Source organism: Amblyraja radiata, chromosome 15 (genome assembly GCF_010909765.2).
Source record: "Amblyraja radiata isolate CabotCenter1 chromosome 15, sAmbRad1.1.pri, whole genome shotgun sequence".
NCBI classification, from domain to species: domain Eukaryota; kingdom Metazoa; phylum Chordata; class Chondrichthyes; order Rajiformes; family Rajidae; genus Amblyraja; species Amblyraja radiata.
In genome coordinates, this window is record NC_045970.1 from 21,695,672 (window position 1) to 21,767,760 (window position 72,089).

The window sequence follows — 72,089 nt, forward strand, 5'->3', positions numbered from 1 at the left end:
GATACTAATTATTGCAATTATTTTTAATTTCCCAGATTAAAAATGATAAATATTTATTTTGATATGATTTTTATACTGTGCATGTTGCACGATTTTTATTTTGCTTTCAGTGCAATGATAACAGATTAAAGCCTTTTACTTTCTATTTTGCTGTTTGTCAGGGTTCAAATTGATGGCCCAGTCATGACATCGCTGCTAATGGATGCCCCACTTATCCTGCAGAAATTACCTGTCAGCAATGCATGTTGAGAATGGGGAAATCCATCCAACCCAGTGATTGCTTTGAGGACTATTTTTTCACGGAGATCAACAGCTTTTGGATCAAAAATCTATGGATAATTGGAGATTAACGCATGACAATGTTTATATGACTGATGAAATAGATAATAGTTAGACGTAACAATGTCAATAAATGACGGAGAGAGAATCACAGAAGGGGAGCAGCGAGAGAGGATGTTGCAGAACTCTTGTCAGAGAGAGAATCTCTCTGGAGAAGGGTCTTAACTCAAAATGTCACCCATTCCTTCTCTCCAGAGGTGCTCCCTGTCCCGCTGAGTTACTCCGGCTTTTTGTGTCTATCTCAATAAATGTCAGTCCTCCTTGCAGAGATGAGTGTCTCAAATTTCCATAAATTAACGGGACAAATAATGATTTCTCTCTCAGCTTACTAGGACATATGTTCGATTACATATTTGGTTGGGTTAGATTAAATCAAAGCATGACCAGTTATATACTGATATCAGAACTGGCTAAGATTAAGTTTGGCTTTTCTATAATTAAGCTAAAATTATCCTTTAAGTAAGATATTTCAACTGCTGATGTTTTCCAGTTACAGTTAAAAATTGTGCAATACACACAGTATAAAAATCAGATCAAAATAAATAGTTTTATCATTTTTAATCTGGGGAATTTCAAAATAATTAAATAATTACATGTCCAGACTTCACTGGGGAGGTTTCAGAGGGTTTTACTGAAAATATATGTCAATCATTCAAGAACACTTAAGTGAAGAACCAAAAAATAACAATTATATTTACAAAAGTGTAAAGGTGATCTGTGCTAGTCATCCCTTCAAACATTAATCAAAATATTGTCTAAAGAAGTAGAAAGCAGATTAAAGTCAAAAGTTTCATAACATAGATTCCAATAAAAATCTAAATACACATGTCTGTTGCACTGTTCTTGTCATGAAATTTATTTCATTCATCTGTTTGTACAAAATTACTGTTCGGTGTTTCACCTGTTATTGCAGAGGAGTTTAAGGAGCTTCTTTTCAGCAATCTATTAATAATGTCCATCCATGTCTTCTTGTACTGATGTCGCAGCAAGGAGTATACAAAGGGGTCTGAAACAGCCTTGCTGTAAGCCAGGCATTTGGAAAGAATTCCCCAGTATGGATTGATGTGTATCGACTCAGATAACTCCACCAGCCTGTCAAAAAACAAGATGTTATAAGGAATCTTCTAATGCATATTTTAAGAGGTCACACACTAGCTCGTATAAAAGGGATGTATAAAAGCTTATTTTCAATCAAATGCTTTTTACCTCAATACAATCTCTTCAAATTAATAAGGCAATGGTTCACCTGGCTTCTTGTGGTTTTGAAAGCTAATTCTGAATTGCACAGCTTATAGGAAAATACATCATTGTATCAAATTGATGAAATTCACAGCAGTTCTAGCTGTTCATTAACCAGGAGGTGGGGAGAGGAGATCAGGTTTTTTGTCTCTTACTGCGTCAGAGTGTTTGCAGCAATGATAACAGCTCAAGCAGTGTATTAAAACAGATTGTCCTTAGTCTCCCATTGTAACTGCGTAATTCAGTAAGAAATTGCACCTATTTATATAATTTCTACAAATTCTGCTAATCTTCTCTTGAGGTTGTAAATGAATGTTGGGAAGTGCTTCCACAAAAATTGGAGCCATGTTTCAGGGAATTATGTGGCAGGGCTTTCATATTTGTCACTGTGGGACAAACATGCAATAGTTTGCCAGATGAATCAAGATTCTCCATCATTTATATCACATCAACATCTAAGGAACTTGGTGATGAAAGAATGGGTCAACTGGGCTTATATTCACTGGATTTAGAAGGATGAGAGGCAATCTTATAGAAACATATAACATTCTTAAGGGATTGGACAGGCTAGATGCAGGAAAAATGGTCCCGATGTTGGGGGAGTCAAGAACGAGGGGTCACAGTGTAAGAATAAGGGGTAGGCCATTTAGGACTGAGAGGAAAAATAATTCACCCAGAGAGTTGTGAATCTGTGGAATTCTCTGCCACAGAAGGCAGTGGAGGCCAGTTCAAAGAGAGTTAGATATACAGTAGCTCTTAGAGCTAACAAAATCAAGTGATATGGGGAGAAAGCAGGAACGGGGTTCTGATTTTGGATGATAGCGGTGCTGGCTCGAAGGGCCGAATGGCGTACTCCTGCACCTATTTTCTATGTTTCTATGTTTCTAATAATAGGTTTCTATGCCTTCTCACCAAACTTCACAAGATTGATTTATGTTAGGGATCTCCCAAATTCTCACTCATAAATCTTCCATGAACTCATAGATGTCACTCAGTAACTATCTTCAACCCTCTGCTTCCTCACTAACCACTACCTTATTCCAACTCCACATCTGCTATTCTTCTAGTTTGTAATGTATCTTCCACATTTCTCCTCCTTTAGCCCCAATATTAACATCCATCGCTAGATCATGACCCATGCAACGCTCAACGTCTTTACCTCAATGTCCATTTTTCTCATATCTCCCAATCCAGGCATGTTTGCTACATTTAATATGCTGTATCAATGTAAAGCGATTCAGTCGATGACAATGGAATTGATATTTAAGCACAAGTGGAGGTTTTTTGCCAATTAGAACTGCATTTATTTAAAAAAAAAATGTTTTTAAATATTTGTATTAGAAGCATGTATATGTATAGCAAAAGGATTTGAGTATAGGAGCAGGGAGGTTCTACTGCAGTGGTACAGGATCTTGGTGAGACCACACCTGGAGTATTGCGTACAGCTTTGGTCTCCTAATCTGAGGAAAGACATTCTTGCCATAGAGGGAGTACAGAGAAGGTTCACCAGACTGATTCCTGGGATGTCAGGACTTTCATATGAAGAAAGACTGGATAGACTCGGTTTGTACTCGCTACAATTTAGAAGATTGAGGGGGGATCTTATAGAAACTTACAAAATTCTTAAGGGGTTGGACAGGCTAGATGCAGGAAGATTGTTCCCGATGTTGGGGAAGTCCAGAACAAGGGGTCACAGTTTGAGGATAAGGGGGAAATCTTTTAGGACCGAGATGAGGAAAACATTTTTCACACAGAGAGTGGTGAATCTCTGGAATTCTCTGCCACAGAAGGTAGTTGAGGCCAGTTCATTGGCTATATTTAAGAGGGAGTTAGATGTGGCCCTTATGGCTAAAGGGATCAGGGGGTATGGAGAGAAGGCAGGTACAGGATACTGAGTTGGATGATCAGCCATGATCATATTGAATGGCGGTGCAGGCTCGAAGGGCCGAATGGCCTACTCCTGCACCTATTTTCTATGTTTCTATGTTTCTATGTATACAAATAATAGTAAGCGATAATTTAATTACAGATTTCTGTAATTACAGCTTCAGTTTTTTTTAAAGAATAAAGATAAAGGGAGAAAAAGATGAGAGAAAGTAATAGAGAGAGAAGAAAAAAATAATAATAAGGTAGAGGCGGATTCAGTACTCAGGAGAACAATGTTAGTGTGAGGATGGGGGAATCATTAAAGGTCACATAGAAACATAGAAAATAGGTGCAGGAGTAAGCCATTCGGCTCTTCGAGCCTGCACCACCATTCAATATGATCATGGCTGATCAACCATCTCATGCTATGCCTTGTCTTGGGGTTGGTATTAGCCCAGATCTGAAGATCACCAGATGAGGGATTTTGGACTATGCTCTCGTCTTTGTGTGCAACAGGACATCTGAGGAACCTGAAAGGGAGCCAGTTAAGTAAATTCTGTTCACGTAATGTCCCCTAGTCATAAATACATATTCGAAAGTCACAGGAGCATAATAGGGACATTCGGCCCCGCGAGTCTACTCTGCCATTCAATCATTGCCATTGATCTATATTTCCCTCTCAACCCCATTCTCCTGTCTTCACCCCATAACCTTTGACACCAGTACTAATCCAGAATCTGTTCATTTCCGCTTTAACTCCCATTCCTTCTCCCTACTCCTGGGAACTGCTCGACTCACCTCTACCCTACTGAGGACATAGGACTTTGTCTAAGGGACGAATGCGCTGCAATACTGAGAACTACATTCTGCTATCTGCATTATCCCCATTGTTCTATCTATTGTACTTGAGTTTGAACTAATTGTATCTACGTAAGGTACATGAGATCTATTTGAATAGCATGCTTTTCACTGTACCTCTGACATGGAATCTAGCTTGAGGACACAAAATTACTTCAGTTTCCTAACAAAAGCCAGGGAATTCACGTTAATGACCAGTGTATCGTTGAATTGGGAAAGGGGAGGCTGTCTTTGACAATGGTTACAAGGGACTGGCGAGGCATTATTATAATATTTTTTATTAATAAATTGGGTATATTAGTCAGTTTTCAAATGTTTAACAGTTTTTTTTAATGCTTTTATCTGATTTTTAATGACTAATTCTAGCTTTTAAGTGATTTCGCTACAATATTAATACAATAATGTTGTTATGTTTTAATACTTTTGGAGCGTGTAAGTATCAGATACATTTCATGTGTTTTGTCAACATTGAGTGATGAATAAACCAGGAGTGCGGTTTCTGTCAATCTACCTTGCAGTTATTTCATGGGCAGCCTTTGTTCTAATCAAGTCTATATGATGGGATTAACACATGGAAGGACCTATCCCATCACCTGAGCTTCAAAGCAGAGTATTGGACCATACTCTTCCAGCTAGTTCATGCTACAGAAAAGAGATGAGGTGAATTTGAAGCAAGTTCAGACACCAACAGTGATCATGGAAGGCTAGCTTCTGATTGCAAGATCTGGGCCCATGACTACTATCTGGATGTCAGACATTTCCCTCCAGGATTCACTGACTCTGACGATAAACAAGTGTCGTGTTGAGGAAGCTGACTTGCATGAGGGTCAGAGTTGACATGTTTCAAAAGCACTAGGTGTACATTCCATGGAACACTGCATCATGCAGTGCTAACAAGCGTCTTTCGTGCTTTCAAAGTCTCCCAGCAGTCTACAATCCAAAGAATGTCTCCAGCTTTGTTATATTTGCTCTGCCCAATGTAACTTTGCTCTGCAAAGTTCAACGAAGCACTTGGTTGTTGGAACACATACTAAAAATCACTGCGTAGAGCAAGGGACAGCAATTCTGTCAGTAGTTATACAGCATCATGTCATCAAGAATGCTATAGATGACATCTCTCTTCTATTATATCAATAGTCTCTTCCGCCATCAATCTCAGCCTTTGCAGCCACGAATATAGATTTCAAATATACTCCTTGTAAAATTGGTGGAGGCTGACTTTTGAAGATAATTTTTGAAGGGATTCAGATTGGTATTTAAGGGTAAGGATCAGTCAAAAGTTAGGTTGTGATGTTACACATCACAGTACCTTCCGATAGATAGCGCCAACACAGCCAAATCCTTCCTTTTATAGCATCTTTGCATTTAAATTTACAATTTGGTTCAAATTATGGGTGACTAATTTGATCTGTGGGCTTGGTCAGTTTAGTTGGTGAGGCAGCTTCCAGTTTAAATTAGTAGAGGAGATTTAAGTGCAGGGTTTTAATCTGCACTGGACATAACTATGGCTGAGAATTCCTTTATCTTTTGAAATGTGTCGATAAATTTAATGTGAAATACCAATGAGTTCTTCTCAAATTGTAAAATCCGAGAAAATAATTTAAAAAAACAAGACACATATCAGATTCAAACAATGAGGATACACCAGGGACTGATTATTTTCTCCAATGATTAGTTCTGGGTTCTGCAGGGCACTGAGTAAGAAATCTAATTTGCTGACCTACAGCAGTAGAGATGAATACTTAGTCATCCATAATCAAAAGGGGAGGAAGGCAACTTTCCAATTAGTCGAGGTAGTGAAGTTTTGCACAGACATTAACAAATGTGTATTTTTATTCATCTCAAGTTTAACTGCCCACTACAAAATAAAAATCTGAGCTGTTGAAATGGCCCTAGGTTATTTAGTGGAGGTACATAGAACTTGCTTTCTGTAATATAGATTCAGTTTTCTGGAGAGGCAGCGGATAGATGTATCCAAGTTCCACATGCTATATTAGCAATGACCCCATTGAGAACGCCCCAATCCTTTTCCTGCTTGGTTGAGTCTAATTAGAAGACAATTTAAAGCAAAATGAAGCCATTTAATGTACATTTTATTATTTCCTTACAAGAACAAATATGGTCCTTCAAGCTTGGCCTACTATTCAATGCAATCATTGCCTATCCACCTCAGGCCTCAGCTCCTTCTTTATGCCCACAGCCCACACTCCCCCATTTTTGATTCGAAAAACACAATCTACATTGGAACTAATGTCACCTACGTTTATTGGACTCCTCTTTTTACACTTCTATTGTTTCTTGACGTATACTCTTTCCTATACAATTACCATTTCACTGTAACCAATAGTAGTTCTTAATATGTATTTACCAAGCTAATAATGTTAATTTTGACATATTTCATGTGCATAACCTAGTTAATAACAGGACTATGAATCACTTTGAATTAGCATAGATTTTCAAATTGGACTCACAAATGACTAAACATTAACTTTCAAAATTATAATAGCCTTGAGAATACTCATCCCTGTGAATCCAATTCCTAAATGGCAACAGTGATTTGTTAATCCTGTGATGGAATAAGAATAAGATATCCGTAATTACATTTATAATGACCCAGTAAAATAAAAGTGTTGTGCTACTCTGAAGAGCAAACAAGATACATGGAAATATTTTGCTGCCAAGTGGGAACTAGTGTGTGAAGCTCTAAATATAACTCAGTTTTCTTATCATATATACCTCTATTTATGAATAGCGGAGCAGGTTCAATAAACCATTTGGCTACTACTACCTCTGTATTGTTTTGCTTGGCCTTTGGCATAACGTGATCCCATTAATAGGAATGCAATTCAGTGTGCTGAGTTCAAATCCACAAAAATAAGTATGTTGACTTACTTCCCCTGCACTCACCCCATCATCTTCTGAGCTGCACCAGCTCACCGATCCTTCCTGCCATATTAGACTACTTACATTATCATCAGGTGCAAAGATCATAAAGGCGGATCATTCAATGGAATGTGCGCCCTTCCACAGCTGCACAGTTTTTTGGAGAGAGTTTGGCACAATGCACAACAGTTAATACTGCCTCACAGCACCATGGGGCTAGGTTTGATCCTTGTCACATTATCTAAAATGTTCCAAAATAGCTTTAGTGCATGAAATATTTAATGGATTTAACTTTGTGAGCTTATTCAACTTATACGACATAAGAAGACATCTTACAAAGAGTAATAATTCAAGTAATGGGGCCTGTCGTGAAGTACAATGGAGGACCCGGCGTGTGGGGACCGGCGTGAGGTACAATGGGGATCCGGCGTGGGCAGATCGCTGTGAGAGACCCTGTGTGGGGGAGGGGGGTATTCTAGTTTAGAATCCTCTGCCCAGGGGATAAGTCTGTGTTTGTTTGGTTGTTCATTTGTTCCGGTGAAGGCGCTGTGCACACGGCTGCCAGACAACAGTCGCTTGTCTTTTTCTTTTCCTTTTCACTTTTAATTTCAAGTTTTTGTGTACCTTGTGTACCTTGTGTGTTGTGTCTGCCGACAGACCAAAGTTCCCTCCGGGGATCAATAAAGTTTTATCGTATCGTATATAAATCCATGTTCAAAGCCACTTATAAGGAATTGTGGGTTTTTTTTCCTCGTTTTAACAGAAATTCAACCAAGACAACGGTGAGGAGCACAATGTTTCATGTATGAGGTGTGGGAGGTAGACTTTGCCAAATTTAATGCATTCCATATTAATTATTCACAAAAGTTTGCTTGCTTTCAATGAAATGATGCAGAGAATGGAGTTGTTAAGGAGGTGCTTCTTTATTCATTCAAGCATATATGCTGTGAGTGCTGAGATGGCAAGACTGGAGTTGTTAAGGAAAATATGGCAGAATGGCTCCCTTTAATGATTTAGTTATCTAGTCTCCAAGAGGTGGAGGAAATAGCAAAGTTCTCTGATCAATGCTTTCTTTGTGATTACTAAGAAAGATTACTAAAGTTTAAAAATAAAATGTATTAATTAAATAAGGCAGTTAGGCCCTTAGATAGACAAAAAATGCTGGAGTAACTCAGCGGGACAGGCAGCATCTCTGGAGAGAAGGAATGGGCGACATTTCGGGTCGAGACCCTTCTCAGGTCAGACTCTCAAACAGCTTTAGCCATTTATTGGTCGACAGTCTACCATAGACACCAACAGCAAGGAATAAGATGCAAACCGGCACCTTTTTCTCTGCAAGAAAAAAACAGAATCTCTGATATACACCAATGTGATCACTTTTATCATCTTCATACATTCATGTATAAATTAGAAATCATGGAATCAGAGATATTGATGTCTCAAAAGGAGGCAATTGCCCATTGCTTCCAAATAGTTTGCTGAAAATATTTCCAGTCTAATTTTACTTTCTAACTCTCAGTCCACAATCATAAGATTATGGCCTATCAAGTGGATTTGCAAGTACCTTTTTAATGTGCCAATGAAATCTGTAGGATTCAGAGGCTGGGTAACCTCAGGTTGAAAATATCCCTCCTCATCTCATCTCTAAGCTTTCCAAAGTTATTTTAAATCTAATTATGTTGATTATTGTCTACCGTATGATATAGGTCTTATTTATATCCACTCCACCTAGTCGCCTTAAAGTTCGATATACCTTAGCAAAATCTCCTCTCAGTCATCTCTGTTCAAAAGACCAATCTTTAATCACTGTTAAAAGTTCAGCAGGACTAGAAGCATCCCCATATATTTTTTGTCATTGCCACATCTAATATAGTTTAATCTTTCCTGTGGCCTCCCTATTCTAATATTTATGATTCTGCTAAAATGTCCTTTTCAACAGCTCTGAACATGCATTGCTTGCTACCGGAATCTATTTTTGTCAACGCCAAGGTTCCTCAAGAGGCTGTCCCACTGCGGCGACCTAATTGGCGAGTTTAGAAGAATGTAGGAGAGTTTGAAAAAATGTCATGTTGAAGACCTCCTTCGACTATGTACAAGACCTCCTTCGACCTCCTTTGACTACGTTGAAGACTAGCTTCGACGAGCTTCGGGAAAATTGGACACCGAATAGTGCAGAGTGAAGGTGACCTCCTTCGATCTCCTTCGACCTCCCTTCGACTATGTTGAAGACTATCTACAACTACCTTCGACTTTGATTGCCTTCGACTACCCTCGATTACCTACGACTAACATGCCAACCTACTACGACCTACTTTGACTAAACCTATGAGTAAAAAAAGTATCGATTTTTTCCATGGCGACCTTTTTTTACTCGCTGGCATTTTTCAACTTGTCGAGGGCAAACTCGTCAGAACTCGCGGATTTAGTCGCCGAAGTGGGACAGCCCCTTTACGCTTCTCGATATTTTCCATTTATTACCTATTGTTTATTGTTCCCAAATGCATTACTTCACAATCCTTGGAATTAATTTCAATTCCCAAAGCTCTGCCTGCAGGAAAAGTTCAGCATTTCACTTTTTGCGATGTGAAGGGAAAGCAGAGCACCCAGTGAAGACTCATGTTGTCCCAGAGAGAATGTGCAAACATCACACAGACTGCACCTGAGGTCAATCGAACCCTGAACTCTGGAGCTCTGAGGCAGTTGCTCGACCAGCTATGCCACTGTATCGCATCCAAAGGAATCGTCAGGCCAAAGGAATATTGTTGAGTTAATGTTATCTGGAGTCCAACAGATGAAATTAAGTCTTCACCCACTGCATTCACATTGGGCTCCTCACATGCTGTAGCATCAGGTGTGGAACATGTAGCCCATCACATTGTGACCATTATATCTACTCTGCTTCAACAGCTCATGTGAATCTGCTTGTGCAGATAATAATCAGTGTATTAACAGCAGGCGGGAAGTGGATGGAGCCCTGAGGTGACTTCCAAATGTTGGAAGTGCTCAGTTGTTTGCTTATAAAGTAGAACTGTAGAACTCTGTATACGATCAAAGAGAATGAAGAAGGGTAATTTCAATAGGCACAAAAAGCTGATGTAGCTCAGCAGATCAGACAGCATCTCTGGAGAAAAGGAATAGGTGACATTTTGGAGCGAGACCCTTCTTCAGACACAGGTCTGAAGAAGGGTCTCAACCCAAAACGTCACCTATTCCTTTTCTATAGAGATGCTGCCTGACCCGCTGAGTTACTTGTTTTTTTTGTGTCTATCTTCAGTTTAAACCAGCATCTGCAGTTCCTTCACACACAGGGTTGTTTCAATGCTTGGGATGCACAATGCAACAGTGAACACCAGTAGAAGGTCGCACACCAAAACAAATGCTAAACTAACTAAATTAAATATAAATTTTTTTTTGGGAAGCTTTAAACAGGAACCTCCACCAGGTGAGTGAAATTGATCATGTAATTTGATATGGAACAATTACAGTTAAGCAATGAAATGAGTTCTGTGCTGTATGCTGAGCCTCACAACAATACAAAGCCTGTAAGAGTAACTGGTGCTTCAAAGAGGAATACCCTTGCTCACTAAACTGATTCACTGAAGGGTGCATATGAAATATGTGGAATAGTTGTCTGGAAATCAACCCTAAGCTTAAGGGCGACCATGCCTTTGCGGTTCCAGCTCCTAGACTGTGGAACAACATCCCCCTTCCTATCAGAACTGCCCCCTCCATCGACTCCTTTAAGTCAAGACTAAAAACTTATCTATACTCCCAAGCCTTTCCTGACGTCCACTGAGCGAGGGCTATATGTATATAGTTTGTTTGTTTATACTATTCTTATAACAAATGTAAAGCACTTTGGCCAACGAGAATTGTTTTTTAAATATGCTATATAAGTAAATGTGACTTGACTTGACTTGACTAATATTCAATGTGAACCATTGTACAAATACTGCTAAATATTATTAGAAATTATTAAAATTTTAGAAACAAACAAATTGTATTGCTATATAACAGCAACAATGATTTAACAATACATGGACAGAAATTTCCTGATATTGTGGATAACAAGGATTAACTGAGTGTGGTTTAAGATTTTCCAGGAATAAAGCATTCATTAACACAGGTTTAAAGAGCAGTGATTACCCACATAATATTTGGTCACTCCAGCTATACAAGTGAAAGTGTATTGGCTGCGATTTATATTCACTTCCATGCCTTTGAGGAGACAAAAGTGCTGAGGTGAGTACAACCAACAGCTGATATTTACACACTCATTTTTCACTAGTGGCCAAGGATTAATTGATCCTGATAAGTTTGCACAATAAACTCTCCATTGAAGTGACTAAACCACTGATGAAAGATGCCATCTGTTAATACTGTATAGCAAACATCCAAGCAGAAAGCTGTAAAATAAAGCAGTTTCATCTCAATGAAGCATCATCCAGTCCATCTCTCAACAGATTGAAGGAGGAATGTAGGTACAGGAGGAATATTACAGCACTAAGTTTACGCAACACAAGGCTTTAGTTGTTGCTGCTCTAGGGCTCATTATCTTATGGCTAGATACATCTAAAACATCTGATCACAACAGATGGATGATTCACCTGCAGGGAAACCAGTGATGCTGAATCCGAGGATATCTGCAGCAGGTTTACAATGTAGAACATTGGGTAGGCTATGCTGCAAGGCATCCCCTAAGCAGCCAGGACAACTGCAGCGCTGTTTTGGGATATCGGTATGTGACAATCACCTGTTTTTTATGAGTATTGTTAAGAATTTGCTTTATTTTGTTGTCAACCGTTACTTAACAGCTTCAGCAGGTAGTGATCACAATCCACTTTGTCTGACAAGCAACTTTGGCGATTTTCATTATTTGTTTGGGAGCTCTTTCACGCTTCTGATATTGTGTCGCCATCCTCAACAAATTCTGAAGCTATAATTTGGAAGGCTGCCACTTACTTTATAGCTATTGAATATACATCACAGGTAATGCAACTGTCTTTTAATTTAAAAATAGAGTAGAAACAAGGAACTACAGATGCTGGTTGACAAAAAAAGACATAAAGTGCTGGAGTATCTCAGCGGGTCAGGCAACATCTATGGAAAAGTGTCCTGACCACATTCGCCAGACATGCTGCCTGACCTAATGAGTTACTCCGCACTTTGTGTCTTTTTTTTTAATGATAATACATTTCTTTGACCATGTAGACCTGAACTAAATGAAATTGTGGTTTAATAGCAAATATGTGAAATCTACGTATAAGGAACATTAAACTCCACTTGCCAAGTATCACTAATACTGAATAAGGCATTCTACTGTGTCAGATGACCATCAATGTGCTACATTATTATGATAGCATAAGTTTACATTAATATATCACACCTTGTAATTACATAAGGTGCAAAGCACAGTATAAAGGTACCGATGAAAGTACTGATCTTCTTTGTTGCTCGTTGTCTTCGTCGCTTCTGCTCTTCTAGGCAGCGTTGCCTTACACTGCAAAGAAATATAAATAAACAACTATACAAGAACTATAAAATCAGAATCACTTGCTTGTAAAAGTCAAAGACATAAGAAATTAGAATGTTTTTTTTTCTGAAAGGCAGTCACCCAGTAATAGATTTTAAAAGATTACATGTTTGTTTGCTACAATATCAGTAACCATAATGCTGGAAGATCTTAATATAGAACTAACCACCTAAGGACTACTATTATCACATGAAATGTCAATATGTAAAAATAGACAAACCTGTTTCAAACATTCTTGTCTGGTGATCTCAACAGCTGGCAGATCAATATATTATTCAGACTGCATCATCATCCTGAACTATTAGGAAGTGCAGTTTGAAATTATTTTCCTTGACATTTAATTATCAAGGTTGGTTTCTGCCAACATCAATTCTCTCAATAACATATATCTTCGACCCATCCACCTTTATAAATGACTACACCATACCTAACCTTTCGTTTCTCTCTAACATTCTTGGATGTTGTGGCCTCCTATATTTATGCCCATCTTACCGGAACTCTTTATTTAAATCCCACCAGTCAGGTTTCACCAGCTGCCCCTGTATCAAAACATGTTTGTTGAAGTCGCTAATGACACCCTATATGATAGAATTGATTGATTGAATTGATTGAATAATACAGCATGGAAATAGGTCCTTTGGCCCACCGAGTCCATACCTGTTCACATTAGTTCTGTTATCCCACTTTGACATCCACTCCCGACACACTAGGTCCAATTTACAGAGGCCAGTTTAACCTACAGACCCGCATGTCCTTGGGATGTGGGGGGAAACAAGAGCATGCAAAGGAAATCTACATGGTTACAGGAAAAACATGCAATTCCACATGGACGGCACTGGAGGTCAGGATCAAAACTGGTCCACTGGTGCTGTGAAGCAGCAACTCTACCAGCTCTGTTACTGTGCTGACCAATGTGGTCAAAGGCAAAAGTAATTTATTCCTCTTCATCCTTTTCTACCTGTCTAGAACCTGGTCATCTCCTATTCTTTGGAAGTCTCTCTACCATTCACCATTGCGATGGGGATTACGCTCTCCTCTTTCCTATCTTATTTATCCAGCCATAACCACAGAATTACAAGTAATGGCTTGTCATCTGAAAACTGTGCCACTATTCAATCCCCTCCTATTTCTCATCACCAAAATGATGTTATCACATATACAGTGGTGGCAGCCGGCTTTACTTTACAATTACCTATGTTAACCCTTGTTTAACATTCTGTCTGAGCTGAAATCTCCTTAAATCAAATCATAAACTCCAAATGCCAGGCTCCAATTCTCTTCTTCCCCCTATCAACTTTCTGAAACTGTTCGCAAACTTGGCTACATTTTGGTTCGAGTTCAGTTTTGAACCACCAGTATGATCTCCTATTTTCACTTCTGTAACACTGCCTTCTACAGCTTTGCCTAGGCCCATGGATCCCAAAACCTCCTATTGTGCCTTTGTTATCCCTAAATTTGGCTAGCCTGGCATGCTCCTGACCAACGTACTTTGTCAACTCTTCATAAACTTGAGGTTTTCCTAAACTATGCAGTCTCCATCATCACCTAGATCAATTTCCTTCCATCTGTCACTCCTGCACTTGCTGGGTCAGCATTAATTCCTTGTATTTAATATGTTTACCTTTGTTTTCAAATCACCCCACAGTCTAATACCTTTTCTTTCTATTATGTTCTTTACTGCTACCACCCTCTGATATGTCTGGACTCCATCAATTCCGGCCTCTTGACCATCCCTGAATTTAACTTTTCTATCACTGGAGCCCATGTCTTCAGCAGTCAAAGACCCACCTCTGGAATTTCATCCCTAGATCTCGCTATGTAGATAAATCTGTTTCATCCATAATATCACCCTTCACAATCTTCTAGTTTGACCAAACCTTTAGCTATTTCCCTGACATCTTATTTAGCTCAGTCCTTTTGGGACCTATAATGTTCTGCAGAACAACTGGAGATGTTTTTTTAGGATCAAAGACACCACGTAAATGGAAATTGTTGTTGGTATCATTGTATATAATAGCCAGTATGGATATTCCTTTCAAATAATAATGCAAAACAAGCAAGGCCTTGTATTATTAGGAGTCTTGAGTAATAGTTGTATATTATATTTAATACTATTTAGAAATTCTAATACATATAGAAAGATACCATGTATTTGATTTTATGCGCAAGCACTCACTAAAAATAGTGTGTACTAAATTTAGTTTTTAGCTATTTTACATTTGAAAGATATGGTCTGGTTAAAAAGTGACAACAACCTAAATGCTTGTCAATGGGGCTCCAGAAAAAGATTTCTTATGTTATTCATTCTAATAAATGTGAAAAAAATGGTACAATTACATCTGAATGTAATCTATTCCATTAACCATTCAAATTAATTAAAAATAACAGCTTTGCTTCCTTTTGAGTTTTCACTATGAATGGCTATTTGCTGATCCAATACTCTACATATTTTCATGTTCCTTCCTTGGACAACATGCCTTTAACCTAAAACATAACAGATAAGCAATTACTGAGCCCTACTTTTGACCAAATGTGGCTTGGTTTGAAACACTGGTAATTGCCTATTTCGACTCCATGTTGAGAATGTAACAGGTTGTACACAATGGCATAATTATGGACAATAGTCCTAAAGTATTGGTTTCTACTATGCCCTACTAGGACAATGCAAACAACTGTGTTCATTGGTTATTTTTAATATAAGCACAACCATATGCATTGATATCCAAAAACACAATGTTGAGTTCTGCCTATACACACATGACATCAAATTATTCTGCACTAGCAGCTTACTAGACCTCTCAACTGCCTCCAATGCTTACTTGACATATTCAGTCAGAGGAGAAGGTATTTCAACCATTGAAACAGTGAAACAGTGAGAAGATCCAAAGCACCAGCTTACCTTCTCCCTAGACTATTTTTCAAGTTTACTTAAGCATTTCACAATTTTGATAGCACTTTCAACACCGAAAATCACTTCAACACTGAATTTCCAACTCAATATCCTTTCCATTGCCAATTCTTGCTACTTTCCTGATTTATTTACATATCATCATTCACTTCTGTCTTCATCCAATCCAATCCAACTTTATTTGTTAAGCACTTTAAAACAACCAATGTTGACCAAAGTGCTGTACAGAAGAATAAACAAGACATCATAAACAGACAACATAACAGCTCACATGAGGCGCAAAAATTACATATGAAATACAACAATAAATTAAAAGACATAAAACATGAGTAAAAATAATAGCCACGCAATAAAAGCAATCAAAATAAGAAATTAAATCAAGTAAATAAAGTCGACATCTTACTGGGTATCAAAGGCCACGGAGAAGAGATGGGTTTTAAGAAGTGATTTAAAAACAGACAGAGAAGAGGCCTGTTTAATGTGGAGAGGCAGATCGTTCCATAATTTGGGTGCCGACACAGCAAAGGCACGGTCCCCTCTGAGCTTCAGCTTAGTTTTAGGCCCACTCAGGAGCAGCTGATTATCTGACCTGAGAGAGCGGGCGGGTGTATAAGGGTGTAGAAGCTCAGATAGGTAGGGTGGGGCAAGACCATTCAGGGATTTAAAAGCAAATAAAAGAATTTTAAAATGGATCCTAAACTGAATAGGCAACCAGTGGAGTGAGGCTAAAATGTGCGAAATGTGCTCATGTTTACGTGTGCCAGTTAAAAGACGTACAGCTGCATTCTGTACCATCTGGAGACGGGCGATGGAGGACCCACTAACCCCCACATACAGTGCATTGCAGTAATCCAGCCGAGTGGTAACAAAGGCGTGGATTACCGTCTCAAAGTGCTGCCTTGACAGAATTGGCTTTATTTTGGCCAGCTGCCTCAAATGGAAAAAGCTTGATTTAACAACAGCCTTGATCTGACTGTCAAATTTAAGCTCAGGGTCCACTTTAACCCCTAGATTTTTGATGCTTGGTCTGATATACTGGGCCATTGTGATGACTCGTTTCATTCTTTTATATGGGATGGAGCATGTTGGACATTTCAACACTTACTGCCTTGAGAAGGTGCTGGTGAGCTTCCTTCATGTACAATTTGTATGGAGAACTTTGGAAGCTCTAGATCCGAGAGGTGATGAAGAATCATAATGCCATGTTAGGAAGTATGATTTGGACGATGTAGATCCCATCCACTTCCTGTCCACTGAGGTGATGAACAAGCACCCTCCCCTGGATGTTGACGGTAAATATTTCATTGATTGTAATCCCTTTCATTTAAGGGGGATTGGCTAAACCTTTGTTGAAGTCAAATGATTGCTTGATTCTTATGAAATGCAAATGTTACTTGCCACGTAAAAGCCATGGTCATACTATCTGCAGGAAAAAGGTGCATCATTATCTGAGGAGCTGCAATTGGAACAACCACGTGTATTTAGCAGCATCTTTCCGCACTTTTGACCTTATGAATGAGGAAAAGTAATTGATAAACGGCAAGGGTATGGGTCAGAGCACATTATAAATTATGCTACCTGCGTTCTATTCCACATTAAGACTGGTTCAACCATCATGCTTGTGCTCATTAAGTAATATAGTCTTTTGATTCAGTATTTAAAAGACATTTGAGCAGGTTCTTGGATATCAAGATTTAGAAGGATGTGGACCAAATGTGGGTAGATGGGACTAGTGTAGATTGGGCATCTTGGTCAGCATTGGCAAGTTTGGATAAGGGCCTGTTTCCTTGCCGTATGGCTCTGAGGATAGAATTCAAGTGGTGATTACAAGGGCCTAAAAGGGCCATTAAATGTCACTGACGAGTCAGATTTAAAAAAATCCTAAGGCTTTGTATATGTATGATAAAAACAAGGGGGTGGCCAGGGAAAGGGTAGGACCAAAGGATAATATTTGCTTGGAGTTGGAGGATGTAGGTGAGATACTAAATAAATACTTTGGATCTGTATTCTCAAAGGAGGACAGAGAGATCAGCGTGGCGAAGACAAAAATGCTAGAGCACTTTGAGAACGAGAATGAGGTGAGGATCTTGAAGAGCATTAAGGAGCATTAAGTCCCCAGGACCTGATGGGATCTAACCCAGGTTATTGAGGGAGGTAAAAGAAGAGACTGCAGAGGTCTCAACAAAGATCTTTGTTACTTCTCTAACCATAGGCGAGGTCCAAAAGGACTGGAGAGTGGCCAATGTTGTTCATTTGTTTCAGAAAGGAAGTAGAGAGAATCCAGGGAACTATAGGTCAGTGAGCCTTACATCAGTGGCAGGGAAACTATTGGAATGAATTCTTTGAGATAGGATTTACTCCCATTTAGAAGAGAATGGGGTAATTAGGGATAGCCAACATGGCTCTGTACGCAACAGGTTATGCCTTACAAACTTGACTGAACTTTTGTTGAAGGCAAATTAATACTTGACTCTTATGAAATGCAAATGTAACTTGCCACTTAGGAGCGGACATACTATATACTGTACGATGCATGCTCTCCACCATCAATACACAATACACAATACAATACAATACAATACAATTCAATTTATTGTCATTTGGACCCCTTGAGGTCCAAACAAAATTCCATCAGCTCATTGTCTATTGCTAACTTGTATTGCTTTACTGTTGGTCTCTGCCTTAAACTTGCTTCACTCTAATTAGGTCGACTACAGATTCTTAGACCATAAGCCTTCCATAATCCTTTCTGCAATGTTACTTACTTCTGCTTTTTTGGAATGCTTCCACCTAGGTCAACACAACATTTTATATGTTAACTTTCCTGTGAAGCCTCCTTTAGATATACCTTTGATTAAATATAAATGCTGATTGTCACTGCTATTATACTGTAACTGATGACTGTTCTCTTTAATTTAACTCAAAGAACTACTGATTTAATGTAATGTTTACAGATTTCTTAATTAAACATATATTACAATTACTTAATGAGAATTCTGGTGTGGGGTGGCATTTGACATGGTTATGTTGAAGCATTTTCTCTTTTTAACATTTCGAGGAGTGTAAAAGATTTAATGTCACTACATCCACAGTAAAGTAAAGGGCCTGTCCCACTTTCACGACCTAATTCACGACCTTTTTTACTTGTGGACATTTTTCATCATGCAAGAAAAACGCCCCGACCTACTTGATGCCACGAGTACCTACGACTAGCATCACGACTTCCTACGACCTACCTACGACCTCCTACGACCTCGTGACGACCATGCTGCGAGTATGAGTCAAGGGCAAACTTGGCAGAGATCGTGAATTAGGACGAATGTTTCTCAATATTAGTATAGCAGTCCATTTGTACAAACCTACACTGAGAAAATGTTAAGGTTGTGGACAGTGCAACCGTTTCTTGTTTGTTCAATAATATGAAACAGTTTACTTTGGATACATCTTGCACATTTTAAGAGACCCGATAATGGGAAAAACCATATAAAGATAAAAGTGCAACATTCCACTGCCCAGCATATTCAGAACTGAAAAGAAATCTAAAACTGGCCAACTCCATAATCTTTTCTGCGATTTAAGAACATTTCATACTGACCTAAAACATTCTTGCTCTCAAACATTTTTTTTTTGCTAGCTGTTCTTAATTTGGTCATTTTTTTTATGGTAGGAAGAAAAATTCCTTCATAATAAATCCTTTTTGTCAGAACATGCTTTTGTCTTTGAAATTCGACCTTAAGGACTAAGGAGCAGAACATTAAGAGTGAAATAGCAAAGGCCATTTAAGACCATTCCAACGCTTAAAGGAATTATAGGCAAGTAGATGAAAAGTGCAAAAAGAAAGTGCTCAACATGTACCGCGAACTATCAGAACGGTAACTGCACATCTTTATATAGCAACAGGGAGATCACAGAGATTCATTTGCATTGAAAGAACTCTGTGTGAAAGCACATGGACAAGGTACCAAATCAATAATTCCCGCTGGAATAAAGAGATTTAAAACAAAATGTTGTTACAATGCTTCAGGTGAAACGGGAGAAACTGAACAACTATCATGGAATTAATCAGGGAAAAAATGGTCGTGAAATATATCCTGTTTTGTTTTGGTATCTCCCTCTACAATTTGCAGCAAAGGCCATCATTCGAGATCATATTCGAGCGACTCACTTTACTGCGCAGCCACATTCCCTACATTGGCATGTTGGGAATCATCGTTTAGAACTCCTAAAACTAACACTGCGTGATTGAGGATTCCTTTCAGCGACGTTACTTGAACGACGAGCAATTTGAAGCATGATCACCCCCCTCTTTCAATTCCCAGCGAAGTTACTCGCCGCTGGAGTGTTTCACCTGGAAAGAAGCCGTGGTCACGGCGTTTCCTTCCTCAGGGATTAGTTTAAATATTGGTCAGTTTCCATTCTACATTACAAAAACAAAAGGTGTCTTAAAATACTTAGTGTTTTGGGAGTCGTTTATTTTGTTGCCCCCTTTACCCTTTGGACAGGTTGCAACCTGCATACCGGTAAATTATGTCTTATTTAACTATTTGATAATATTCGAAGCTGGGAAGTTGCAGTGATACATCAGCTGACACGGACACGTCTTATGTAATGAACACAGCAGACCCAAGCGTCATATTTAACGTTGTTCTAAGTTTCTCGAACGTGTCCATCCCGGTGAACGCCAAAGTAAAATAAAACACAGTTGGCATTGCCAAAAAAACTCGAATGAGTTATGAAAGCATTTTGTGTTGAATCTAAAAAAAAACCAAACTTTTCAGAATATGACTACCTTCAAAGTTTACATTGCGTTTACATTGAATGTCTCGTTCGTACACCGGTGGACATTCATATCCTTGTAAATGTGGGGAAGAAACTCAATTAATGCAATAGATCTAATTTATAAGCACTCGCGTTCATTAACACAGCAATCCCAGCGAGACTGCTTGACGGATTGGGTCGCCTACCTTGGATGGATGTCCACCAGTAACACCAGTGTCTGCATGGTGATGACATCTATCCTCTTGCAGTGAAATCGCGCCACTTTCAGCACCTTCAGATAGGTGAAACACAGCACTACTAGCGAAAGGAGAAAACTGAGGCTGTGAAAAACTACGGTGAAAACCACAAACTGGACCCGGTCGTCAGTTGTGGTTTGGCTGAGGGTGCAGGAGGCGTACAGGTGGTTGTATCCGACCCAGGAGAGGCAGACAGCCGCCACGGGGAAGCAGAGGGAGTGGAACCACGTGTAACCCAGCATGATGGCAGCGTCCTTGTAACGCATCCTGGAGTTGTAACTTAGAGGGAAAACCACGGCAATCCATCTGTCAGTACTCAGAGCAGCCATGCTCAGCATGGAGTTGGTGACCAGGAAAGTCTCCAAGAAGCCCACGATTCGGCAGACGGTGTCGACCCCAGGCTGCCCCTTGCCGATAATCCCCACCAAAGTCAACGGCATGTTCAGCACCGTCATGAACAAGTTGCTGAGGGTCAGGTTGATGATAAACATCCCAGGGACCTGTTTTCGGATCTCGGCGCTGTAGAGGAAGCAGATCAGCACCAGGACGTTGGAAAGCAACGACACGACCATCAAAACTACAACAAAGCAAGATAGGATCACCTCCAGCGTGTCCATGGTTTTAAGCGCTCAGTGCTTCTCGCAGTCAGTTCTGCTGCACCAAAATCTCAGAAAATACATGTTTGTGCAGCTTTATCGACCCGTGTCAGCCCCGGTCTCTTTTTCGCAGCCGGGTTGCAGTTTGAACGGGGATGTTGGCTGCAACGCGTCGCCGGCTCGGTGTAATGTATGGAGCACAACAGAAGTGCATGAGAGTGAAGGTCTGGAAGGCTCAGCCGGACTCCCTCGCTGTCTGCTCGTCCTTCCGACCAGTTCACGGGCTCCTCCGAGAACCCAATCACAAGTGATCAGAGCTTATTGGCGAGGAGCTGTCCCGGTGGCTCCGTGTTCTTGGCAGCCTCGCCGAAACCTCCGCGCAGTCTTGAGTGCAGGGAAGATTTATTGGGTCTGACCATCACATGAACATCTGAGTCACTGAGAAACGGCGATGGAAAGTGCCTACCAAGTTAATGCGAGCCAACGCTTCCCCCCATACCAGGTGTGATATAAACCCTAGCGATGGATACGGTGAGTACATTTCCATTCTCAGAATACCAAATCATTAAAATAACTTACCTTCTCCCAGTCTACTAAGAGATTCAACTAATCACATACAAGACCTTATCGTCACTTTAGAAGTACAGTACTAAACTGTGAAGGTATTACATTTAATCCATACACTGTTTTCCTTCGGTTTTAACTGATTAGCCACATTCAGAAAGATGTTGAGAAAACTGAAGGCATGTCAGGAAAATCCACCGTCCGTACAGTTGTACTTCCCCTCACTGAGTCTGCCAGCCAGCCACTCGGTAATAATATTTAACCAGGCGATGCATTTCACATGACGTACAAATCATCTCAGGCTTTCAGAGTATGTGTATGTTACGTATGACCGGGGCATGAATAAACCTTACGTCTACAACTTGTAGGAAATATCGACGATTAGGAGTATTTTATATCAATCCCCATCAAAAGAAAAATGCGGGGCAACTAAACACATTTATTCAACGATATTGCAGCTTATTTAGTCAGCAGGTACTGTTCTAGGCTAAATGACTAAACAGTTTATTTTTTAATAATGAAAACATTGCTCAGCAAATAGCAGCAGATGCAGGCAACAGACTGCAGTTGTTTCATGGGTCGATCTGATTTAAGTCATGACCTGTCCCCAAACTGTCGAGAATTGAAATTAATTCTCAGAATAGAGTACATTTTGGGGATGGTGATGAAGGCGACTCCCAGAAGTAGAAATTAAACTCCTACTGGAAGCAAAAGAGACCGGAACCAGGGCATTTAAGGAAATTCAGACTTTTCCAGGTTCCATGTTCAAATGCGGAGTTCTAAATCCAGTGCTGCCGTCTTAAGAATCAATGGCATATATGGCTCAGAAGAAGGTCGTTTGCAGCCAAGAAGTTTTCCTGAACTGTTGCTCAGCCCTGCAGACGATAGCGCTTCATATGCGCACCCGCATACCTTTTCAATGCGTTGATCATTTCAGTCTCATCTACCCTATCAGGCAATGAATTCCAGACCTCCAAACATACATTTTTCTTGATTCTCCTCCTCTCAACTCACATCTCTTCCCTCTATCAAATAACCTGTTCCCAGCAAGTCCCAGATTCATAGCTATACAGCATGGGAACTGGAACTTCGGACCAACATGTGTAAACCAGCCAGGTTGCCTAACTGGGCTAGTCCAACTTACCCACACGTTGACCATACCACACCAAACCTTTCCTATCCATGGACCGATCCCACTGTCTTTTAAATAGCACAGTTATGCACACCTCTCCCATTTCACTGGCCACTTGTTACATATATGCACCTGTGAGAAAAAGTCGCCCCTCAGGTCCCTATCTCGATTATATTTACCCTCGGCCTCCCCTGTAGGTCTACTCTGTTCCCAGTCTCTCTCTCTCTCTCTCTCTCTCTCTTAGAGAGAAAGAGAGAGAGAGAGAGAGAGAGAGAGAGAGAGAGAGAGAGAGAGAGAGAGAGAGAGAGCATCTTGATCTCTGCCATACCCAAGCACTACAGAATATTGTTATCAAATGGAAGACTGTGCATGGCATAGCCGAAAATCTCCACAAGATTATGCAGATTTTTTTCCCTTTGCAGCAATGTAATGGTTCCAAAATAAGCTCGACATTGTTAGATTTGAAAGTTTGCAGACATCTGATTATCCAAGTATGATTGACCCAGATGCAATGCTTCTCCAAGAAGATCTTCAAAATCTGGCAACTCACTTTTTACATGCCATAACAATATAACATCCGATGGATGAAGTTGCTGCAATAACCTCACAGCAATGGATCGAATCCACATAAATTAATATAGGTTGTCCAATCTAGTGTACACATGCATTTAATAATTTGATAAGGCCTAATTTTCATCAAGTAACCTCGCTGGAATTGAAAATATATTTCTATAAGTGTTGAGTCTCATTACTTGAGATTTTAATTTTTGATGACTGGGAAAGAAAATATTTCCCATCCTCTTTCATCTTACTTTCTTTTTATTCATTCTTTAATTTCTCTCTTTATTTCACTGTTTTGTGATTTTACTTTAAAGGCAAGAAATTGGGTTTTGCACTTTTTTGATGTTCTATACATACCTTGCATTTAATGCCATCCCCATTCTGATGCCCTACAAATGTCCATGAAATTGTGGAAAAATCTGATATAAAGCAATACCATGGCATCTTGCACTTCTATGCTCGACACGGGATCTGTGACACCCATTGCGGGCTGCATCATGTACTTGTAACTGCTGCATTATCACTGCATGGATTACTGGGAAGTGAGCAAAACCATAAATAACTCTTCCCCCTGCAGCCACAGAACAGTGGCAGGAAAGACTACCATGAAGGTGAAAGAAGACGTGTGTTTGTGTGGGTGGGCATGGTAGCCTGCACCCACAAAATGGTTTGACCTATTTAAGTCCTGAGCTTTGAGGTGCGGGTTGATCAATCTGCCAGTAATTGGAACATGCAACTCAAAAAAAATTTGAATAAAATGTTTTGATCATTACTGATTTATTTTCCACAATGCCAACCAATAAAAACAGTAGCTGGCAAATGCTGTGTGCAGGACTTTGATGTCGCTGTGCAGACCCTTTAATTGCCATTTTATTTCTGATCATCGGGTAGTGCTCCCAGTTTTTCTGTGATCAACAAAGATCTAACCACCTTCAAAAGCTCCTGTAGGCATTGGAAGGAACAAATTGCATTATTTGTGACATCCTTACATGCATGACTCATGCTGGAGTATTGTAGTCATATAAAGCTGTACAGCAGACCAGTTGGCTTAAGCTAATTTTCTGAAGAGCATAATTTCACCCGGAATTGTTTGTTCCTGTGATCTGCTTCAGGTAAAGCCAGTTTTTACACAATTCATGCAAATGAATCCAATTTCAAAGCTTGAATACATTAACAGTTGTTTTCAATTGATTAATTACGAAGGCACACCGCCATTTTTCCTGCTCGCTTGGGTCTCAGACATAATATTTTATCTAGAAAATATAACATATATATTATATATTATCTCAAGCATAATATGTATTTTGGAGGCATTACTGACAGGAACACACATTGAAGGAGTACCTATATAGAAAACCTTTGAGAAAATGCAAGTCTAGAGAATGGCATTTCCTTATAAAATGTAATCTAGTCCAAAAATAGTTTGGTCACTGTGTCTGAATTCGTGAGTGTTACACATTTCTGGATATTCATCTGCTTACCAAGAAAGCAGAGGCACTCAAAACTATCAAGGGTTTTAATAGATAAAAAATATGGAAGAGTTGTTTGTTCTGGCAAGTAGGTCAGCAAAGAGAACTGATGGATTTAAAATAGCAGTGTGAAGAACTGGAGAGGAAATGAGCTGAAGTATTTTCACACCGATCAAACTACCTAAAAAATAGTCAATTCATATCTTGGAGATCTTCCAAAGGAATGTTTTTGAAGAAGGTATAATTACAGGTTCATCAAGGGAGAAGCTAATGTGTCAGAATAAGTTAGAAAACTTTTTCCAAGTGACAATGTAGGCAGAGTCGACAAATTAAAGAAATCTCTACCTCATTATTTTAATTGTGTGAAAAATCTTACCATTCTTGTAAATCAGCTATTTCTTATAATAACATAAAATATAGAACATAGAAAAGGAACAAACCTTTTGGCCAGCCGTGTCTGCTTTAACCCTGATGCTAATTTAACTAATCATATTCTCCTGCAATTGAATATATTCCTCTACTCCCAAGCCATTTGTGTGTCTGTCTAAGCTTATCTTAAACATGGTTATCATATCCGCTTCTACTACCTCCCACGGCAGCACATTCTAGTGACGACCCATCACTCTCTGTGTAAAAAAACTTGCCTCACACATCTCTCTTAAACTACCCTCTACTCATCTTAAACCTTAGCTCTCTAGTGTTTGATATTTCCACCCTGGGAAAAAGATTCTCACTATCTAACCTATCCGTGTCCCTGATAATTTTATAAACTTCTATCAGGTTGCCCTCATCCTCTGACGCTCCAGAGAAAACGATCCAAATTTGTCCACCCTCTCTTTGTAGCTAATACTCTCCAATCGAGGCAACATCCTTGTAAACCTCCCTGCACCCTTTCCAAAGCCGCCACATACTTCCCACAGTCTGGCGACTGGAACTGCACACAACACACCCAATGTGGCCTAACCACATGTATTCTTCTATAGACGAATTCCAGAGACTTCTTTGGGTTTAAAATCATGGCACAGGACATAAGCTACAGACGTCTCAAATTTATCCAATGTAGATTTTAAACTATTGGTGCTGAGTTGTAATGTACATATAACCTGTTTTTAATAAAAGCAGATTATAATTAATTTGTTATAGCTGCACAATGAAACAAAATATAGCAATCAATATATTTTAATTGAGTTAACTTTTAGCATTTAAGCTACTCAAAAAGTTTTGTTTTTATCTAACTATTGGAAACAATGCATTGTTATTCAATCCATCACTTCTTGCACTGAAGGACCCGGCGTGGGGGGAGCGCCGTGAGGGAGGGGGGTGGGGGGGGGGGGGGGGGGGGGGGGGGGTGGGGGGGGGAGGGAGGGGGGTGGGGGGGGGGGGTGGGGGGGGGGGGGGGGGAGGGGGAGAACAATGGGCAATGGAGGACCCAGCATGGGAGGACCTTGGGTTTGCAAGCAAAGAATTTCACTGTGATGTCACATGTGACAATAAAGTATTTAATTCAATTCAATAAATAACTGACCCATTATCAATCAAATGTATTAAAAAATAAGTAAGTAATGTCTGCTCAACATTGTACCTGCTCACAAACTTCTCATCTAACTACCTAACACTTTCCTTATCTTACTGTTGACTATTGGCTGATGTTCTGCCTTAATCCAAACCAACAACTGTCTGATATTAGGTTGGATCAGTTCATTGCCACTTACCATAAGACTAGCTTAATTTACCAAATCAAATGTTATGATTCACATCAGAAATTTCTAGTGAAAATTCATGATCTTTTTTTCATGGTGTAATGTTAAAAGAAGGAAAGAGCAGGCTTGTGTCCTTAGAGTATCCTAATATAATTTACAGCCAATGAATCCCTACTCAAGAAAACTAATAAACACCAATAAAAGTAAAATCTGAAATAATAACAGAAAATACTGATCTGGGGAAGTGTCATTGCCTTGAAACATTAACTTTGTTTCTCTTTCCGCAGATGCTGCCTTATCCGCTGAGTGTTTCCTGAATTCATCTCCAAGATTATTTGAAAGTGACAGGATAAATTGAGACAGTTGGCGATAGAGCACCTGGATTTAATTATTCTCCTGGATTTTATATATAGAGATTTGAATTGAATTGAATACATTTTATTAGCCAAGTATGTTTGCATACAAGGAATTTGCCTTGGTGCTTTGCTCACAAGGATAACAACACGATATACAGTAGACAATAAAAAATAAAACATTATAATTTAAACATGTGAAGAATATTTCTGGCTATGGCAGCTCTGACAGTCCGGAGTGGCCTCCCAGAGGTAGGTACTTCAAAGAGTTTGTGGCCAGGGTGAGAGGGGTCAGAGATTATCTTACCTGCTCGCTTCATGGCCCTTGCAGTGTACAGTTCGTCAATGGGGGGGAAAGGTTGCAGCCAACAACCTTCTCAGCTGATCGAACAATGCGCTACAGCCTCCGGATGTCATGCTTGGTGGGTGAGCCAAACCAGACTGTAGATGGTTTATGCATGCAACCCAATAATATAGCTACCTCAATACCACTAACCACGCCTTAGTTACCAATTATAATAACGCCTTCTTCTCCTTCTGCGCGGTACAGTAGCAGACTGGAGACAGTGACTGCTGATGTGTGTTTAACCCTGTGTTCTCATTAAAGACTAGTGTAAAGTACAAGTGTGTTTGATCACTTATTTACATGGTGTCAGTCGGTAAAAGACTCGCTTCTCCTGTTTCCCGGGTTTTATTTCTTTTTCTGAATTTTATTTATTTCTCTGAGTTTTGCTTTCACTGACCATGGCATCCTCGTGCCGAAAGCCCACATCCCTCATCTTTGATTCTGACATCGCAGAGCGCTGGACTACCTTCGAGTTGGATTTCAGCCACTACATCAACATCGCACATCGGAACGAGCCCGATGCGGTCAAAGCCTCTCTACTTCTCAACCTTGCCGGCCCCGATACCATGAGGAGAGCAAGAACCTTCACCTACGACCCGCCCGTTCTTGTGTCCCGATGATCAGGTACAGATACCTATAGAGACTGCTGATGACCCGGTATGCCTGCTGTGCAAGTTCAGGGAGATTTGCGACCTGCCCTTGAACCGTATTTTAGAGAGGGCGCGTTTTTTCACCAGAAAGCAGCTGCCAGAGGAACCTGTTGAATGTTTCATTGCTGACCTGCGTTACCTAGCCCAACGGTGCCGTTTCGGTGCAATGACAGACCAGCTTACCAGGGACATTTTAGTGATGGGGATGCTCGATCAGAGGTTAAGATCAGAGCTCCTCAGGAAACCAGATCTGACTTTGAGTGAAGCCATGCACGCCTGCAGAATGGCTGAGGTCGTTGACCCGCAGGTCGGTCAGCGGGAGTCGGACACAAAATCGATCAATCTGACCGGGTTTAACAGACCACGTCCTCGGATGGATAACACAAAATTTGTGCCACGGGCCAGCTACGGTCCCGGCGGGGTGCCCCCCAGAAAGTGCCCCAATTGCAACTACATGCATCAAAAGCAGTCGCCGTGCCCAGCTTACGGCAAATCCTGCAACTTTTGTAAGAAGTTAAATAATTTCTCTGCAGCTTGCCGCTCCCGTGGGAAAGTTCCACAAGCTTCTAGACCTAACTTAAACATGCTGATGCAAATTGATAACCAGTATGGTTCCCAGTCCTCGCTAGACACGGCCCACGATTCTGATCCAATTAATTCTCAAGGGGAGGCGAGCGTGTTCTCACTCCTCCACGCACCTGGCCGATTACCCGATCCGACTGTCGTGGTTACTGTCAACAATTGCAGTTTCCATGCTAAGCTCGACACGGGTGCCAAGGTCAACGTAATGTCAACAAGCCTGTTCAAGAAGATTAGAAACAATGAGCTCCTAACTGCAGACCGCTCCACTCTGCATGCTTACGGGGGCGAGGTGCTGAGACCGATGGGAAAGGCCACCTTCAATTGCGTGCTGAAGAAAACATCGCGGGCCCTTACGTTTTATGTTTTGAACTCTGACTGTGTGACTCTGTTGGGCAACCAGGCATGCCAGGACCTGGGACTGGTGTCGTTCGACCGAACGGTCCACAAAGTGCTGATTTCGCTGGATCCGATATCGGAATACCCCGACCTGTTTAACGATGAGCTGGGCAAGCTGCCCATCACCTACAAAATTGTCATTGACCCGAAGGTGGCGCCTGTGGTCCGCGCACCGCATAGAGTGTCCCACGCCATGAAAGACAAAGTCGAGTCGAAGTTGAACGACATGGTCGCCATGGGAGTGCTGGAGGCAGTCAGCGAGCCCACCGAGTGGGTCTCCACCATGGTTGCCACCCTGAAAAAGGACAGAAATGAAATACGGGTGTGTATCAACCCGAAGGATTTAAACCTCGCAATCAGGTGCCCCCACTACCCCATGAGGACCGTGGAGGACGTTGCAGCCCAAGTCGAACAGGCCACTATTTTCTCAGTCCTCAACGCGAAGAGTTCCTTTTGGCAAATACCACTGGACAAGGGCTCCTCCGACCTGACGACGTTCTCGACACCGTTTGGCAGGTTTAAGTTTCTGCGAATGTCATTCGGCATCAATTCTGCAAGCGAGGTGTTCCAGAGGGCGATGGAACAGTTGTTCTCCGGCCTGCCGTGCGCCATCATCGTGGATGACATCCTGGTTGAACATGAACCTCCGCTGCGTCCTGGATCGGGCTCGGCGGATCAACCTGAAGCTGAACTCTAAAAAGTGCAGGTTCCGGGTCTCGGAGGTCACGTACATCGGGCATGTCTTCACTTCGGACGGACTAAAGCCCGACCCATTGACTAAAGCCAAACTTTTAATGGAGCAATCGCGCCTGACAAACTCCGATTTTTACCTAGACCTCCTGAACCTCAGAAATATCTCCAGAGACCCGACCATGGGTTCACCTGCCCAGCGCCTGATGTCCAGGACAACCAGGCCACCGATCGCGATTGCTCAACACAAGCTGCTGCCTCACTGTTGGAGCCTGCCTTCGTCCAGAAGCGCATACAGGAGAGATATGACGTCCAACGGCGGTCCCACGACAGGTCGTGCAAACCTCTTAAGCCTCTGTTGCCAGGACAGGTCGTTCGGCTGCAGACTGCCAGTGGCTATTCCTGTCTCGCGACAGTGGTTGGCGTGGCCGAGTCTCCCCGCCCCTACCTGGTTGACTTTGAAGGAACTGTTTATCGCAGGAGCCGTCAGCATCTGCTTGCTGTGAACGAGCCGAGACCGCCGCCTGAGGGTCCATACGCTCTGCCGCTGCTGTTCCAGCCACTGATGACTGTCCCGGTCTCTTACCCCTGCATGCCCCAGACCCCTCGCGTGTTGCGATCTCCTCCGCGTGGGTCGCCCTGTGCCGACCGCGTTTCAACCCCTCCTGCATGTCGGTCCCCCATCCCGTTCTCGGTTTCCCCTGCGGCTTCGCCGTCTCCAGCTCCCGCTGATTCCTCTGTTCTTTCCGGTGAAGGGGGGGAAGGCATGGTCCGTACGCGCTCGGGTCGGGTTATTAAGCCGCCTGTTCGTTACGGCGATTTTGTTTAATTTTGTTTAACTCTGTTGCCATGGTTCCATGCCATGCTTGATTTTCTAAGGGGAAGGATGTAGATGGTTTATGCATGCAACCAATAATATAGTTACCGCAGTACCACTGACCACGCCTTAGTGACCAATTATAATAACGCCTTCTTCTCCTTCTGCGCGGTACAGTAGCAGACTGGAGACAGTGACTGCTGATGTGTGTTTAACCCTGTGTTCTCATTAAAGACTAGTGTAAAGTACAAGTGTGTTTGATCACTTATTTACACAGACCATTATGGAAAAGGTGAGGACAGACTCTATGATGGCAGTATAAAACTGGACCATCATTGCCTGTGGCAGATTGTGTTTTCTCTACTGCCACAGTACATCTTCTGTTGGGCCTTTTTTGGCTGTGGAGTCGATGGTGGCCTCCCGTTTTAGGTCCCTGGAGATGATGGTTCCAAGGAACTTAAATGACTGTGTTGTTCTTGATGGTGAGTGAGGGGAGGGGAGGGGGATCTCTCCTAAAGTCTATAATCAATTCTGCTGTCTTAAGAGCATTGAGCTCCAGGTTGTTGCGATGGCACCAGGCTGCCAGCTGTGTATCTTCCTGTCTGTCGGCAGATTTCTCCCCATCCTGGATCAGTCCAATCAAGGTTGTGTCGTCCGCAAACTTGAGAAGCTTGACAGAGGAGTCTGTGGAGGTGCAGTCGTTGGTGTAGAGAGAGTGAAGGAGAGGGCAGAGTACACAGACTTGGGGTGCTCCTATGCTGAGGGTCAGCGGATCCGAGATGTACTTTCCCAACCTCACATGCTGCTTCCTGTCTGTCAGGAAGTTGGTGATCCACTGACAGAAGGGTTCAGGCACAGTCAAATGGGAGGGTTTGGAGTATAGTAGCTCTGGCACAATCGTGTTGAATTCAGAGCTAAAATCCACAAACAAAATCCTTGCAAAGGTCCTCTGGCAGTCTAGGTGCTGGAGGATGAAGTGCAGGCCTGGGTTGACTGCGTCATCCACTGATCTATTGGCCCGGTATGCAAACTGCAGGGAGTTCAGCAGGGGGTTTGTGATATTTTTCAGGTGGGCCAGCACAAGTCTTTCTAGGGTCTCATGATTACAGAGGTCAGTGCGACAGGCCTGTAATCATTAAGATCAGTAACCCTAGGCTTTTTGGGTACAGGAACAATAGTGGAGACTTTGAAGCAGGCAGGGACTGTGCAGGTTAGCAGGGACTGATTGAAAATCAGTCTGTAGTCTGGCACAGAGCTTGAGGGTAGAGGGGAAACATTGTCCGGTCCTGGAGATTTCTGGCCTTTCTGCCTCCTGAATGGCTTTTCCATCTCCTCAATTTCTATTGTTAGTGATGGAGAAGTGGCCAGACTGATGTTGGGCAGCAAGGAGGGCCCAGTCTTCGCAAACTGGAGTCAGGCTGTAAGTAGGTGTGAAGTGGTGATTGGGGAGGAGCGGGAGTGGGAGTGGTGGAGGGGGGTACCGTGGTTATGTTTCTGTCTGTCAAACCTGCAGTAGAACTCGTTCAGGTCGTTGATCAGCTGACGATTGCCCAAGAAGGGGATGTCTCTTGTAGCTGGGGATTTCTTGCAAGCCCTTCCACACTGAAGATGAGTCATTAGCTGAGAGCTTGCTCCTCAATTTCTCAGAGTACCTTTCCTTGGCCGGTCTGATTCCTCTTCTCAGCTTGTACTTGGCCTGCCTGTAGAGGTCTGCACCCACACTTCTGTAGGCCTCATCTTGGCGGAGCTGTCGGAGTTCTGCTGTAAAACAAGAGATAGCAGGACCATACAAAGCTTTTCAAAAAGGGGGGTGGAATGACAGGATTACAAAAAATGTATGTCATTTAATGTGCTGGCGGCGCTCATCATGAGTGCGAAGCCCCTCACGGCCGGGGTCCAGGGCCCGCTTAAGGGCCCTGGAATCTCTGGGGTTTTAGATGCTCTCTGGTGCATTCTGAGCCTTATTTTGGAGCATCTTTGCACCAAATTTATGACCAATATTTCCGAAATGATTTTGGTTGAGTCAAGAGTAATAAGGTGAAATGGGATGCTTGGGATCATTGTTGTATACATTCTTTTAAATCAAAAATAGTTGTCCTTGTTTTAATAATCAAGTTGGACTGTCATAAAATGTTATGTAAAATGTTATAAAGGAGCATGCAAAAAGTGCAAATAAAATACTGTAAGTTTTTGCAGTAAAGAAAACATTTTTTTAGAAAATGTTTTGTGTGTTGATTTGATTGCCTGTTACTGTTCGACTGTGTTAGTGTGTGCTGTGTACCTCTAATGGTCCTCCTGACCTAACAACTTCACATCACATGAATGTCAACATGGAATAGTGATGTGAATACAACATTTAGTTCGACTATTTAGTTTCCATCATGAAAATTGAAGTAAAACTAAATGGTGCATTTACATTACTATGACTGCTTTCAAACTAACCTATTTTACTGTCATACAATTATAACAAATTCTGTTCCATGATGACTCATAAACAAGATCACAATTCACATTTTGAATTCTCAAACACAACGTGATTGTGGATAATTGCAGAGCTGCCAAGTTTCACCGAGCATTTCCGTATTTTGATAGCTGAAATCAGTATTTTGTTGGGGAAATCGATATTTCTCACATAAATGCAATAGAACGTGCTACACAGAAACTGGATTTTTGAAAATCAGTATTTTGCATGCAACCTAATGTTTTCTCAAATATCAGTATGGAATACTGAAAATCAGTACTACTGAATTGTGAAACAATTTTTGTTTATTTATTGGTTTGTGTGTTTTCACATCTTCTCGAAAAGATGACGCGCGAACGGGATGTTTTTAAATATTCTGGTAGAGATTTACCCCCTGCAGTCCGAAATCGGCTTACCTGAAAATTTTGTGCTTTCTTTTTTGTTATTAATAAAAATGTTCACAAATCCGATCAAACCTTGAAATCAATATGCCTGTTTTTCGCTGATGACGTGACAATGGATCTGCCTGCCTGCCATCTGCTCAGGCTGTGACTGACGTCACCTCCCACCCCTCCCTCCTCCCCCGGTTGTTCAAAAGTCGCCCTGTTGACTGAAGACCAAATATCATAGCTGAAGACTGCGTCGGCCTAACCAGCACGGGTCTTTCCCCCTCCCCTCTCTCCCCCTCCCCTCTCTCTCGCTCCTATCTCTCTTCCTCCCCTCTCTCTCCCTCCCCTCTCTCTCCCCCCTCTCTCTCCCCCCTCTCTTCTCCCCCCCCCTCTCTCCTCCCCTCTCCCCTCCCCCCCCTTTGGCTTGGCCCGGGCCTCCCACCCTCTGTATCCCACCTCTGTCTCCCCCTGTCCCTGTCACCCACCTTGATATATAATATCAAGGGGGGTGGTTAGTGTGTGTGTGTGTGGGGGGGGGGGGGGGGGGTGGGGAGGTTAGTGTGTGTGTGTTTGTGTATGTGTGTTTGTGTGGGGGATGGTTAATGTGTGTGTGATGCCGCAAGTTGCCCCCCTCCCCTTGTAACTGCGTGCTGAGGGGACGGGACCAACTGTGTTCCACTTGGTCTAATCTATTTATCTATAATATAAAACTGTGTGTGTGTGTGTGTGTGTGTGTGTGTGTGTGTGTGTGTGTGTGTGTGTGTGTGTGTGTGTGTGTGTGTGTGTGTGTGTGTGTGTGTGTGTGTGTGTGTTTCTGCCTGACTTGTGGGTGCCAGCCTTTGATTCGTTGCTACGCCATCATCACACGCAGAAACGCAGAGATTTTTTCCATTTCGGTAGAGATTTCACTTTTCATTCCAAGTATCCACTCCTGATTAAATGTCGTCGTGTTTATGTACACATTTTTAATAAAATCCCCCCCCCCCAAAATTTAAAAAAAAAACAGCTCTCAACCATAACATGTTGGTGAACGTTCAATCGTGTGATGTCACAATGCCCAATGTTCACAGATGTCCAATCGGAATGGATCCATTTACATATGCCTTTGCAGCAGCCCCAGCCCCAGCTCCACCCCCGCAGCCTGTGTCGAAGTGCTTCATCACGTGTGTGGGAATAGAGAAAGAGGATTGGGGGTGATAGGGAATGGGGAACAGATGGACTGTCCCTGCCCCTCACCCTTCCACTCTCCCTCCCCACCATTTCCCCTTTCTCCCCCCACCCCTCTCCCTATCCCTCTTCCCCCTCCCTCCCTTACCCCATATCCCTCTTCCCCTCCCTCCCCCATCCCTCCCCCCCTCCCCCACACCTCTCTCCATCTCCCCCATCCCTCTCCCCCCTCCCCCATCCCTCTCTCCTCCCCCTCTCTCTCCCTCTCCTCACCCCTCTCCCTCTCCTCCCCCTCCTCCCACCCCATCCCTCTCTCCCCCACCCCCCTTCCCTCTCCCTCCTTCCCTCCCCCACCCTTTCCCTCTCCCCCCACCCCCCTTCCCTCCCCACCCCCTTCCCTCTCTCCTCCCTCCATCCACACTCTTCCCCCTCTACCCCCTACCCCATCTCGCTCCTCGCTTCCCTCTCCCCTCCCCCACACCTCTCTCCCCCTCCCCTCTCTCCTCCCCTCCCCCACCCCTCTCTCCTCCCGCTCTCCATCTCCCTCTCCCTCCCTCTCCTCACCCCTCTCCCTCTCCTCCCCCTCCTCCTCCCACCCCATCCCTCTCTCCCCCACCCCCTTCCCTCTCTTCCCCACCCTCTTCCCTCTCTCCCCCCACCCCCTTCCCCTACCCCTCTGTCCCTCTTCCACCACTACCCCTCCCTCCCCACTCTTCCACTTCTCTCCCCCTTACCCCACCCCTCTCCCTCTCCCTCCCCCACGCCTCTCTCTCCCCCTCCCTTCCCCCTCCCTCCCCTCTCTCCCACACACCTTCCCCTACCCCTCTGTCCCTCTTCCACCACTCCACCTGTCCCTCTTCCACCACTCCCCCTACCCCTCTCCCCCTCCCTCACCACTCTACCACTTCTCTCCCCCCCTCCCCCTCCCACTCTCCCTCCCCACTCTTTCCCCTCTCTCCCCCCACACCTCTCCCCCTCCCTCGACACTCTTCTCCCTCCCTCCCCTACCCCATCTCCCTAATCTCCTCCCTCCCCATCCCTCCCCCCTCCCCCACACCTCTTTCCCCCCTCCCTTCCCCCTCGCTCCCCTCTATCCCCCACCCCTTCCCCTACCCCACTGTCCCTCATCCACCATGCCCCCTACCCCTCTCCCCCTCCCTCTCTCCCACTTCCACCACTCCTCCTACACTCTCCCCCTCCCTCCCCATTCTTCCACTTATCTCCCCCCACCCCCCAACCCCCACCCCTCCCCATCTCCCTCCCCCACCCCTCTCTCTCCCCCACCCCTCTCCCCCTCCCTCCACACACTTCCCCCTCTCTCCCCTCACCCTCTCTCCTCACCCCTCTCCTCCCCTCCCCTCCCACCCCAACCCCCACCCTTCTCTCCCCCCTCTCTCTCCCCACCTCTCCTCCTACCATCTCTGCCTCTTCCACCACTCCCCCTACCCCTCTGCCCCTCGTCCGCACTCTTACCCACCCCCCTCCCTCACAACTATTTCCCATCTCTCCCCCCTACCCCTCTCCCCCTGCCATCCCACTCTTCCCCCGCCCCTACCACTCTCGCCCTCCCTCCACACTCTTCCCCCTCTCTCCCCTTCCCCCTCTCCCTCCTCCTTCCCCTCCCTCCTCCCCCCTCCCCCCTCCTCCCTCTCCACCCTCCCCCCACCTGTGTGTTTGGGGGGTGGTTAGTGTGAGTGTGGTGCCGCAGCCCCCCCCCCCCCACCCGCAAACGCGCGTTGGTGAAAAAGACCCAACGGGTCTGCACTTGGTCTAGTAACTATTAAAAGTCTAATCTTGGATGTGTGTGTGTTTGTTCGTGTGTGTGTTTGTTTGTGTATAATCGCATGTCGAAAAAACAACATGCTAATAGTAAAATTTTAACATATTCCGGTAGAGATTTTTCCCCTGGAGTCCAAAATCGCCTAATCTGAAAATGTCATGCTTTATTTCTCGAGTTATTAATGAAAATCATCAAAATCTGATCAACTTTGAAGTCTGCACCATCTTGCTCGCACTGTGAGTGTCGTCAGAGGAGATACATCAGAGACTATCATGAGAATGATATTAATTATATGATGATGGGAAAGAAGTTCTCAGAGATGCCTGAGGAGAGATTTAACAGAGCTGTTTATTGAAGTTTTTGTATTAGTTTAAAAATGAAGTAATGTTTCCCAAGACTAAAAGGTCTGTACATGTTGGATCAGATTCAGGACAAATGAGAAAGGAAAAGTAAGGTTAGAGCAACATGTTTTTTCATGAAGCAGATATGCAATGGAAATCCTGAATTGGCAATGGTAGCAACTCAATGAATTTGATTTTTTTTACATAAGGCAAGAAATAGAGTCACAGATATAGAGTATACAGCATGGAAACAGGCTTCTCGGCCCAACTTATCCATGCCGACCAAAATGCCACATCTACACTAATCCCACCTGCCCGAGTTTGGCCCATATCATTCTAAATCTTTCCTGTCCATGTACCTGTCCAAATACCTTTTGGCAACTTGTTCCATATACCCACCACCCTCTGTGTGGATAGAAGAGGATAAAAAAGGTGACACAGTTAATTGGTCTTTCAATGTCATGATGGGCCAAATGTCCTAACCCTGATCCCAATGATTCTGAAGTACAACAAAATAGTTTTAACTATGCCATGGAAAATGAATACTATACATAGCCCTGATTATAATTTGAACATACTGTATCCAAATGGGCCTTGCATACATTTCTCTCTAATATGAAAGAGCATATGTTTACGTGTGCAAAACTAAATCTATAGAGTACTGTTAATAGTCTTTCAATGTGTCACATTTATTTTTATCATAGACAGTCATTTTTTTTTGGGCATGAATTATTTCTGTTGCTCCTACAGGTGATGTATTAGACCTTAATAATGGAAAATGAACTTAATCTTGAATTGTGTTGGTATCATAGCATTATCCTCTTTGGGGGACCAAACAATCTTTACTTTAAGCATACTTCTGTTGATTGACATTCTGACAAAGGGTATTCAATCTGAAACATTAAAACTCACTTTCACTTTCCACATATTCTGCATGAGTTTTTCCAGCTTTTTCTGTTTTTCACACTGATGTATGTTTTTCCTTTTTAAAAGTCACTGCACCCATTCATTCCTTATAATCTAGTGCCATCATATTCACATTCTTTCTGATAATTTTCACTTTGGACTTTCTGCATATATATTTCCTTGAGTTATTATCCTTATTACTAGTACTAGCTTTTTTTCAGATTCAATGTTCTACGTGCCAGACTCTCCCCATAACAAAAACAAAATAGCCAAATGCCTAACACAGTCTGAACAATTGCATGAACCAGAAAGAAATGCATGATGCTGGCACGGTATTATGCTGTTATTTCTGTAGCAGTGCTGCTCAGTTAGGGATGGTCAGGCTTCTGGTGCCTATTACTGTGTTTTATTAAGGTGAGAAAAAAAACCCTGACAACACACAGTGCTGCTCCAGCACCCCCCGACAGCTGTGACACAGAAAACCATTCAAAGGTGTCTCTTTCTATAAACTAAGAAAGTTAATGTCACAACAGCTCTTGTCAAGAAAACCTTATCCCGATATTCTAAGCTTGGCTCAGTTGAATAAGAGGTTGTTTGGCCATGATATAAGCATCTAATTTAATATGAAAAAATAATGAGGCAATGTTAGCATCCTTGCCGAGATATTAAACCAGTAAGGGCTACCATTATTCCATGAAATACAGATATTACTCCTGGTATCTTCAGCATTTTTCATTGCGATAATGCAAAAAACGTAATGCTGAGCTGAAACTGAGCTGGGCCCATGTCTGAACAATGCTCTTAAAGGGACATTAAAATCCAGTTATTTATTTAATTATTGTTCCCCTCTTCGTCCTCCTGTATGTCAATTAGCATCTTTGAAGCAGTGACTCTATTTCAAGAGTAATTTGCATGAAGTGCTTTGAGACATTTCACAAAGCTGTGATAAGATGCTATATAAATCTTTGAGTTGTTATTTTTGGTAGTGTGAACATTTTTGCTGAAGACGTCCGCAAATCGTCAGCTGGGAGAAATATTAACAGCAAAATTATGATGCCGTTCATGTCATTGCATTCGCAATAATTGCAAGTGATTATTTGATCTTAAGTATAAATGTAGCCAGTCATTTTTCATCGTGAGGATGTAGTATCCAGTTCAAAATCAATATTTTAAGAATTAGTTGCAAAATACCAAGAAAGGATTTAAACTTACAATGCCATTGTTTGTGTTTAATTGGTTTTATTTTTTAGTGTTGAACTTCCCTTAAAACAAATATACACACGCCAAAATTGAAATGGGCATGTTAATATTTTAAGCATAATAAATGTTCAATGATGCTATTTATTTTCAAATGTGCTTAAAAATTACCTGAATTATGAGTGCAGAATTATAAGCAGAAAAAAAGCAATGAATTAAGTCAAAAGGAAAATGTCTGCAATGCTCAATCAGCAAGGTGGCATCTGTGGTGGGTAAAAATTGATGTTGCTGACCCATTGAGAATTTCGAGCATCTTGTGTTCTCATTTCAGATTATTATGAAAGTCAATCCACATAGAACTTTGGCCGCAATCCACAAAGAGCTTTGGAAAAGTATTGGTCAGCTGCTTTCTTCAAACAATGCAGTTCCTCAATAGAGGGCATTCCCATGGTACTGCATGTATACACATGGGTAGGAAATTCCAGGATTTTGATGAAATTGATTAAAAAATCAGTGATGTATTTTCTCTACTCAGTTCTTATTGGGCCGCATCCCATATTGTCTAAATGCTTAAAACCTCCTTATCCTCATTTTCAAGAATTTGGTGAGCAAACCTATCGAGAGTAAACCCATGTTGATGACAAAATATTAAATCCATCTGTCATAATGCCAGACTCAATGAATAACTGGGGATGAGATTAACCAGAACAAAGTAATGGAGGACCTAAGGCATTATGTGGCCATAGCAAATAATTATAGACTGCTCTTAATTCCTACCAGTAACACACCTACTGTGTTCTGAGCCTTTGGGCGAAAGTATATTTTATCTGACAAATCTGTAAAGAACCATCAGCAATGCTTTCCTCCTGAGGCAACTCATCTCTGAATTCTGCACCTGTGCAGTGAAGTCCAGTCATAAAATAGAAATGTATTTGGGCCAGCCGGCATATGACTTGCAATCCTATTTATTGATCTGGTTATCTGAAATTGTTGAGTTTAGTATTGTTACCCTATGGCCACAACATGTCAGTGCGGACAATGAGATGCTATTGTGCCTCTTTGGAACAGTGTTGGAGATTAATGGTTTGACCTCCACCCTTTGCTCTTTCTGCAAGTTAAAGCACCTTTGTTTTCTCACATTTCCTGTTGGGATGAAGGTTAATTGACCGGAAGCATGAATGCGGTTCTTCACCCCAATGATGCTGCCTGACCTGCTGCATTTTCTATATTCATTTAAGATTTTCAACATTTGCAACCTTTTTAATTTTTGTCAAAGAATACGATTTCTAATTTACTTAAGCCAAACAATATCCTGTGATCAGATACACACTGTAATTATTTTCCTTTCAGTTACTCAGAAGCTAATTTTTGTTTGACTATCAGAATGGACAGTATATTTTAAACATCTGAAATATTGCCATGAATACTCAGGAAACAAAACCTAGTGATTGTGTTGCAAACTGATGCATGGAAATTGAAGTAAAACATCTGTTACTGCCACTACATGCTGATCGCCACTTGCGCCCTGCCAATAAAATGAAGCAAATAAGTTCAATGAAAAGGTAAATAAAATATGCAGGGAGTCCCCAATCTAAGCTAAACCATTAGATGTAGTCATTTTCTTCAATCCATTATACACTTGTTTCCATTTACTGGCAATCCCTCAACCATTTCTCATTGGTTTGAACAAAACCCTTATTGAGGAAATCCAAGTCACCGTGACAGGTTTTTCGAACAACATGCTGCGGTTAGCTTATTCAGTTAGGTGATAACATTTCCTCTCTGCTTAATTAATGAAGAAAACAATGCTGGCAACTGAATAATGTTCATTATATGAACTCCATTTCCATGTCCCATTCCCAAGCGAGGGTGTGGTGCCCTCTGCTATTAATTCTCAGAATATTTACAGTCAATAGATCCATTTCTCCATTCTCAATTCAGATGGCAGCTTTACAAGTACTGGGCATCTCAAATAAGTTATTATATAGGTCTGTGGGCTGGAGAGACTAAATCTGAATATTACCATTTCTCACTGCCTGGATTTTGATCAACAAAATTTACATTTGAAGCTGAAGACAAACACAAAAAGCTGGAGTAACTCAGCGGGACAGGCACCATCTCTGAAGAGAAGGAAAGGGTGACATTTTGGGTCGAGACCCTTCTTCAGACATTTGAAGCTACCAGCTGTTCACTGCTGTGAGAAGATAAGACTGTACTAAGATCTTTTGAAACGTCGGCGCCAGAAACGTGGCGACTCTTTGTGTACTGACTAGGTGAAGTGTGCCGTATTATTTTATTGTATTGTCTGCAAAAACAAAGAATTTAATTGTACTTAGGTACATTTGACAATAAAGTATAATTGAATCGTTGAATCATTGAATCATTGAACTAAAAGGCATCCATTTTTGGAAAATCATCTGGACCTGTTTTTCAGGTGGTCCCACGATGATATGTAATGGTGTTTGCAGAATGCACAGATATTTGTAGGGTGGCCTGCATGAGATGATGTATTAGTGAGAGCAGGACCATAGTGAAGTCCACCAGAAGCGATGGATTGAGTTGCAGTGTACATTACTGATTGATTCCAGTGTCTGCTCAGAAACAAGGTATCTCTGCAGATTTAGTCACCTCTGCAGATTGTGTTCCTCTGCACCTGGTCTCCAATGCAGTGCCACTATGCTACTTGCATCATGTTTAATAGATGCCCGCTGTAATTTAATGTAAGGGAATGCAAAGGAAATAGTTCTGAACTCAAAAGGCCCAGCTATAATTTTTGACAAATAATTAACGCATGGTTGCACAGCGGCAGAGTTGCTGCCTTACAGCACCAGAGCCCCGAGTCATTTGAGGAAGGGCATTATTGCTATTGAGGGAGTGCAGCGTAGGTTTACAAGGTTAATCCCCAGGATGGCGGGACTGTCATATGCTGAGAGAATGGAGCGGCTGGGATTGTATACTCTGTAGTTTAGAAGGATGAGAGGGCATGCTTCCGATGCTGGAGGAGTCCAGAACCAGGGGCCACAGTTTAAGAATAAGGGGTAAGCCATTTAGAACGGAGACGAGGAAACACTTTTTCTCACAGAGATTTGTGAGTCTCTGGAATTCTCTGCCTCAGAGGGCGGTGGAGGCCAGTTATCTGGATACTTTCAAGAGAGAGCTAGATAGGGCTCTTAAAGATAGTGGAGTCAGTGGATATGGGGAGAAGGCAGGAATGGGGTGCTGATTGGGGATGATCAGTCATGATCACATTGAATGGCGGTGCTGGCTCGTAGGGCCGAATGGCCTACTCCTGCACCTATTGCCTATTGTCTATTGGCTATTGTCTATGACTCGGTTCCATACAACAGGGTGCAGAGGCCAACAGCTCTGTAGACCAGCAGTTTTGTTTGAGCCTTTAGGCCTTGGTCTTCAAAGCCACTTTTCCTGAGTCTGGCGTTGGCTCCGCTGGCACAACTCAGGCGATGGTTGACCTCGGAGTCGGTGTCAGCTTTTGAGGAAAGAATGCTGCCAAGGTAGGGGAAGTGGTCATTGTTTTCAAGAGTGGTGTCGTCCACTTTTAAAGTGGTCTGGGTAGATGGCTGGGTGGGTGGAGGTTGATGTAGGACCTGGGTCTTCTTGACTCCCGTTTCCACAGTGAAGGCTTGGACTCAGAGCCGCAGTTGCTGAGCACTGTGACCGACACGCCATCATGTAGAAGCCTCAATATTCTGATGTACTTGCCGTGAAAACCATACCTTAAAAGTATGCTCCAAAGAACCTGGTGGTCTGCCGAGTCAAAGGCCTTTGTCAGGTCTATGAAGGCCATGTACAAAGGCTGCCTTTGTTCACGGCATTTTTCCTGGAGTTGGCGTGCTGTGAATATCATGTCTGCTGTACCTCTGGGTGGGCGGAAGCAACACTGTGATTCTGGGAGTACCTGCGCAGACAGTGGTAGAAGTCGGTTTGTGAGGACACGAACAAGGACTCTGCCTGTTGTTGGCAGGAGCGAGATGCCCCTGTAGTTTCCAAGTTCAGCCTTGTCCCCCTTCTTGAAAATGGTCACTATTAGAGCATCCCTGAGTTCTGAGGGAAGTTCTTCTTTTTCCCCGACCTTGAGGAGTAGGGTGTGGATGTGGTACAGGAGTTCCGGTCCACCTTCCTTTAAGATCTCAGCTGGGATCCCATCTAGACCGGTGGCCTTGTTGTTCTTAAGGCTCTTGATGGCATCTTGAACCTCTGTCATTGTGGAAGGTTCTTCCATGTCTTCTCTGATGGGGCTCTGGAGGATGCGGTGGGTAATGTCTGCTTCAGTTGTGCTTTCACGGTTGAGGAGTTCCTGGAAGTGCTCTTTCCATCGGGCGTTAATGGACTCATGTAAACATGGTCAATCCTATTCCTTTTTTGTCTCGAGGCATAGCTTCAAAGCCATTGGTCCATCTTTGCTTCACCAACCAAAGGTTAACTCCAGGGGTCCATCCTTTAATGATTTCCGTATCTGCGTAAGTGAAGGCTTAATTTGCCTAGCAGGAGTGTGATAAATTAAACTAGAGGTTTCAGCAGGTGGGTCGCCCTGAGAGCTGCGTTAACTGTGTTGGGGTTTAATTCAGTACTGACATCCCAATGCACAGGGAAAAATGATTTATTGTTGTGTCAAATCTGCAACATGATGATAGGATGATGAATGATAAAATAATTTTAATATGTAATGTAACTGGACTTCCCACTGACAAATATCACAGTTGGAAAGATTCACAAATTGAGTGGAATAAGAAAAACAAAGATTCGGAAATAATTAACCAGGAAGAAGATAAATCCATGCATCCTGAAAATAAGAATCTACATAAGACCCTGTAAACATGGGAAACCTCGGGGTGACACAGTCATGCAGTGGTCGAGTTACTGCCTTGCAGCGCCAGAGACCCAGCTTCAAACCTTGGGTGCTGTCTGTATGGAGTTTGTATAACCATGTGGGTTTTCTCCAGTTGCTCTGATTTCTTCCCACAATATAACAATTGTATGGGTGATCAATAATTGGCATGGACCTGGTGGGCAGCAGGGCCTGTTTCCACTCTGTATTTCTAAAAACTAGGACAGAAAGCTCACAAAGGGATAGGAGAGTATGGCCAAGTGAAATAGGAATCAATGTGAAAGGTGAGGTGTGTAATGGATTAAAAGTATTATATATGAATGCGCAAAGTATAAGAAGTAAAGTGGATGAGCTTGAGGCTCAGTTAGAGATTGGTAGATATGACATTGTGAGGATTACAGAGACATGGCTGCAGAAGGATCTGGACTGGGAACTGAATATTCAGGGTTATACATCCTGTAGAAAGGACAGGCAGGTGGGCAGAGAAGGTGGGGTAGCTCTGTTGGTTAGGGATTAAATTCAGTCCCTTGCGAGGGGTGACACAGGGACTGACGATGTAGAATCACTGTGGATAGATTTGAGGAATTATAAAGGTAAGAAGACACTAATGGGAGTTATCTACAAGCCCCAAACAGTAGCCTGGATATAGGGTGCAGCAGGAGTTAAAATTGGCATGTAACAAAGGTGTGGTTATGGGAGATTTCAATATGCAGGTAGACTGGGAAAATCAGATTGGTTCTGGACCCCAAGAAAGGGAGTTTGTAGAGTGCCTCCGAGATGGATTCTTAGAGCAGCTTGTACTGGAGCCTAGGTAGACAAAATTGCTGGAGAAACTAAGCGGGGGTGGCAGCATCCATGGAGCGAAGGTAATAGGCAAGGTTTCGGGCCGAAACCCTTCTTCAGACTGTACTGGAGCCTACCAGAGAGAAGGCAATACTAGATTTGATGTTGTCTAATGAACCAGATTTAATAAGGGAACTCAAGGTAAAGGAACCGCTAGGAGGTAGTAATATCATAATATGATGTTTTATTCTGCAATTTGAGAGGGAGAAGGTTAAATCAGAAGTGTCAGTGTTGAGTTGAATAAAGGGGACTATGAAGACATGAGAGAGGAGCTGGCCAAGGTCGACTGGAAAAGGATCCTAGCAGGAATGATGGTGGAACAGCAATGACAGGAATTTTGGGGCATATTCAAGAAGATGCAGGATCATTTCATTCCAAAGAGGAAGAAAGATTTTCTGGGAGTAAGAGGCAACCGTGGCTGGCAAGGGAAATTATAGATGGAATAAAACTAAAAGAAAAGGTGTATAGCATAGCAAAGAGTAGCAGGAAGCAAGAGGATTGGGAAACTTTCAAAGGACAACAGAAGGTAACAAAAAGGGCAATATGGGGTGAAAAGATGAATTACGAGGGTAAGCTGGCCAAGAATATAAAGAAGGATAGTAAAAGCTTTGTTTGGTATGTTAAGAGAAAAAGATTAGTAAAGACAAACGTGGGTCCCTAGAAGGCAGAAACAGGTGACATGATTATGAGGAGCAAGGAAATGGCAGAATAATTGAACAGGTACTTTGTTTCTGTCTTCATTAAGGAAGACATAAACAATCTCCCTGATGTACTAGAGGACAGAGGATCTAGGGAGACAGAGGAACAGAATGAAATTTGCATTAGGTGAGAAATAGTATTGGGTAGACTTAAGGGACTTAAGGCTGATAAATCCCCAAAGCCTGATGGTCTGCATCCCAGGGTACTCAAGGAGGTGGCTCTAGAAATTGTGGATGCATTGGTGATCATTTTCCAATGTTCTATAGATTCAGAATCAGTTCCTGTGGATTGGAGGGTAGCTAATGTTATTCCACTTTTCAAGAAAGGAGTGAGAGAGAAAACGGGGAATAACAAACCAGTTAGCCTGACATCGGTGGTGGGGAAGTTGCTGGAGTCAATTATTAAAGAAGTAATAATGGCGCATTTGGAGAGCAGTAAAAGAATTGGTCCAAGTCAGCATGGATTTACGTATGAAGGGGAAATCCTGCTTCTGGAATTTTTTGAGGATGAGACAAGTAAAATGGATGAAGGAGAGCCAGTGGATGTAGTATCTGGACTTTCAGAAAGCCTTTGATAAGGTCCCACACAGGAGATTAGTGGGCAAAATTATAGCACATGGTATTGGGGGTAGGGAAATGAGATGGATAGAGAATTGGTTGGTAGATAGGAAACAGAGAGTAGGAATAAACGGGTCCCTGTCAGAATGGCAGGCAGTGGCGAGTGGAGTGCCACAAGGCTTGGTACTGGGGCCGCAACTATTTACAATATATATTAATGATTTAGATGATGGAATTAAAAGTAACCAACAAATTTGCAGATTACACAAAACTGGGTGGCAGTGTGAACTGTGAAGAGGATGCTAGGAGGTTGCAGGGTGACTTGGACAGGTTGAGCGAGTGGGCAGATGCATGGCAGATGCAGTATAAAGTAGATAAATGTGAGGTTATCCACTTTGGCGGCAAGAACAAGGAAGCAGATTATTATCTCAATGGTGTCGTTAGGAAAAAGGGAAGTGCAATGAGACCTGGATGTCCTTGTACACCAGTCACTGAAAGTAAACATGCAGGTACAGCAGGCAGTGAAGAAAGCTAATGGCATGTTGGCCTTCATCACAAGAGGATTTGAGTATAGGAGTAAAGAGATCCTTCTGCAGTTGTACAGGGCCCTGGTAATACCACATCTGGAGTATTGTGTGCAGTTTTGTTCTCCTAATTTGAGGAAGGACATCTTTGCTATTGAAGCAGTGCAGCGTAGGTTCACACAGTTAATCCCCGGGATGGCGGGACTGTCATATGAAAGATTGGAAAGACTGGGCTTGTATTCACTAGAAGGATGAGAGGGTATCATATAGAAACATATAAAAATATATAAAAGGACTGGACAAGCTAGATGCGGGAAAAATGTTACCAGTGTTGGGGGAGTCCAGAACCAGGGGCCACAGTCTAAGAATAAAGGGGAGGCCATTTAGTTTTAAGACGAGAAAAAACTTTTTCACCCAGAGAGTTGTGAATTTGTGGAATTCTCTGCAACAGAGGCCAATTCACTGGATGAATTTAAAAGAGAGTTAGATAGAGCTCTTGGGGCTAGCGGAATCAAGGGGTATGGGGAGAAGGCAGGCACGGGTTATTGATTGTGGATGATCAGCCATGATCACAATGAATGGCGGTGCTGGCTTGAAGGGCCAAATGGCTTCTTCCTGCACCTATTTTCTATGTCAATGTTAAGAGGATTGTGAAGGCTTGCTCATTAGAAATATTGGCCTTTCTGAAAGATGAAGGAATTGAGGTATATGGGCTCTGATACCGAAGTGACTAGAGTACATTAGCCATTATCATTTTGAATGGCAGGAGAGGCTTGACGGCCCAGGTTGTGCAAAGTACTATTGATACAGAGTCATTATATATCATAACAAGTACTTTAATTTGGATACATGCAAAAACCATCAAAATGTGTACTGCAGACTCGAAGTCATAGTTGAACTAACCCAACATGGCTGCCCACATTCCACCAGGTGTTAGTGTGGAAACCTGACATGGATTATGGATCAGGTCAGCAGCAAAACCAGACACGGATTAAATCACCAATACTGTTTGATCTACGCAGGTGACCTTACTCCTGGTCCTAATTTCTTATGTTTTTGTGTTGGCAGCTCACAGAAGCCCAACGAAAATGCCAGAAAATATCACTACCCTCCAAACACCACCCTCACTCCTTCCCCATCTCCACCACCCTGTGGTAGAGTCCACAAGCCTTCATCAGCCATTTCAAAGTGGAGTGGAAGGAAGCAAGTCATTCAGAACCCCAAGGGCCTGCATAAGAAGAAGAAATATCAGACACCGCAGTAAAAATGTCATGATTTATCAATATGAACAATATTGATTTTTTGCAGGATGTTGGTGTCAATGCCTGCATTTGTTGCCCATCTCTGATTGTCCCTGAAGGAAAGATCATTTGATAGACTTGAAGCTATTGCCTGTTGACATCCCATTTCAAACAAACAAAGTAAGAATTCCTGACAGCAGTAACAGCAAATGGTACGGAAACAGAATAAGTCTACATCTTCATTATATATTAGCACACCCCATAATAAAATAATCCTATCTGTATAACATTTAGTTTTGTACAATTGGAATGAGTATCTTAATGCGGCAATGTTGAAAAACCAAGAATATTAACAAAAATTTCAATATGGAAAAGTAAAATGATCCACATTGGTTAGAATAAGAATTTGGGGTGGGGAAGATTGGTGGGATTTTGTGGAGGGGAAGAAGGAAGAACCTGGCCAACTTAAACGTCACAATAGCCCATGATGTTCAAGATATTCAAAGCTGCTATACAATGTAAAGGCACACAGGGGAGACTGTTTAGCAAGCTGAAATGACGGATTACAGAGTTAGTGCAAATGTCAGCCAAACATGGAAAGATAATTAAAATCAGAATTGGTAAATACAGATTCAGAAAGATACCAGCCATCAATCAGAAGGAATAAAAGTGTAATCATATAAAAATGTACTGACTGCTGAGGGAGCATTTAAAGGTACAATTAATATTACTCTGATCCATGCTGAAATACTTATGTCCCAGCTTCATGAAATCCTGTGAAGAAGCTGTAGGAATATGTTGACAATGATTGAATTTTACCTGCAATGTGCACTCAAGATTTATATATAAATAGTAACTGGCAAACTAAGAAAGCACCTGTCTTACTTCAAAGGATAGCAGGATGTGACAAATGTCCTTTATTGCTAACTGTGTTATTGAAGTCTTTATCAATAATGTGTTTTATATCATTTTTTTGCATTCCATCACAGTGAGGAATGTGGAGGAGTCACTGTGGTGGATGTTTATGTTAAAATGTATTTCGTGTGTCTTGTTGCTTTTCATTGGAATGACTGTATGGCAAATCAAATTCCTCGTTTTTTGCAAAACATACATAGCTAATAAATTATGATTATGATTATTATGATAATGATCATTCTCTTTACTGGGTATGCCAGAAATATATTCCGTGCTTCCTATTGCAGATGATCTTATGCTAAGACTCATTCGAAGAAACAATAGAGAATTCCTGATTCAACACTCTCAGCACACATCCCGAGTAAATACTGGGATATAGCCCCAGTTCTTGACTTTATCTATCTATCTATCTATCTATCTATCTATCTATCTATCTATCTATCTATCTATCTATCTATCTATCTATCTATCTATCTATCTATCTATCTATCTATCTATCTATCTATCTATCTATCTATCTATCTATCTATCTATCTATCTATCTATCTATCTATCTATCTATCTATCTATCTATCTATCTATCTATCCCCTGTGGCTGCTGGCTGGCTGTGTTTCTGCCTGACTTGTGGTTGCCAGCCTGTGGGTGCCAACCTTTGATTCGTTGCTACGCCAAAACCAGGCCCACAAACACCCAGGTTTTTTCCATTTCGGTAGAGATTTCACTTTTCATTCCAAGTATCCACTCCTGATTAAATTTCGTTGTGTTTATGTACACATTTTTCATAAAATCCTTCTTCCCCCCACTCACTCATTTTGTCGCCTCCTGCTGGCCAGCGACCATAACGACTGCTGGCGCCCGCATCTCGCCTCAAAGACGCCATTTAAAAACAGCCGCACTGCTGAGATCTGAACGGCTTGAGTTGGAGGACCACGTCTCCCGTGGGTGCTACGGGTAGAGAACGGCTGCGTTGGGGGACCAGACCCAACGGGTCTGCACTTGGTCTAGTATGCTATTAAAAGTCTTGTCTTGTATGTGTGTGTGTGTACGAATGATTGTATTTTCGCTAAAACGGTATGCGGTAGTGCTGAAATTTTTCCAGAACCATGCTCAGATTTTCCCGTCGTCAATCTGATCAAATTTCATTCAGATTTGATGTTATATTTCAAAAGTTATTGATATTCAAAGTTTTAAATAAGCCAACTTTGGAAACTCTTCCAGCAGCTTTTTGTGATGATGTCACAATGTAATCTCATGTCGTCCAATCACTATGGGATCTCATTTACACAGGCTGCCGTGAAGATTCATCACAATGGGATCTCTGCTGCTCTCTGCTGATCCCTGTTGTAAGGAGAGGGACGTAGTGGGGGAGATTTAAATGTTTTAAAGTGAGATTTAAAAGTTGGATTTCTTCAAATCTGCACTGGCAGTTAGATAGTTGGGGAATGGGTTTCATTGGGTGACAAGGCCACCCATGTGACAGGGACCCAACGGGTGAGTGATGGAATCTTACGCTGGGGAACAGGTTGCCTTGGGGGACCAAGCCTCCAGAGGGGGCTATGGGTGAGTGGTGGATTATTGCATTGGGGGAATAGGTTATGTTTGGGGAACGGGTGAGTGGTGGAAACGGGTTGTGTTGGGGGAACGGGTGAGTGATGGAATATTGCGTTGGGGACGAGGTCCAACGGGTTCCACTTGGTCTCATGTATATTAAAATTAACATCAATAAATTTAATATTAGCTACTAAAGAGGTTTCATTATTGAATCTATCATTAATTTATATATAGCTTTTAATGCAAACCAACATCTGAGATGGGGTTAGTGTTGTCCAGGACATTGTTCATGGGTAGGAGTTGCTGTGCAGAAGAGATTCACCACGATGTTGCCAGAGATGGAGCATTTTAGTTATGAGGAAATACTGGAGAGGCTGGGTCTGATTTCTTTGGAGCAGAGGAGGTTCATAGCATTGAGGTATATAAAATTATGAGGGTTATTGATCAGGTAGACTGCAGCAATTTTTTGCTCTAAATCGGAGGTCAATAAAACTGGAGAATGTAAATTTGGGGAAAGGGATAATGGTTAGAAGGGATCTGAGGGGAACCATTTTCACGCAGAGAGTGGTGAGCACCTGGAATGCAGTGCTGGAGGGAGTGGTGAAAGCAGGGTCACTGACAGCATTAACAATTGTCTAAATTACACCTGAATCACCAAGTTATTGAAGACTATGAGCCACGTGCTGGAAGAAGACATTAATACAAATGAGTGCCCACAGGCAGCATGGACGTGGTGGGCCAAATCACCTGTTTCCATGCTGACTGACTCCATAACTAACATGTGGTAGAACTTCCAACAGTGCATCAGTATCTCCAATGGACTTGCTAGTATTTCTCTGTGAAAGTACTGAAGTGTAGCAGCACTGCAGGCTTAAGTCAGCAAGGCTTTTCCCTTAGGCATCCCGTGATGTTAGCAGCCCTTCCGCAGCACTGGTGAGCTTAGTGTTGAGTCAAACAAGACAGAGAACTTATCTGATTACCATAGATCAGTTTGGAATATATGGGGCGCAAGGTCGCACAGTGGTAGAGTTGCTGCCTTACAGCGCCAGAGACAAGGGTTCAATCCTGACTACGGGTGCTGTCTGTACGGAATTTGTACATTCTCCCTGTGATCTGTGTGGGTTTTCGCCGGGATCTCTGGTTTCCTCCCACACTCGTATGAGCCAAAGACATACAGGTCTGTAGGCTCATTGGCTCGGTATAATTGTGAATTGGCCCCAGTGGGTGTTGGATAGTGTTAGTGTGCGGGGATCGTTGGTCGACGCGAACTTGGTGGGCAGCAGAGCCTGTTTCCGCCCTGATTCTCTAATCTAAACTAAACTAAAATATATGCCTGCTGAGCCTGCAGCAGGTTAAACCAAGTCCGTTATAAATAACTGGAAAGAAAAGGTCATTAGATGGATTTATTTGATCTATCTTTGTTGGTAAATGCTATTTTTTAGCAATATTCAGGTGTTTTGGAATATTTACAAATGTCAGTGTGAACTTTGCCACCTGGGCTAAGGCTTCAGCAGTACCCAAATGCCTTCTGTGAATGCAGCTGGCCAAATGCATTGGGAGCTCCCATACATCACATAATGCTGGACTCGGCCCTGCCAATGAGTTGGGAGGCAGCCTTCATATGAAACACTGTGCAGGAAAACACTGGAAGAAATAGCGTGATCTCAAGATGGATGGTTGCCAGTCCTGGGCATGGGTGAAGAGCTGCCCCATTAAATTGCATTCTTCTAATCGCTGTTCAACTTTTCGGGCTCTTTAAAGTCAAAGCAGTTTCAGATGCTGCATCCACAGTCTTGTATTTTCTGTGCAATGCAATCAGACACTTTAGAATACTTGAACCCTGCTCCCTGATTAGAAATCAGCTTTATAAATTGTAGTACTTTGCAGCTGTTTATCCAAGTTCACACTGTCTATTTCATTGCAGATTGAGGTAGGTTTTAAAGGCCAATTTTGTGGCAATTTGATGAGCTATTTCCAATATTTTTTCCGCAGATAGACAGAAAATGCTGGAGTAACTTAGCGGGACAGGCAGCATCTCTGGAGAGAAAGAATGGGTGATGTTTAGGGTCAAGACCCTTCTTCGGTTTTCCATCTTTTACCTGGGTTTAAGTTATCACGATCATGGAGGTTCCTGGTGTCTGAAACAGTTCAAATGTACATTGTTAATCTCATTTGCTGCCATATTTTATTTGCAGGGCATTGTATTTTGAGTTCTTAGGATGTGATTCATGTTTCCTGAATTGTGAGTCGACGAGATGGAAACAGAATGTTTTGTACAGCCGTTGCATTTAGGTGCAATCTGTCTGATTATTTCCACATTATTTTCATCTGGGTGTTAACTGTCAAAATCTGATGGAATGCAAAATGGATGAGTGCAAGCACAATTTGGAATATGCCAGTGTAAAAAAACTAGAAGTATGACATTATGTTAAAAAATGAATTAAACTCCAGGGTGATTACAGATTAGAACTGATGAAATGTACTGTGTTATCTTTCATTTGCATTTCCACCGAACTCCACTCATTCTTGATGTGATCAGAAAGTTAAGTGCTAAAACTTGATTTAAGTGCAGATATATTTTGTTTGGAATAGTTTGTTAATGTACACTCTACATAGCAGAATGCCAAAATGTCAAATTGTATGCCTAGCATCTGTTCACGCTTTGATATGTTATACGTTCTTCTCATATTATAATTATATCCAATAATGATGTTGTAATTAGCCATCTAATATCCTTGGCTCTTATCATTTTATAAACTGACATTAATAGCATGTAATATTAAAAATGATTGACTCATTTCTATTGAGAAGATTCACAGTGCACAATTTTGAATGGCAATCTTGGCCCAAAAAAGCATTATTATTGAAACTTCAAACAGAAAAGTAAAGTAACAAAGTCAGAAGTGCTAACTCTCCTTGAATGAAACATTTTAAGCTGCGGCGATATTTCAAAGTTTATCATCAGCGAAACTAAAAAGTTTGGACAATCAATTAACGTCTATGTAAAGTTATAGGTTGTACAGTTGCATTGGCTCTAGTAAATGGCGATGGCGACAGATGGCACAATGGGCTAAGTGTTCGGCTGGCAACCGGAAGGTAGCCGGTTCGAATCCCGCTTGGAGTGCATACTGTCGTTGTGTCCTTGGGCAAGACACTTCACCCACCTTTGCCTGTGTGTGAATGTGTGTGAATGATTGGTGGTGGTCGGAGGGGCCGTAGGCGCAGATTGGCAGCCACGCTTCCGTCAGTCTGCCCCAGGGCAGCTGTGGCTACAGAAGTAGCTTACCACCACCGAGTGTGACTGAGGAGTGAATGAATAATGCGATGTAAAGCGCCTTGAGTATTAGAAAGGCGCTATATAAATCCCATCCATTATTATTATTATTATTAAATAGATTGTCATTGCAGTGGAAAACTAAAAGAGAATTATGAGCAACTATTGCATAAAAACGTGACAGTTCACAACATGGAGACATAAGAATGTGCAGATGGCGGAGTGTTGAGTTCCTCTAGTACTTTGTGATGTATTATTCACTATATGCTAGTTTATTTGTGAGTACTTGATTTAAGTATCAGTTAAATTGTCCATTAAATTATTTTGGAATCCAAATACAATCTGGAGTAAGTGGTGTGAAATTAAGCATGGCTTCTTCAGATAGATTTTAAACAAGGGACTGGTTAAACACTGAATAACAACAGACATAGGTTTGGTGTTTGCTGACTGAAAGGTTGTAGTGTTCGTCAGAAGGTCACTCACTGAGCCTTGTTATGTAAAATGAATGCTTCAACAATCTTGAGTTAGATAGTGATAGTTACATTTATATGTGTGCTCTGGCTGCCAAGAACTGGACCTTAGGATCTGGCAGATGGTTTCATGTAGGGAAGAACGCATTATCAGTTTCAGGTGTATTAAGGCCACGGTTCAGTGGACACACAATCTTGCCTCTGAATTGGAACTTTATTGGTAAGAAATCCATCCCTTGTCAGGAACGCTAAACAGTCTATCAGGTTGGATTAAGGCTTTGTAGTCTGCCTCTGAAATGCTTTCCATTAAGGTAAGCTATAAGATTGGTTTCCAGATAAAACTGCGGTATGTGGCATAAATCACTGTGCTGGGAAGGAGAATTTTAAGGCTACAATTTTTTTTCAGTTAAAATCTTTATTTGAACCTCATCTGACTGCACCATGAAGAAGTGCAGGTGATCTGGTTTCTTCACAAATATTTTTCCTTCAAACAACATCACTGAAGTAGATTTCCAATCACTAATATAATCGCGATTTATTGGAGCCCCAATCAGAAGATTATCCGCACATTCCTTTATCAAAACAGTGATTCCGCTTCAGCAATACTTCATGTGGACAGCACAGTGGTACAGCGGTAGAGTTGTTGCATTATAGCACCAGAGACCCAGGTTCGATCCTGACTATGGGTACTGTCTGTGCGGAGTTTGTACGTTCTATAGACAATCGACAATAGAAAATAAGCGCAGGAGTTGGCCATTCGGCCCTTTGAGCTAGCACCGCATTCAATGTGATCATGGCTGATCATCCCCAATCAATACCCCATTCCTGCCTTCTCCCCATATCCCCTGTTCTCCCTGTGACCGCGTGGATTTTCTCCAGGTGCTCCGGTTTCCTCCCACATTCCACAGATGTACAGGTTTGTAGGTTGATTGGCTTCTGTAAGTTGTAAATTGTCCCGAGTGTGTAGGATTGCGCTCGTGTACGGGGTGATTGCTGGTTGGCATGGACTTGGTGGGCCGAAGGGCCAGTCTACAAGCTGTATTTCTAAACCTAAAAAACTAAAAATGAGTTGTAAAGCAAGTTGGAGTCTTCTGAGATTGTGAGGGGTGTAATATAAATGCAAATTATTTACAAAACATCAGGTGGTGGCTCCTGAAACCAATGTGATTTACAAAAACATTGCATTTGGAATTTTTAAATTATTGTCGAATGCATTCAGTCATTGGGATGTTTCACAGATGCAGATCTTTATTAGAGAAAAATAAAGTGGGAGCTGCAGAAAAAACTAACCATGAATTGGGGAATGTTAGAAGACCAATTCCATCAAGTAAACTCGAGACGCCTGCATAATAAATATTACATTTAGACGATGCATGCATAAATATGATATGCATGAACAAGCCATGTCATTATAATAAAATGTAGTTATCTTAAAAACGCAGTTAAAAAAAGATAAAGATTCTGGCTGGGAACTGTCTCTACGAAACCATAAGAGATGTAGCATGGCGTGAATGCTCCTGGTAACATTGAACACTGATTGGGAAGTGACTGGTTTTGTGAAGGAGTGATTGTGTCTGTAATCACCGATTGGGGAGTGAATCTGCAACCATAGGAAACAATAACAGGAATAAGGCCGGTCCTGTAATCACTGGAAAGACTGAGTCAGGAGCAGCTGAGCCTGTTATCACAGAAATTGTACTGATTGGTAAGCAGAATTCCATCTGTAAAAATAAGAAGCATTGCATAAGGAGAACAACTCTCCATAATCAAGTTGTCGAGCTAATAACCATATACACAGGTATAGTGAGATACAGATAAAACAAAAATCTTCTTGAAACTGCAAGACTCAGATAGACTGAGAAAACACCCAAGAACATAAATCATACATCGTTTACACATAAATTCAACAAATCAGTGAAAAGAAAAACACAACAGAAAACTAGATATTAGTGCAAAACACAATTATAAAACAAGTCCATGGTAGTGCAAGAGGTGGTCATTAGTGCCCTGTTGCTGAGGTAGAATTAAAGTTGGTTCAAGAACCTGATAGTTGTAGGAAAGTAGTTGTTCCCAGACTTGGTGCTGTGGGTGGACTTCTGTATCCTGCCTAATGGTTTGTGTGAGACGAGGATATGGCCTGGATGGTGGAGATCCTTGTTGATAGATGTTGCATTCTCAAGGCAATAAACATCAGTTACAAAGAGTAACTCAAAGACTATTCAGGTCAACAAACATACTTATATTGTTCTGACACTGGGTGGCGCCACGATAGCAGCCCCGCCAACAGTCTGTCTGTCCTTTCGGCATTTTTTGTTATTTTTAGTGTGTTTTAAAAGTTTGTGTTAATGTTCTCTGGTTTGTTTTATGTGGGGGGTTGGGAGGAGGTCGGGGGAAACTTTTTTTTAATCTCTTACCTTGCCGGAGATGCCATTGTTTTCCGGGTCGTATCTCTGGTCGCTCTGCGGTCTAACATCATGTAGCTGAGGGCCTTGCTCGGGACTGACTTTGAGCCCCACCAAGGTGCGTGGACCTACTATCGGAGGCGATTCCTTGCCTGGGATCGACGCTCCAACCGCGGCCTGTGAACTTCAACATCAAGTGCTCGCAGCCTCGTGAGAGACCAAGTCGGGAGCTTCAAAACCGCATGACGTTTGACAAGTCCTGACCCGGGGCCGATCGCCCGGCGGGGGGAACTGACATCCCCCTGATGCAGGAGCTTGATCGCCCGATGTGGAGGGCCCGCCAGCAGCTACGGGAGTAAGATCGTCCCGTCAATGGAAGGCTCGAGGTCCCTGACCGCAGGAGAACAAAGAAGGGAAGAGATAGAACTTTTATTCACCTTCCATCACAGTGAGGAATGTGGAGGAGTCACTGTGGTGGATGTTTATGTTAAAATGTATTTTGTGTGTTCTGTTGCTTTTGATTAGTATGACTGTATGGCAAATACTTGGCTAATAAAGTAAGTATGAATATGAGTATGATTATTTATATCCAATCTCTTAATCACGATCAAGGAATGGATATCAGAATTATATACATTACAAACTGAAATTCCCTCTTTTAGGGTTATAAAGTAGATCATTTTAGACTATATAGCAGGAATTTCCCTCTAGTTGTGAAAATGGATAGAATAAACAAGGTGGATAATTGTGTTTTTTTTTTAAAGATACAACATGGAAACGGGCCATGTTCTCTGTCTTTATGTGCCAATGTTTGACGACAAAAAAAGTGCCTTAACTGTTTGCTAAGAGTATCAATGCGTAAATCACAGGCAACAAACTTAGCGAACTTGCAGACTTTCAGTAAAAAATCATTCACCCCTAAAATCAACATAAAAGTCCAGAGAAAAATAGATTTAAAAACCACCCATGCAAATAGTATTGCATTCGAAGAGGATCAGACATTTCTAATATTTTTCTCGTAAATAGCTATTTTCTACCATCCTGCTGTTTCAACATTAGCGGATTATCATTAGGGTGTGCATATACATTCCATCTGCTCCTCTTAATTTGAATTTATGCATTTTTAATTCTCTGCATATTTAAGTTCTGAGCACTAATTATTTCTATTTTTTTGGTTTATTTGTCTTGTTGAATTCAAATTTTTTTTTAATTACAATGATTTTTTACATGTGTTTTCTACGAGGATGTTGCCAGGACTAGAGGGTGTGGCCATAGGGAGATGGTGAGTAAGCTGGATCTCTATTCCATGGAGCGCAGGAGGATGAGGGGAGATCTTATAGAGGTATACAAAGTCATGAGAGGAAAAGATCTGGTAGATGCACAGTCTCTTGCCCAGTGCAGGGGAATCGAGGACCAGAGGACATGGGTTCAAGGTGAAGGGGAAAAGATTTAATAGGAATCCGAGGGGTAACTTTTTCACACAAAGGGTGGTGGGTGTATGGAACAAGCTGCCAGAGTAGATAGTTGAGGCTGGGACTCGTTTAAGAAACAATTAGATAGGTACATGGATAGGACAGGTATGGAGGGATATGGCCCAAACGCAGATGTGGAACTAGTGTAGCTGGGACATTGTTGGCCGATGTGGGTGAGTTGAGCCGAAGGGCCTGTTTCCACACTGTATCACTCTATGACCATGACTATGACATGCAACTGCACACTAATTCACTGTATATATATATATATACATACACACACATTCACACACAAGGGTGTAAAAAATTGAGCAGCATGTGTAATATGTATCGTCCTTACTCATTTTTTGCAATTGCCAAAAATATAAAAACAATAGTTTTGTGTTCCAGTAAAGCGGGTTGGTTATTAATAGCATCACTATGATCTAGGAGTTGATATTTGCCAACACAATTTACTCCTGAATGGAAAACTAATAACAATTGAATATCTCCCTCCGCTCTCTTTCAGGATCTAAAACCACCCACAGTAAAGCTAGAAATGAAGACCATTGGATGATTGTTAGACAGAACATACAGATTACATGGCATCTAGAGAGGGTTAGCTAACTGGATACAGAATTGGCTAAATGATAGGAAACAGAGGGAGGTGGTGAGAGGTTGTCTCCTTGCACTGGAAGTCTGCGATTAATGGTGTGCTTCAGGAATCGGTGCCGGGCCCATTCCTGTTTGTCATCTTTATCAATGATTTGGGTGAGAATGTGCAGGGCATGATTAGTAAGTTTGCAAATGGCTAAAATAGGCTTGGAGATGGTTATGAAGAATTACAGTGAATTCTCAATCAGCTGGGCAAGGGGGCCAAAGAATGTCAAATGGAGTATAATTCAGAAAAGTGTGAGGAGTCACGGGAAAGTCAAACCAGGGCAGGATGCGCACAGTAAATGATAGGGCTCTGGAGAGAGTCGAACACAGGAATCTAAGAGCACAAGCATATCATTGCCTGAAAGTGGCATCTTAGACAGATCGAGTGGTAAAGAAAGCTTTTGGCACGCTGGCCTTCATCAATCATGGAATTGAGTATAGATGTTGGAACATTATGTTATAGTTATATAAGATGTTGGTGAGGCCACACTTGGAGTATTGGGTACGGTTTTGGTCACCCTGCTATAGGAAAAGTGCAATTAAGCTGGAAAGATTACAGAGACATTGCCTGGAATCAAAGGCCGGGGCAGCAGGGATGGGTTGAGCTGGCTACAACTGGAGAGAAGGAGGCTGAAGGGTGATCTTAGAGAGGTGTATAAACTCATGAAGGGAATAGATAGGGTGAATGCACAGTCTTGTTCCCAGGATAGGGGAATAAAGAACTAGAGCATATAAGTTAAGAGGAATACGATTTAATAGAAACCTGAGAGATAATGTTTTCGCACAGGGAGTGGTGGGTATATGGAACTAGCTGTCAGATGAAGTAGTTGAGGCAGTATCTTAATATTTAAAAGACATTTGGACAGGTACATAGATATGAAAGGTTTAGAAAGGTATGAGTCATATGAGACTATGTTGGATGGGTTGTCTTAGTCAGCATGGATGAGTTGAGCTGAAGGGCTTGCTGTATGAAGCTAGAACTAGCCCCATAATATGATGGTCCAATCATGAGGTCTGGCACAGAGTTTCCACGTGAAATATTAACAAATTATTTATTAGACAACCAAATGTTGTTTTGCCTTATTTACACTTTGGTTATTTAATATCTTGTTCTTCTGCTGCAGAATATGGCAACAAATAGCCCTTAGCAATAGGGCAAAAAAAAAAAAAGCATTCTTTTGTTTCATTCAGTGTATAAAAAAGTTGCAGGTCTGATCAGAAGCTGAAATCGAGCCTTTAATTTGCCTGCAAAGAACTACAGGCTAGGCAAATCTCTTTTAAAAATCTAGAAACTTTCAGCAAGTCAGGCAGCATCTGTGGAAAGAGATACAGGATTAACATTTCAGGATGTCAAGATTAATAGTCAGAACTTGGGCCTGAAGCTATAACTCTGTTTCTATTTCCACAGATGCTATCTGGCCTGCTGAGTATTCCAGCATTTTTTATCTTTATTTCTGATTTCCTGCATCTACAGGGTTTTTTTTAATTTTCATTGAAGGTTCAGTTGTAAATGAAGGCATAAGGTAAGCAAGGCTTAACAATTCCATTGCTGATAAAGTCACTCAGATCGCACCAGTGACATGAAGACTTTCAACATGCTTATGAAAACATGGATGCTCTGATTAAAGAGGTTGCCAGGCAACTTCAGTGTCTTTCCCTGAAAACATCCTTTTATTTTGCTTTGCATTCCGAGACAGAATGAGTCAATTAGCTGCTGATTCATTATGTGCATACCTTTGCCTCACGGCAGCAGTTTAAGGGTGTTCAAAGAAAAATGTACCAAGAGTATTTTTAAATGTTCTGCTGTCAGCACATATTGCAGTTCATTCCGATGAATATAAATGTGTAATTTTAGTGCATAACACAACCAATATCCATTCATGTGGGTATGTGGATATCATATAACTAATGCTTTTCAGAAGTTCATTTTGAAAACGAGAAATCAAATCTATAATAATAAAAAAGTTACTGAATCAATTTTCTTTCAAAGTAAAAATAAAGTTGGATGTGCGTCATTGATGCAGATTCACAATGCATTAAAGTTAAGCAGGCCTCATCATCCTTTTCCCTAAATCCTCTGTTATTCTAGAAAATAAAATGCTGGAGGAATTCAGCAGGTCAGGTAGCATCTGTGGAAGAAAATTGAAAACAACTCGTCAGGTCAGGACTTCCCTCCCAATAGTTTGCATTTCACTCTTGATTCCAGCAGTCTCTTGTTCATTTTACTCTATTCTGTCCTACAAAACAAATGAAGTCGCTTAGCTTCTTCTCATTGATGTGGTGAAAATCCTTAAAAATTGCAATTATGGTTTAGGTTTGGTCACACTCTTAAATATTTCAGTCTTTTGCCTGGGCAATCAGTTGTATGATTTTACTTCAGAGTCACGTGAGTGAATACGTGAAGACCCCGTCCAGCACGCATGCGCGACACATAGCGTCTCACGCATTGCACAGCGACGGACAGGAGTACGAGCTCTCCCGCAACAATTTGAAAACGGACCTTCAGGTAAGCAAATCTTACTCTGAGGACATGGTGTTTTCGAGACTCTGTTCTGCTATATTTTTAAATAGGAATGGAACAGGGAAAACACCTAGGAAGGTCATTCCCGTCGGGCTGCAATGGACCAGGAGGGTTCCAGCAGTGGGGGGCGACTGGTGGCACCTGGACCGCACAACGCTGCCGTCCACAGTCACCGACAGCATTCCGAGTCGAGCCCAGCGTCGCTAGCATAGCTCAAGGCAACGTTGGCGACCAACCGCAGCGGGCTGGATGTAAGGCACAATGGAAGTCGGACCGGCCGGTTCACTCAGAAGAGCCCGGCACAGTAGACTCCCGCCCAAGAGCGGCTAAAGGTGACCGTTTCAAGCCTTATGGAAAGGCTCATGGAGCAAAAGCTCCAGCGAGACTTGCTCCGGGAGATGGGGCAAGCTCGCCAAGGGAGCACAAACACTCCCGCTCCAGTGCACTAACAGCACTGGCCATCGCATCTCCCTCAACAGAGGGGAGCGTTGGCGACCAGGGCTGGGCTGGTCAAGAAGAGGGGTCACTGGCTGAACAAAATCGGGAGTATGCTTGAGGTACAGGACCAGGAAGAGCTGCTGGGTGTGGTAAACCGTAACGTGGCAACACCACGAGCGGGACGGCCGTTACAGCCTAAACTGGCGGCCAACTTACTACCTGTCCTTTAAACCTCTCCAAGATAGGTAGTCATTGAGGCGTTGGACTTTATCACGCCTCCCCAAAATTGCATTTGCTCAATGTGCCTGCCATTACTGGGGATACATTGTGCAGGGTATTTAAACCCAAAAACTTAAATTGCAAAAAATGTTGATACCCCTGACGTCGGCTATCCCTTCATATGCTCATTCCATGGACAGGGTTGACATGACAAAACACCCTGGCTCTACTGTGCAACACAGTATGTGATTAACAACCTCCAGAAGGAGGTCATAAGACCTGCCCTCAACCTCAAAAATTCGCAGGACTGTGTAGAACGCCAACCTCAGAACCACAGATCATGCTATTTGGCAAAGAATTACCAAATCAAGCCTAAAATCTGGACAAAGAATCCAAGCCATTTGGCCTCATGAGGGCAGGACCTGGAACGAGCAAAGCATGCAAACCCAGACGGCAGTACCTCTACGCATCCACCAGTAGGCGTCTATTTGATGGTACTGGTGAAAGCTCGGGGCCCGCATACCATCCCCGCAAGTCTTTCGGGACAGGGCCCAGAGCGGGCCCCATGGAAAATGTGCCACCCCCCAACAACACCACCCCGACAGACAAGGAACCAGAAACCGAAGAAATGAACACACAACCAAACAACAGTGGAGGTAGGTGGGTCTGGTTCCTACCATCACATAAAAGGTGGGGATTGTGCTAACAGAGGGTGAAACTACATCTGTTGTTGGAAGCATGAAGAACTATCACACTTGGCAGCTATATACCAAAAAGTATTCAAGGATAAAAATTGAATTCAAGAAAAACTTGCCACCAGTTCAGCATGCACCCCAAAGGGGTTTTACCCTCTCACTAAAAAGAAAACATGAGGGACAAGCTGAACTGGAGAAGTTACATACAAAGGGGTCATAGAGAAGATAAATATGAACCTTTGGAATTCGTATTAAATTTACTAAAACCAAAAAAGATGGTGAATGTCGCACCATAATTGACTTAACCACATTGAATACTTTCGTCAGGTATACACACTTTAAAGGAAAATATTTGTAACTGCCAAACAATGGATTTCCTAAGGATACTTTATGGCAGGCATCGACTTAAAAGATGCATACTATTCAGTACCCATTCATAAAGATCATCGGAGATACCAAAAAATTACCTGGAAGGGGTAACTATGGCAGTACAAATTATTGACTAATGATCTAATATGAGCCAAAACTGTTTTTCAAGATATTGAAACCAGCCCTGACACCATTAAGGAAACATATTGTCATGGCATATCTCGATGATATTTAATAATAGACAAAACCATGGAATTAGCTAATTCAGCAGCATTAGCTACTAAAAACTTATTTAACCTTGGGCTTGTCATACATCCAGATAAATCTATGTTGACACCATCCACAACTATGGACTATCTGATATTCAATTAACTCAGTCCATATGTCTATAACGTTGCCAAAGAAAAATCAGCAGAATTGGCACAAACTTGCAACAAATTAATGGCTAACAATCAACCAACCTTTTGACAAAGTGGCAAGAGTAATTGGGAAATTAGTAGCAGCATTACCAGCTACCTAGCTTGGACCTTTGCATTAGAACAAAGGTGCTAGCGTTTTAAACAACATGCAGATCACTTTGACTGAACCATGAAATTGCCTATTTTCAGACATAATGATGGAAAGAGAACATACAATACAATACAATACAATTTATTGTCATTTGAGCCTCAGTGAGGCTCAAACGAAATTCTGTTTCCACAGCCATACAAACAAAGACAATTCCTAGACATACACACAATTTAATTCACACAAACATCCATCACAGTGGACCCACTGTGATGGAAGGCAAAGTATTTTCTCTCCCCTGTTCTCCATGTCTCTCCCGATGTCGAAGACCCAGGCGGGCGAAGATAAGTCCCACGGCCATTTTAGGCCGTTCCGGGTGATTTACGGCCCCGCTCCCGGGTCGTTCAGGTTGGAGGCCGCTCCACGGTGCTAGGCCCCAACGACAACGGAGACCCGACAGGGAAAAGGTCGGGTCTCCCAGACAGGGAAGAGATTTTAAACAGTTTCCCCCTCCCCCCCCCGCCCCCCACATATACACATTTAAAACCAGTATTAAAAAACACCAAACACTACATTTAACTAGACAAAAAATAAAAAAAAGACAGACAGGCTGTAGGGGCCGCTGCAACGGGTGAGTCGCGCCGCCAACCATTTGGCATAGTTCCAGTCCCATCATTTATCAATAACCCATATCCAGAACAGGTGGTAGATGGACTAATCTAGAGTCATCATTACTACAGACACTGGACATAAAACCTAGTTGGAAATGTTGGGTGCGTTCTATGGGTAAAAAGCATATTGTTCAAAAGTGCACCATTTTGCATGTTCGTTTACAATTTGACAATACCACAGTGGTGACCTATACTAACCACATGGGCGGGATAAAATCGATATCATGTGATAATTTGATCAACACAATCTGGTAATGGTGTGTCGACAAACATATTTGGCTATCAGCAACTTACCTACCAGGTAAGCTAAATACTGTGGCAGACATGTTAAACCCCAAAGTATTGCTGAAATTACAAAGCAATGTGGAACATCAGATATCGATTTCTTTGCATCCCGACTGAATCACCACGTACCGATGTATGTCGCTTGGGAACCAGACCTTGAGGCAGCGGCGATGGATACATTCTCGCTGAACAGGGGGGAACTAATCTCTATGTTCCCCCCCCCCCACCCCACTTTCTGCCTCATCAGTCAGGTACTACCCAAAATACAGATGAACTCTGCTTCAGACTTTTTGGTAGTACCCAACTGGCCTACACAGCCATGGTTCCCAGTTGTCCTCCACAGGGTCATTGAAACCCATGACCATTCCCAGCGGACCAGGTCTACTGATCCACCCCGTATCAGGCGAAAGTCACCCATGCCATGACAGAATAAGCCTACTGGGTTGCAGATTCCAAAAAGACCTTTTGATGGGCCTGGGATTGTCAAATAGGACCATGACAGATGACAGCATCTCACCGACTTCCACCAAGAAACAATATCTCTCCAGTATAATAAAATGGGAAACATCCTGCTCGAGCACAGAGCCAACCTACCAATCAACCACCATATCTATGTACCGGGGTTCCTGGCCAGCCTTCACCACGATGAAGGTCTGAACTATAGCACTATCAAATGTGCTAGAAGTGCACTGTCAGCCTACCTAAGACAGGCACCAAGGGAAACAGGCCATAGGGTCTCATCCGCTGGTGGCCAAATTAATGAGAGGTACCTTCTATTCAAAACCCCCTAGACCTAGATATACCAAGATCTGGGATATCAGCGTTGCCCTGACATACCTAAGGGATGGCCACCAGCCAGATCCCTTACTCTGAAAACAGCTACCCTGTATACGGCCATGCTGATGGCTTAGTCTCAGCATAGGGTCCAGTCCTTTTACCTACTCAGACTGGACAATATGGTTGTAACATCAGACCAAATAACATTCACCATTCAGGAGCTGGTAAAACAGAGTAGACCAGGAACTTCAGGACTCATTATGGAATTCCGGGCATACCCACCTGACCACCATTATGTGTCATGACTCACCTTCTACAATATATCAACACAACCTAAAATTCCCGAGGGAGACAAAAAGCACGATGGGTCAGCCACAAAAAAGCCACTGGGTCAGGGTACCGAGTCAAACCATCTCTAGATGACTCAAACAGGTATTGGGAGCTGCTGGAATTGATACCAATATTTACACATCTCACTCCACCAGGGCAGCATCCACGTCGGCGGCTAACAGTATGGATGTGCCATTGGACCTACCCTGGTAACAGCGGGGTGGTCCATGGAAAGATCTTTTCAAACATTCTACAACAAGCCATTATAAAACCTGTTTCACTTGCAGAGAGTATTTTAGACGCTGCAAAAAATATATAATTTAAGCCCGGGGGAGCATTGATTTCTTTGTTATTATTTTCAAATAATACCATTATCGTTTTACAAACAGATTCATGTTTGATTACGATAACATACTTCCTCCCTTGGATGACTTCGGCAGCGAGTGAAGTATGGACTGTTACACGGTTTGAAATCACAGAGCTTTAAAATCTTCACGTAGTCACTCACGTGACTCCGAAGTAAAATAGTAAGATTAAACGAGAACTAACCAGTTTGAAGTTTGATCTGTATTTTATGAGGAGTTACGATGAGGGATTATGTGCCCTCCGCTCCCACCCTCAATTATAGAGATCAACTGGTATCTTAGTTCTCCTTATCTTTACTATGTTTATTTCAATTATTGTGTTTTTCTGTGATTCCACACCGCTGCTTTGAAGTATGTCGCGCATGCGTGCTGGACGGGGTCTTCACGTAATCCCTCATCGTAACTCCTCATAAAATACAGATCAAACTTCAAACTGGTAAGTTCTCGTTTAATCTTACTATTATGTTCCTGGGAAGTGATTTCATATTTCATCTTGTTGAAATATAAGTGAAAAAGATTAATGTTGCTACAAACTAAATTAAGTAGAATTGTGAATAATATTTAAATGTCATAATGATTAAGTGAATGAAATTTGGGTAAGTAGTTAGTTGGGGTCTATCACCATAGGGTGAAACTCAGAAAGGCCCCAACCTGAAACGTCACCTACCCTTGTACTGCCTGACCTGCTGAGTTACTCCAGCACTTTGTGTCCTTTATAGGATGAAACGCATTGGTTCATACCAATGTCTGCAAATAGCCAGGAGTGAGGAATCTCCGAGCACGAGCTGTCAAATGTGATGGTCCTGGAATTGGCCTGCTTAAGGAGCTAAGTGGAGCGCAGTCTTGTTGGAGTTTCCCACATGACACCGGTGAATTGCCTCTCAAATCCTGTGCCAGGATAGAGCAATTGCGTGAGCTGCGAGCCTAATGATTTCAATGGCCTCGTAGGGCAAAAGTACAGGTATTTTGTGGGCAATCTTTATTTCTACATTTAAGAGTGATCTTAGACCTTGAACCAGCTCAGCCATTCATAAAGATCATATGCATCACTCATGTACAAAAATGACAAAAATGATGGAGAAACTCAGCGGGTGAGGCAGCATCTATGGAGTGAAGGAATAGGTGACGTTTCGGGTCGAGACCCTTCTTCAGACTGATGTGGGGATGGGGGGGGGGGGGGGGAAGAAGAAAGGAAGAGGCGGAGACAGTTGGCAGTGGGAGAGCTGGGAAGGGGAGGGGAAGGAGGGAGAAAGCAAGGACTAACTGAAATTGGAGAAATCAATGTTCATACCGCTGGGGTGTAAACTACCCAAGCGAAATATGAGGTGCTGATCCTCCAATTTGCAGTGGAACTCACTCTGGCCATGGAGGAGTCCCAGGACAGTAAGGTCGGATTTGGAATGAGAGGGGGAGTTGAAGTGCTGAACCACCGGGAGATCAGGTTGGTTAATGCGAACTGAGCGGAGTTGTTGGGCGGAGCGATCGCCAAGCCAGCGCTTGGTCTCACTGATGTAGAGCAGCTGACACCTAGATCAGCGGATGCAATAGATGAGGTTGGAGGAGGTGCAGGTGAACCTGGAAAGACTGCTTGGGTCCTTGGATGGAGTCAAGGGGGGAGGTAAAGCGACAAGTGTAGCATTTCCTGCGGTTGCAAGGGAAAGTACCAGGGGAGGGGGTGGTTTGGGTGGGAAGGGACGAATTGACCAAGAAGTTACGGAGGGAGCTGTCTCTACGGAAAGCCGAAAGGGGTGGAAATGGGAGTAGGGGATAGAGTCCTTACAGGAAGCAGGGTGAGAAGAAATGTAGTCCAGGCAGCCATGCACAAGGATGGTAATTGGCATGGGTCTCCTGAGGTTAAGCTTGTTTTGTCTTTATAAAGGGGCACTCAGCAGGTGAGTTATGGCGACACCTGCGTTCTGGATAACCTGGACTCAGAGAGGGTAGCAGGTATCAGAGAAAGAGCATCCAGAAGATTTGGAAACCGAGGGTCAGGACTCAAATGTAGAGAACCAGCAGGAACAAGAAGAGAAAGATGACGATAAAGGCTACCAGAGGAATGATCTTGGCAACTTCAGCAGCATCATCTTCCAGCTGAAGAGAGGAGGGAGAGAATACGGATGGGCAACAAGGAATTATCTGCAGCCTGCACAATCATAGACCCCATGCACACCAAATGATGCTCTTCACATTCTCCATGTTCACAATACATCAATTCTTAGATAACACATAATATTCCTCTGCATGCTACTTTGTAGGCCTAGCTGCGGTGATTATAACAGAAAAACAAGAATTAATCCCAAATCTAATTTTTTGTATGGTTTGATATCAACATATTTATATCTTTATTTTTGACACCATCTTTAATGTTCCCTGACCTCCTTACCTAGGAAGAACTCTACACTGCAAATATGAACTGTGGTTAAGAGTTTCCGGGTTCGACTGTTGTTGAACACGTTAGACTGCTGTTCAAAATCAATGGTAACATTGCAACACTGCAGCCAATTCACATTATAATATAATAGATCGGCTTGGCATGAAATGAGGAGGATGCATTGGGCGAGGAGGGGGCAAATATTTCAAGGCAAGAACATCCACACTCATTCTGTGATGAGTAAACTCAAAGTGGGGTTCAATTTAAGCCATTACACCAATTGACTAATTCAAGATACATAATAAGGAAGAACTGGTGAAGCTTCCAAAGTAAGGATCATGTTTCACTTGCTTGTAACAACTGGATGTGATTGCCACATTATTCTGCTCCTGATAATTGCTCCCTCATCTATCTACATTACTTTTAAACACATTCATCAAGGAGGGTTCCTGGGGAATGAGCAAACATCGAGTAAAAGCTCCTTCCCACCTTGTCACCTTGTTGGCTGTGTGGCTGTGGCTGTGGCTGTGTCTCAGACATGGCAATGATAAGGTACACACAAAGTGATGGACTAACTCAGCAGGTAAGGCAGTCTGAAGAAGGGTCCCAACTCAAAAGGTTACCCATGCCAATGATAACTATACGTTGTCCACAGATAATGGATAGGTTCTATTTTATCAGATGTCCAAAAGTTGATTTTGTTTATGTACGAGAACTCAAAAATGTCAGTTGATGTGGTAACCAACCCTCCACAGTATTCTGATGAATGTCCTCAAAATCACCATAGACTCATAAGAATAAACAATTTCTAAAATTGGAGAGAAAACGGAAACTAATTCTGCAATTCATAGGATGTTGACATATGTTGACATTTGAATTTAACAATATGTTGGGAATTTGTTCATATGTACATGTGTCCACATGTGTCCATATGTGGGGCATTTGAAACCCAGGAAAAGCCTGTACTGTGACAGCAGACCAAAGAGGAGGGTTGACTTCTGAGATAGGAAGCAACTTTGGCCATACTTGTTCATTGCCAGAATAACATGATCGAGTTTTATGCTCAACTGAATAAAGGCAATCAAATTTTTAATTGCAAATGCGATTTTCAAACATTAACACCAATCAAGATCTTCCTTGAGTTGAAAAAAGGTACTACAGATGCTGGTTGACAAAAATAGACACAAAGTACTGGAGTAACTCGGCGGGTCAGGCAGCACCCCTGGAGAACTTGGATAGATGACGTTTTGGATCGAGACCCTTTTTCAGAGTATATTAAATTGAAACGCACAGCACTCTCTGTATTACCAGGTGAGGCATCACAGGATATGCAGCTATGCCACAGCAGCTGCCACACCAGCGTTAATATTCTTTGCACACTGCAATATTTTTTTCCCGAAATGAAAATGCACTCAAGCATTGTTAATGTAAATAATTTATTTTATAAACATAGAAACATGGAAAATAGTTGCAGTAGTAGGTCATTTGGCCATTTGAACCAGCACCCCAATTCAATCTACAGATGTGTGCTGTCCTGATAAGCCGTTGGTGAAGGACGTTTTAACTCTTATTGACTCTTTTAATTTTGTGCAGTGTGTGTCTGGTCCCACACACAAACATGGACATACATTGGACCTTGTTCTCTCTTATGGCTTGCCTGTGTTAAACTTGGAGGTCTGTGATAGTGTGTTTTCTGATCACATGCCTGTACTATTTGATGTTGGTTTTTCCAGTGCTGCAGTTAGACCTGTAGCGTCTGCTCGGCGCTGTCGGTCCTTTAACCCTTCTGCTGCTGGCCAATTCTCTGCTGCTTTCGATCAGCTCTGTGCCCCCTCTGCGTCCACTTCCCTTGGTACGGAGGAGATTAGTTCTTGGTTCCACTCCTCCTGCAGAACTATACTGGACTCTGTGGCTCCGTTAACAACTTTGCAGCCCAGAGCTAAACCCGAGCCCTGGTTCAGTGACGCAACTCGTACAGCTCGACGGGAGTGTCGCAGAGCTGAACGAAAGTGGAAGAAGGACAGGCTGCAGGTTTCATCGCAAATTCTAAAGGACAGCTGGCGAAATTACCAAAATACTGTTAAAGAGGCCAAAAGATATTACCTGTCTAATATAATAGTGTCTATGCGTCACGACCCACGTGTGTTATTCAAAACCATTGATTCTGTTTTAAATGCCCCACAGCCTGTCTGCCTGGAAGCATCGTCCGAATTGTGCAATGACTTCCTGCACTTCTTTATCAATAAGGTTGTTTCTATAAGGGCTCTCATCTCAGCTCCTGCCTCTGACCCCTCTGTTCCGGCCCCATGCCTGGTGGCATTCGATAAGTTTGTGCCTCTGACATTGTCGGGTCTAGAGGATGTGGTTAGCCATATTAAGCCATCGGGTTCCCCTTGTGATGCTGTCCCTCCTCTTCTTTTTAAAGAGGTTTTCCCGAGTATAGGGCAGTCGGTTCTCGCCATCATAAACAGTAGCTTGTGTTCTGGGGTTGTCCCCGTAAATTTTAAACATGCAGTAGTGCAACCACTACTTAAGAAACCCGGCCTGGACCAAACTGTTCTGGCCAATTTTAGGCCGATCTCCAAGTTGCCATTTATCCATAAAATCATGGAGAAAGTAGTTTATGCTCAGCTGAAACTCTTCCTGGATGAGCACAATATTCGGTAGGTTTTCCAGTCTGGATTCAAAGCTATGCATAGCACAGAGTCGGCTCTGCTAAGGGTTTTTAACGACATCCTCCTGGCAAACGACTCCGGTAATTATGTGGTTCTTGTCTTGCTGGACCTATCTGCCGCCTTCGATACAGAGGACCATGGAATTTTAATTTCCCGATTACAGCGCCAAGTGGGCATTTGTGGCAGTGCCCTGGGATGGTTCAGGTCCTATCTGGCAGACAGAACCATGCGTGTAACCCTTGCTGGCTTTGAATCCTCCTCCACTCTCTCGGCTTATGGGGTTCCACAGGGCCCAATTTTAGGGCCCCTGCTCTTCTCTCTATACCTACTTCCTCTGGGCTCAATTTTAAGAAGGCATGGCATCTCCTTTCACTTTTACGCAGATGATAGCCAGTTATATATGCCACTCAGGAAAGAAGCCGACTATTCTCTAAAATCACTTCTGTCTTGTCTTGAGGACATTAAGTCCTGGATGGCCTTAAACTTTCTGGGACTTAATGAAAAAAAGACAGAGGTGATTTTGTTTGGCCCCAATGGCTGCCGTGAACCTCCCTTTGTTGACTTGGGTCCACTGGCATTGTCCGTAAAGCCAACAGTTTTAAACCTGGGTTTTAGGATGGACGGTGATTTTAAACTAGATAAACAGTGGTTAAGTCTAGCTTCTTTCACCTAAGGAAGCTGGCAAAGGTGAAGCCCATCCTCGAGCGGCAGCATTTTGAAACAGTAATCCATGCCTTTATTACATCTAGGCTGGATTACTGTAACGCACTCTACTCTGGAGTCGCACGAGCTTCATTGGCTCGTCTCCAGCTGGTTCAAAATGCTGCCGCTCGCCTTTTAACCGGAACTCGAAAGAGGGAGCACATTACGCCAATTTTGGCCTCCCTTCACTGGCTCCCAGTGCACTTTCGAGTTCATTTTAAAATTATTTTATTTGTTTTCAAATCGTTGAATGGGCTCGCCCCGCCTTACCTCTCTGAGCTGCTCCACCTATATGCTCCTGCCCGGTGCCTCAGGTCAGCTGATCAGCTGCTCCTTGAGGTACCAAGGTCTAAGCGGAAGCTCAGAGGGGATAGAGCCTTTTCTGTTGCTGCTCCGGCACTCTGGAACACCTTGCCGTTGCACATCAGACAGGCCCCCTCACTGTCCATCTTCAAATCCTCCCTAAAAACTCATTTTTATTCTCTGGCTTTCGACACTGGCTGAGACATTGATCCTGTTCTTAGTGCTTTTAATGTCTTTTAATTTGTACTGTTTTTTAGTCCTTCGTTTTACGGTTTTTAATGGTTTGTAATAACTTTTTGTCCATGAGTTCTCATGTACAGCACTTTGTGGTAACTGCGGTTGTTTAAAGTGCTTTATAAATAAAGTTATTATTATTATTAATCTGATCATCCAAAATCAGTACCCCGTTCCTGCTTTTTCCCCATATATCTTGGTTCTATTAGCCCTAAGAGCTAAATCTAACCCTCTCTTGAAAACATCCAGTGAATTGCCCTCCACTGCCTTCTGTGTCAGAGAATTCCACAGATTCACAATTCTCTGGGTGAAAAAGTTTTTCCTCATCTCAGTCCTAAATGGCCTACCCTTTATTCTTAAACTGTGATCCCTGGACTCTTCCAACATGGGGAACATTTTTCCTGCATCTAGCCTGTCCAATCCCTTAAGAATTTTATATGTTTCTATAAGCTCAC

The 72,089-nt window shown here is 42.4% G+C and overlaps 1 protein-coding gene across 1 annotated transcript; it reads right to left on the reverse strand.

The window, feature by feature from the left end:
• Positions 1 to 1,199: 1,199 nt before the first annotated feature.
• gpr26 (G protein-coupled receptor 26) lies at positions 1,200 to 21,258 on the reverse strand. The gene is made up of 3 exons (XM_033034715.1): positions 20,591 to 21,258; positions 12,572 to 12,685; positions 1,200 to 1,431 (listed from the first exon to the last, which is right to left on the reverse strand). The coding sequence occupies exons 1-3, from the start codon at positions 21,256 to 21,258 to the stop codon at positions 1,200 to 1,202; spliced, it is 1,014 nt and encodes a 337-aa protein (XP_032890606.1).
• Between the last annotated feature and the right edge of the window lie 50,831 nt (positions 21,259 to 72,089).

Bases quoted from the DNA above. Each gene is read 5' to 3' on its own strand.
- gpr26 (XM_033034715.1), bottom strand. From the start codon at position 21,258: ATGGACACGCTGGAGGTGATCCTATCTTGCTTTGTTGTAGTTTTGATG. The intron at 12,686-20,590 runs GTAGGCGACCCA...ATTTCTTTGCAG, and splicing joins CTGGTGGACATCCATCCAAG to TGTAAGGCAACGCTGCCTAG. The intron at 1,432-12,571 runs GTGTGATATATT...GTTTTTTGACAG, and splicing joins GCACCTTATGTAATTACAAG to GCTGGTGGAGTTATCTGAGT.